Here is a 60,948-nt window from a genome sequence, read left to right on the forward strand (position 1 = left end):
GGGTATTTATAGGCCCCAAGAGGATTCAAATTTGGGCTACAAAATTTAAATTCTCTTAGGTTTCCGAGGTTGGCGGTGCCACCGTCGGATCTCTCGGATGCTGGGCGGTGCCACAACTCAGTTCTCGGGTTCTAGGCGGTGCCACCACCTACATTATTTCAGATCACTGGTTGGGCTCCAATCTTGGCCCAAACCAGTCCGAACTCGGGCCCAATTGGCCTCAGCTTGGGTTATAGGATTAACACCTAATCCTAACCCTAATTAACGTGCTAACTATGAATTTAAAGATATTTCCTAAGCTATTATAAAGTCCGCAAGTCAAGACTTCTTTCGGCGAGCTTTCGGCGAACTTCCGATGGTCTTCCGATAAACTCTCGGAAACCATTCTGCGGACTCCCGACAAGCTCCTAGACTTCACGATTTGATCTTGGTGAGTTCCAACGAGCTTCTTTGGCAAGCTTCGATCTTTCTCAGCGAGCTCTGCGAACTTCCAACGAACCTTCCGGCAAGCTTCCGAAAAACCCTTCGGCAAGCTCCCTACTCATTCTTGGCTAGTTCCGGCAGCATTCCCGACGAACCTTCGAACTTCCGTCGAACTCTCGAACTCCCAACAAATCCTTCGCGCTTGACTCCGACACTTGTTTCGCTTTATGTCTTTGTCATTATCGTAGTTATTCTTGCACACACAAACTAAAACTCTACTTCGATCTAAACAATTATTACAACGCGAATTGATATTCTACTATACAGCACGTCATTGGTTAGTGCTTCGTCCGATTATTCAGCACATCGTCCTTTCTTGCGATTTGTTGCCCAATCGATTGTTGACCTCTGTAACCCCGATATCCTTGGCGCAATTCCGCTCTCCTTGACCCGATGCTCGACGTCCAAAGCCTTTTGTCGTCTAATATCCTGACGTGATCTCCTCCGGCACAACGTCAATTCCTCCTGCGTCAACTATCTAATCCTGATCGAGTAGACCTGCATCACTCAAAATGCAATTAAACATCTAAACACAATCAATTAGTTTCATCATCAAAATCTGAGATTCAACAATCTCCCCCTTTTTGATGATGACAACTAATTGATGACTAACGGAATTAACCTTAACTCCCCGGAGTTTAACCAAACTCCCCCTATCAGTATGCCGTATTGATAGAAACTCTTGGATTCAAAAATCCAAGCAACATGTCATCATAAACTTATGCATAACATGTCATGTCATCATACTTCTCCCCATTTGTCATCAACAAAAAGGAGAAGTTCCTACTCTTATGTGTTTAGAGATAAAAAGTTCCATACATTGCATAAAAAACATAGTATCAAATTTTATCATCATGCAATCTAGCAATTAAAGATGTGTAAGTTTAGCATGTTTGCTTTTCTTGAGATAATAACTAATTGCTTCTCTTTAGACTACAAGCTAGCAATTTTCATGATATGCAAGTTGCAAACTAGCAAATTTTTGCTTCCTTTGCAATGTTTGAGCTAGCAATTTTGCTTCTGTAACAAGTTAGCATTTTTGTATTTTGAGATAGGCAAGATAGCACATTTGCTTTTTTTGATATAGCAACTCTTTTGAGATAGTGATCTTAGCAAATTTTACATCACGCAAGGTAGCAAATTTTTGTGATTTTCAAGATAATAAGTTCTTTCTTCTTTTGAGAAGTGCTATTTTCGCTTCCTTTACAAAGTGCAAGCTAGCAAAGTGTTTGAAAAATTGAGCAAGTTTTGCAACATACAAGCTAACAAAAATTTCGAAAGCAAATACAAGATAGCTTTCTTGTTGAAGTGTGTAAGCTATCGATTCTTGCTTCCTATTGTAATGTGCAGGTTGCAAGTCCTGCTTCTTCAGATAGGCAAGATAGTGATGTTCAAGAAGATAACTTTTGCTTCTTGAAATAAGCAAGTTAACAATCTTTGCTACTTAAGATAGGCAAGCTAGCAATCAAGTTTTTGCATCTTCTTGACTTGTGCAAGCTAGCTATCTCCCACTTTATCATTGTCAAAAAGAAGAGAAGACCCTTTATATCAAATGTGACAAAGGTAAGTATCAATCTTATTTGTGCATCATCATATTTTCAAATTAGAATATGCACATTTTTAAAAACCTTATATTCATTCATGTACTATGTTAAATAAATCAATCAACATTATGAGGATATCATACATGATACTAAAATTTTTAACTATTTATCAACATTTTGATCATGATACCAAACATTCATCATTTAGAGTAATCATGATACAAAACATTAAATCAATATTTATAATACATCATTTTAGCAACTACTCATAGTATTTTAAATCATAATTTACATCATATGTAATATATTACAGCATAATTAGAAGGCACAAGTATTGCATACATCATTGCAAATCATCATATATATTTTTAAAACATATAAACTCATCATTATATGCATGATTCTAAATCATCATTCATATTATTATAATTATTGTTTCAATCATCACTATAACTCATCATGCACAAAATGTAAAATCATCTAACATGATACAAACATTTATTTTCAAAATATTTATCACTATTTTCATGTATGATAATAAAGTATTCATGATACACATTATATGCATATATCATCACAATAAAAAGTAATTGCATGCATAATTTCAAATCATAAATGTTTCAAATCATGATGGTATTAACTTGTTAAATTTCATCCTACCATTCATGATCATAACTTTTCATCAAAACAAATTAATGAATATTTCATGTATTCATATCATCACATAAGGAATATCAAGGAGAAAATAATTGGGTGATGAGATAAATGTTTCATGAATACAAGAAATTACATAAAAATCATACCACAAAATATTAGAATATGTGAATGCCAAAAGACATGATTTCTTTTTGAAAAGCCTCCTCATAAATAATCAAAGAAAAATCTTAGGAGATCAAATGATAAGAGATTTTTAAATAAAATTTTAAGTCAAGAATTTTCAAAAAGGATATTCTCTTTAGTAAATCACAAAAAGAAACGAATGAGAAAAAGATTTCAATTCATGCATAAGAACACTTATGATTCATATTGAAAATTTTCTCAAAATGTAAGAGAATAAAGAGTAAGAAATCTTGATTCATAAAGGATTTCATGTTATAAATTTCAAGAGATCAAGATCATGATTTCGATAAAAATTTATTCAAATTTAAATATCAAAATCATTATCAAAATCCAAGAGATTCACAAAGATAATACAAATGGATTCATCAAAATCAATAAGATTGAGCAAAATAATTTTCAAGAATGTTTTCCTCTTTTCGGTTGCTTCAAACCATATGATTTTGTTTTTTTATGTCAAATAAAAACATATATCATGTTTAAAACCGAAAGTGTAAGATTTGTTACAACAAAGATTAATAAGGCACTTTTATTATGGTAAAAATTAATAATCCATAAATTACAAGATTCATCGTGCATAATTTTAAAATTTTTATGCATGCATAAATTCAAGATACACATGCATGGATTAATCCTAAGCATTATCACATATCATATAATTATTATCCCTATTGTTGCATACATCATTCAACATCTCAAAACATAACATGCATGAAATCTTAGCAATATACTTTTCATGATCAAATTTTTTAAATTTTTCAAAAGATGCTAAAAAGAAAAACATGATATAATTTTTGAAAAATATTTTTTTTATTTCCTATTCCTACTATCTAAATTAAACACTCATGAAAAACTTCAAGTAATTTCAAAATAATTCAAGAGAGTTGAGTTACTTACCTTGTAGTCGAAGCCCATCAAAGTCCAATTCGTCGTTTCACATTTGGAAGTTCTTGATTCATCCTTGGGTGCCTTCCTTTTCTTTGGCCTCTTCCTCCGTTCAAGTTCATTATTTATTTTAGATTTTTCTTTAATGAACTTATTAAGATTTAGTGTTCGAAGTTCAAGTTCATCATTGTCCTCATCACTTGAGTCATCGCTCAAGTGGTATTCATTTGTCCAGAGTTCCAAATCCTTCCTGTTCTTTGGAAGGTGATTTTGTTCATCATGTTCATTGTGCACCATTTCATATGTCATCAACGAACCAATTAGTTCTTCAAGTGGAAAAATAATTAAATCTTTTGTTTCTTGTATTACAGTTATTTTAGGATCCCACCTTTTTGGAAGGGATCTTAAAATCTTGCTTACGAGATCAAAATTCGAAAAAGATTTACCAAGAACTCTTAGATTATTGACGACATCCGTGAAACAGATGTACATGTCGCCTATAGTCTCGCTTGGTTGCATTCGAAAAAGCTCAAAATCATGTAATAAAATGTTAACTTTCGAGTCTTTGACTCTACTAGTTCTCTCATGCGTGATTTCAAGTGTTCGCCAAATATCAAAAGCCGTTTCACACATAGAAATCCAATTGAACTCATTTTTGTCCAAAGCGCAAAATAAGGCATTCATAGCCTTTGTGTTTAAAGAAAAATACTTCTTCTCCAAATCCAACCATTTGTTTATCGGTTTAGAGGGAAGTTGAAAATCGTTTTCAATAATATTCCATAAATCCAAATTCATAGAAATTAAGAAAACTCTTATTCGAGTTTTCCAATATGTGTAGTCCAATCCGTTAAACTATGGTGGATGAACAACCGAAAAGCCCTCTTAAAAGCCATGAAGAGTAATTTATCTCGGGTATAAATATGAAATGAGAAATACCGGGCTCTGATACCAATTGTTAGGATCGGAGCGGCACTAAGAGGGGCGGGGGGGGGGGGGGTGAATAAGTGCAGCGGATTAAAACTTCAGTATTGGAAAAATCTTTCATACGATAAAAACCAATTTCGATGAAAACCGATTTTGGAAGCTTAATAACTTAGAAGCGTATGGAAGCATAGTGACTAAGTGAAGAAGTTTGCAGTATGTAAATGGCAAGAGTAGGATGTCAACCAGATACCACAGTAGTTTTAAAGTGGTTCGTTCAAAATAACCTACATCCACTTGCGAAACCTTCTTCGAAGAGGCTCCCAACATCCATTAGCAAATCTCTTTGTAGGGGAAGGACTAATACCCCTCTTACAACCTTTACAAGTGGTTCACACTCTTACAATTCTTTTCAACAAGATGGGAGGAGGTGAATACTCAAGCAATTTGAAAAACGAGACTTGCTAAGACTTTTCTAAGGCTCTTATCTCAAACTATTGCTTTGCCAAAGGTTATATTCTCAGCTGAGAATTGAGGGGTATTTATAGGCCCCAAGAGGATTCAAAAATGGGCTCCAAAATTTGAATTCTCTTGGGTTTCCGAGGCTGGCGGTGCCACCTCCGGATCTCTTGGGTGCTGGGTGGTGCCACCGCTCAGTTCTCGGGTTCTAGGCGGTGCCACCACCTACACTATTTCAGCTCACTCGTTGGGCTCCAATCTTGGCTAAAACCAGTCCGAACTCGGGCACAATTGGACCCTACTTGGATTATAGGATTAACATCTATTCTTAACCCTAATTAACATGCTAACTATGAATTTAAAGATATTTCCTATGCTATTATAAAGTCCGCACGTCAAGACTTCTTTCGGCGAACTTCCGACGGTCTTCCGATAAACTCTCGGAAACTATTCTGCGGACTCCCGGCAAGCTCCTATAGTTCAGGATTTGATCTTGGTGAGTTCCAACGAGCTTCTTTGGCAAGCTTCGATCTTTCTCAGCGAGCTCCGTGAACTTCCAACGAACCTTCCGACGAGCTTCCGAAAAACCCTTCGACAAGCTCCCTACTCATTCTTGGCTAGTTCCGGCAACATTCCCGACGAACCTTCAAACTTCTGTCGAACTCTCGAACTCCCAACAAATCCTTCGCGCTTGACTCCGACACTTGTTTCGCTTTATGTCTTTGTCATTATTGTAGTTATTCCTGCACACACAAACTAAAACTCTACTCCGATCTAGACAATTATTACAACGCGAATTGATATTCTACTGCCCGGCACGTCATTGGTTAGCGCTTCGTCCGATTATTCAGCGCATTGTCCTCTCTTGCGGCTTATTGCCCAATCGGTTATTGACCTCCGCAACCCCGATATCCTTGGTGCAATTTCGCTCTCCTTGACCCGATGCCTGACGTCCAAAGCCTTCTATCGTCCAATATCCTGACATGATCTCCTCCGGCGCAATGTCAATTCCTCCTGCGTCAACTGTCTAATCCTGATCGAGTAGACCTACATCACTCAAAATGCAATTAAACATCTAAACACAATCAATTAGTTTCATCATCAAAATCTGAGATTCAACAATCTCCCACTTTTTGATGATGACAACTAATTGATGACTAACAGACTTAACCTTAACTCCCCGAAGTTTAACCAAACTCCCCCTATCAATATGCCGTATTGATAGAAACTCTTGGATTCAAAAATCCAAGCAACATGTCATCATAAACTTATGCATAACATGTCATGTCATCATACTTCTCCCCCTTTGTCATCAACAAAAAGAAGTTCCTACTCTTATGTGTTTAGAGATAAAAAGTTCTATACATTGCATGAAAAACATAGTATCAAATTTTATCATCATGCAATCTAGCAATTAAAGATATGTAAGTTTAGCATGTTTGCTTTTCTTGAGATAATAACTAATTGCTTCTCTTTAGACTACAAGCTAGCAATTTTCATAATATGCAAGTTGCGAACTAGCAAATTTTCGCTTCCTTTGCAATGTTTGAGCTAGCAATTTTGCTTCCGTAACAAGTTAGTATGTTTTGTATTTTGAGATAGGCAAGATAGCACATTTGCTTTTTTTGAGATAGCAACTCTTTTGAGATAGTGATCTTAGCAAATTTTACATCATGCAAGGTAGCAAATTTTTGTGATTTTCAAGATAGTAAGTTCTTTCTTCTTTTGAGAAGTGCTATTTTCACTTCCTTTACAAAGTGCAAGCTAGCAAAGTGTTTGAAAAATTGAGCAAGTTTTGTAACATACAAGCTAGCAAAAATTTCGAAAGCAAATACAAGATAGCTTTCTTGTTGAAATGTGTAAGCTATCGATTCTTGCTTCCTATTGTAATGTGCAGGTTGCAAGTCCTACTTCTTGAGATAGGCAAGATAGTGATGTTCAAGAAGACACCTTTTACTTCTTGAAATAAGCAAGTTAGCAATCTTTGCTACTTAAGATAGGCAAGCTAGCAATCAAGTTTTTGCATCTTCTTGACTTATGCAAGCTAGCTATCTCCCCCTTTATCATTGTCAAAAAGAAGGGAAGACCCTTTATATCAATTATGACAAAGGTAAGTATTAATCTTATTTGTGCATCATTATATTTTCAAATTAGAAGATGCACATTTTCAAAATCCTTATATTCATTCATGCACTATATTGAATAAATCAATCAACATTATGAGGATATCATACATGATACTAAAATTTTTAACTATTTGTCAACATTTTGATCATGATACCAAACATTCATCATTTAGAGTAATCATGATACAAAACATTAAATCAATATTTATAATACATTATTTAAGCAACAACTCATAGTATTTTAAATCATGATTTATATCATATATAATACATTACATCATAATTAGAAGGCACAAGTATTGCATACATCATTGCAAATCATCATATATATTTTTAAAACATATAAACTCATCATTATATGCATGATTCTAAATCATCATTCATATTATTTCAATCATCACTATAACTCATCATGCACAAAATGTAAAATCATCTAACATGATACAAACATTTATTTTCAAAATATTTATCACTATTTTCATGTATGATAATAAAGTATTCATGATACACATTATATGCATATATCATCACAATAAAAAGCAATTGCATGCATAATTTCAAATCATAAATGTTTCAAATCATGATGGTATTAACTTGTTAAATTTCATCCTACCATTCATGATCATAACTTTTCATCAAAACAAATTAATGAATATTTCATGTATTCATATCATCACATAAGGAATATCAAGGAGAAAATAATTGGGTGATGAGATAAACATTTCATGAATACAAGAAATTACATAAAAATCATACCACAAAATATTAGAATATGTGAATGCCAAAAGACATGATTTCTTTTTGAAAAGTCTCCTCATAAATAATCAAAGGAAAATCTTAGGAGATCAAATAATAAGAGATTTTTAAATAAAATTTTAAGTCAAGAATTTTCAAAAAGGATATTCTCTTTAGTAAATCACAAAAGGAAACGTTGGAGAAAAAGATTTCAATTCATGCATAAGAACACTTATGATTCATATTGAATTTTTTCTCAAAATGTAAGAGAATAAAGAGTAAGAAATCTTGATTCATAAAGGATTTTATGTTATAAATTTCAAGAGATCAAGATCATGATATCGATAAAAATTTATTCAAATTTAAATTATCAAAATCATTATCAAAATCCAAGAGATTCACAAAGATAATACAAATGGATTCATCAAAATTAATAAGATTGAGCAAAATAAGTTTCAAGAATGTTTTCGTCTTTTCGATTGTTTCAAAACATATGATTTTGTTTTATTTATGCCAAATAAAAATATATATCATGTTTAAAACCGAAAGTGTAAGATTTGTTACAACAAAGATTAATAAGACACTTTCATTATGGTAAAAATCAATAATCCATAAATTACAAGATTCATCATGCATAATTTTGAAATTTATTAAGCATGATCATTATGCATAACATAAAATCATCAAGATACACATGCATAGATTAATCCTAAGCATTATCACATATCATATAATTATCATCCCTAATGTTGCATACACCATTCAACATCTCAAAACATAACATGCATGAAACCCTAGCAATATATTTTTCATGATCAAATTTTTTAATTTTTCAAAAGATGCTAAAAAGAAAAACATGGTATAATTTTTTATTTCCTATTCCTACTATCTAAATTAAGTACTCATGAAAAACTTCAAGTAATTTCAAAATAATTCAAGAGAGTTGAGTTACTTACCTTGTAATTGAAGCCCATCAAAGTCTAATTTGTCGTTTCACCTTTGGAAGTTCTTAATTCATCCTTGGGTGCCTTCCTTTTGTTTGGCCTCTTCCTCCGTTCAAGTTCATTATTTATTTTAGATTTTTGTTTAATGAACTTATTAAGATTTAGTGTTCGAAGTTCAAGTTCATCATTGTCCTCATCACTTGAGTCATCGCTAAAGTGGTATTCATTTGTCCGGAGTTCCAAATCTTTCCTATTCTTTGGAAGGTGATTTTGTTCATCATGTATATTGTGCACCATTTCATATGTCATCAACGAACCAATTAATTCTTCAAGTGGAAAAATAATTAAATCTTTTGTTTCTTGTATTGCAGTTATTTTAGGATCCCACCTTTTTGGAAGGGATATTAAAATCTTACTTACGAGATCAAAATTCGAAAAAGATTTACCAAGAACTCTTAGATTATTGACGACATCCGTGAAACGGGTGTACATATCGCCTATAGTCTCGCTTGGTTGCATTCGAAAAAGCTCAAAATAATGTAATAAAATATTAACTTTCGAGTCTTTAACTCTACTAGTTCCCTCGTGTATGATTTCAAGTGTTCGTCAAATATCAAAAGCCGTTTCACACGTAAAAATCCAATTGAACTCATTTTTGTCCAAAGCGCAAAATAAGGCATTCATAGCCTTTGCGTTTAAAGAAAAATACTTCTTCTCCAAATCCGGCTATTCGTTCATCGGTTTAGAGGGATGTTGAAAACTGTTTTCAATAATATTCTATAAATCCAAATTCATAGAAATCAAGAAAACTCTCATTCGAGTTTTCCAATATGTGTAGTCCAATCTGTTAAACAACGGTGGACGAACAACCGAAAAGCCCTCTTGAAAGCCATGAAGAGCCATTTCTCTCGGGTATAAATCCGAAATGAGAAATATCGGACTCTGATACCAATTGTTAGGATCGGAGCGACACTAAGAGGGGCGGGGGGGTGAATTAGTGCAGCGGATTAAAACTTCAGTATTGGAAAAATCTTTCGTACGATAAAAACCAATTTCGATGAAAACCGATTTTGGAAGCTTAATAACTTAGAAGCGTATGGAAGCATAGTGACTAAGTGAAGAAGTTTGCAGTATGTAAATGGCAAGAGTAGGATGCCAACCAGATACCACAGTAGTTTTAAAGTGGTTCGGTCAAAATAACATACATCCACTTGCGAAACCTTCTTCGAAGAGGCTCCCAACATCCATTAGCAAATCTCTTTGTAGGGGAAGGACTAATACCCCTCTTACAACCTTTACAAGTGGTTCACACTCTTACAATTCTTTTCAACAAGATGGGAGGAGGTGAATACTCAAGCAATTTGAAAAACGAGACTTGCTAAGACTTTTCTAAGGCTCTTATCTCAAACTATTGCTTTGCCAAAGGTTATATTCTCAGTTGAGAATTGAGGGGTATTTATAGGCCCCAAGAGGATTCAAAAATGGGCTCCAAAATTTGAATTCTCTTGGGTTTCTGAGGCTGGCGGTGCCACCGCCTATTGGTGGCGGTGCCACCGCCGGATCTCTCGGGTGCTGGGCGGTGCCATCGCTCAGTCCAGCGGTGCCACCTCTCAGTCCAGCGGTGCCACCGCTCAGTTCTCGAGTTCTAGGCGGTGCTACTGCCTAATCTGGCGGTGCCACCGCCTACACTATTTCAGCTCACTGGTTGGGCTCCAATCTTTGCCCAAACTAGTCCGAACTCGGGCCCAATTGGCCCATACTTGGGTTATAGGATTAACACCTAATCCTAACCCTAATTAACATGCTAACTATGAATTTAAAGACATTTCCTAAGCTATTACAAAGTCCGCAAGTCAAGACTTCTTTCGGCGAACTTTCGACGGTCTTCCGATGAACTCTCGGAAACCATTCTACGGACTCCCGGTATGCTCCTAGACTTCACGATTTGATCTTGGTGAGTTCCAATGAGCTTCTTTGGCAAGCTTCGATCTTTCTCGGCGAGCTCCGTGAACTTCCAACGAACCTTCCGGCGAGCGTCCGAAAAACCCTTCGGCAAGCTCCTTACTCATTCTTGGCTAGTTCCAGTAGCATTTCCGACGAACCTTCGAACTTCCGTCGAACTCTTGAACTCCCAACAAATCCTTCGCGCTTGACTCCGACACTTGTTTCGCTTTATGTCTTTGTCATTATCGTAGTTATTCCTGCACACACAAACTAAAACTCTACTCCGATCTAGACAATTATTACAATGCGAATTGACATTCTGCTGCCCGGCACGTCATTGTTTGGCGCTTCGTCCGATTATTCAGCGCATCATCCTCTCTTATGGCTTGTTGCCCAATCGGTGATTGACCTCCACAACCCCGATATCCTTGGCGCAATTCCGCTCTCCTTGACCCGATGCCCGACGTCTAAAGCCTTCTGCCGTCTAATATCCTAACGTGATCTCCTCCGGCGCAACGTCAATTCCTCCTGCGTCAACTGTCTAATCTTGATCGAGTAGACCTGTATCACTCAAAATGCAATTAAACATCTAAACATAATCAATTAGTTTCATCATCAAAATCTGAGATTCAACAATAATATTCATCTTTCACATAAAGACATGATTTATATGTTATCATGATTATCATATGAGTTTTTTCTTTTATTGATTAATGTTCAATAATTATTATGGTTATTATTCTATTATTGAACTGCTTATCATAAATTAAATTAAAAAATTTGATGAATATTATTTATAACTCATCTCACTAAGTTTTATCTGACTTGTAGCTACCAAAGTGGCTTGAGATGATAGACTTTTGTGATGTGAATTATAATAAAAGTTTTATCATTTATAAAATATTTTAAATTATATTTTATATTATTATATTGGTTTTACAGCCATCAAAGTAACCTAGACCAATAACTTATAAAATAACATTAAGGAATCAGTCCTAAATGACATCAAGGAAATAATATTCTCAATGACACACATAATTAGGAGATTTAGATAATCCTAAAAAAAAATATATTTTAAATAATTATGTGATAGGACAAGATGATACTATTTTGGATATCCTTACAGTTTAGGGTTGTATATCCAAATGTAATAATATTATTCCACAAGGATGGTATCAGTCCTCCATAGATGATCTTGAGTGAATACTAGATATGTCAATATTTCACCTAAATGTGAAATATAAATGGTATCAATAGTTCATCAAATTTTTAAAAAACTTAAAGTATTAATGTTATTTTATATTTTTACAGTGGTACTTCCGTCCATACATTCGTATGCTTCTAGTATCCCTATACTCTCTGGATCAAATTATTCAGAATGGTTAGAGCATATGCAATTCGCACTAGGTGTATTAGATCTTGACTTAGCATTGCTTGTTGAAAAGCCCACAGACATGACTGATGAAAGTACTGTAGAATAAGTTAATGAAATGGAGGCTTGGGAAAGATCTGATAGGCTTAGTTTAATGTTCATAAGAATGATAATTGTAAATAATATAAAGACTTCATTACCGATTGCAACTAGCGCACAGGAATATTTAAAGGTTATTAAATATAGATTTAAATCTACTGATAAGTCATTGGCTAACATACTAATGAAAGAATTGACTACGGCTTAATATGACGATACTTGAGGAATTCAGGATCACATCCTCAATATGGCTGATAAAGCTGTAAAACTTAAAGCATTAGGCATGAATGTTGATGAGTCTTTCCTCATGCAGTTCATTCTCAATTCTATTCATTCTCAATTCTATTCATTGTCAGTTTGGTCTATTCAAGATTCACTATAATATAAATAAGGATAAGTAGGACCTCAATGAGTTCACTAGCATGCATGTTCAGGAAGAATTGAGACTAAATTAGGAAAGTTCATATAATGTCATGACTGCTACTTAGGGAGCTGGTAATAAGAAAAGAAAATTAAAATACCATTCATCAAAGAAATTTGCTGGGTCTGAAAATATTAAACATACTAATGAAAAGAAAGCTTTTACTATAAAGTATTTCTTTTGTAGTAAGAAAGGACATGTGAAGAAGGACTGCACTAAACGCAAGACTTGGTTCAAAAAGAAAGGTATTAACTCGATCTTTGTATATTTCGAATCAAACATTACATAAGTTCCTTCTAATACTTGGTGGATTGATTCTGGTGCTTCAACTCATGTTACCAATAATATGCAGGGATTTCTTTCAATCCAAAAACCAAAAGAACATGAAAGATTCATCATTATGGGAATTCATCTTAAAGCGAAAGTGATATCAGTGGGGACTTATCGTCTACGCTTAGAGACGAGCTATCTGATGGATATTGTTGACACATGTTATGTTCATATTATTTCTAGAAATTTAGTTTCTCTATCTAGAATTGATGAATTAGGATATTATCTTTCTTTTGGTAATGATAAGCTTAGTATATTTTATGATTCAATAAAAGTTGGTTCTGGAATTTTGTGTGATGGTTTTTACATAATTAATTTGAATCTTGAGTTTATAATACTTACCAAAAAAAAATCTTGAGTTTACAAAGACATTATTGATCCTACAATAAGTGTTGGATTGAAATGTAGTTTCAATAATCAAAGATCTTTTATACTGTGGCATAGATGATTGGGGTATATCTCCAAGGAAAGAATTGAAATATTAGTGAAAGATAATATTTTGGAACATTTAGATTTCACTAATTTTGATATTTTTATAAATTATATTAAGGGAAAGCAAACTAAACATACAAAGAAAAATGTCATAAGAAGTAAATAACTCCTTGAGATTATTCATACTAATATCTACGGACCACTCTATATTCCTTGTTTTAGTGAAAAAAGGTATTTCATCACATTTATAGATAACCTGTCTAGATATTGCTATGTTTATCTAATACATGAAAAGTCTCAGGCCGTTGACACTCTTAAAGTATGCATAAATGAGGTCGAGAGATAATTAGAGAGAAAAGTTAAAATTGACAAGGGTGGTGAATTTTATGACAGATATGATGAATCTGGTCAAAATATTGGTCCTTTTGCTAGATTCCTAGAACAACGGGGTATTTATACTTAATATGCATTACCAATGGTGTCACAATAGAACAGTATTACTGAAAGACAAAATCATACTCTTATGGATATGATTAGAAGTATGATGAGTTATTCCTCTATATCTGAGTTGATGTGGGGTGAAGCTCTTAGGACAACTATAAATAACTTGAACAGGGTTCCTAGTAAGTCAGTTCCATCAACTCCATTTGAGTTATGAACTGGTAGGAAGACTAGTTTGAGATATTTACATATTTGGGGGTGTCCTACAGAGATAAGAGTATTCAATCCACATAAAAGGAAATTGGATCCAAGAACTATTTCTAGATATTTTATTGGTTATCCAGAAAAATCCAAGGGATATAGATTTTATTGCCCTAATCATAGTATGAGGACAGTAGAATCTGGTAATGCAAGATTCCTAGAAAATGATGAAATAAGTGAGAGTGAAAAACATCGAAGGATCAATTTTGATATTGAGGAGATTCAGGTTAATTCTCCCATATTATCTCCTATTCGAGAAATTATTGTTTCTCAAATCAATGAGAGTATTGATGAGGGTGAAAAACAAAATAACATTGAAGAACTCTCACATAATATTGATGTGCCGCTGATGATCTTATAGAGCAATCACAATTGGCATCCTTAAGAAGATCTTAAAGGAAAAGGAAACATGCTATTTATAATAATTATATGGTATATCTACAAGAATCACATTATGATATAGGAATAAAAAGAGACCCCTTATCATTTTTACAAGCCATAGAAAGTAATGATTCTGAAAAATAGCATGATGCAATGAAAGAAGAGTTAAAATCAATGGTCATAATGGTGTTTGGGAACTCGTTGAATTGCTCAATAATTATAAAAGAGTCAATTGTAAATGGGTCTTTAAGATAAAACGTGACTCAATGAGCAATATCGAACGATATAAAGTCAGACTTGTGGCCAAAAGTTTTTCTCATAAAGAAGGTATCAACTATAATGAAACATTTTCTCCAGTTTATAGAAAGGACTCATTGAGAATTGTCATGGCATTAGTAGCTCAATATGATCTTGAGTTACATCAAATTGATGTGAAAATAGTATTTTTGAATGGGGATCTAGATGATGAAATCTATATAGAACAACATGAAGAATTCATAGAAAAGGAAAACGAAAGTTGAGCTTGTAAATTTAAGAAATTCATTTATGGCTTTAAACAAGCTTCTAGATAAGTTTATTATATTGGTCTTGTATATGGATGATCTTTTACTTGCTATTAGTGATATTGGTTTATTGTACGAAACCAAGATATTTCTCAATAAGAATTTTAAGATGGTTGATATGAATGAGGCAGCTTATGTTATTGGCATTGAGATATTCATGAATAGATCTTAAGGATTATTAAGATTGTCTCAGAAAGGATATATTAATCGTATCTTGGAGAGATTTAATATGCAGCTTTGCTCAGCCAATGATATACCTATTACTAGGGGTGAAAAATTCAGCCAAAACCAATGCTTGAAAAATGACTTAGAAAATAATCAAATGAAGAATATTTCTTATGGGTGTACAATTGGAAGTCTATTATATGCTCAAACTTGTACAAGATCATATATCAATTTTGCAGTTGCAATATTGGGAAGATACCAAAGCAACCAAGGAATTGAACATTGGACAGCTGCAAAAAAAATAATGAGATATCTGTAGGGGACAAAAGATTATAAGCTAACATACATGAGATCAAATCAGCTTGAAGTGACAAGATATTCAGATGCTGATTTTGTAAATTTCCTTGATAGTAGGAAGTCCACTTTAGGATTTGTATTCATGTTATGTGGTGGGGTAATTTCTTTCAAAAGTGTAAAGCAATCACTTATTGTATCATGAATAATGGAAGCTGAATTTGTGGCATGCTTTGAGGCCACAAATCAAGCTTTATGGCTGTAAAATTTTATCTCATGACTTGATGTGATCAACTCAATTGCTATGCTACTGAGGATATTTTGTGATAATACCGTAGCAGTTTTTTCTCTAAGAATGACAAGTACTCTAGTGGTTCCAAGTATATCGAGATAAAATACTTGGTGGTTAGAGAAAGAGTCTAGAAACAATAAGTGTCAATTGATAACCTGAGCACCACAATGATGATTGTTGATCTATTGACAAAAACTTTACAGTATAAAATATTTAAAGAACAAGTTCTTAGAATGAGGCTTGTGAGCAAGTCATAAAAGATATGATGATGCATGTTTAGGTGGATGCTATTATGGATATTTTTCTTGCTTAATTAAAATTATTTATTTTTGCTATCCTATTTATATTTATGTTTATGCATATTATAGTTAAATTAATAATAGGATTGTCTTGACAAGACAAATTATAGGGATCATTATGGACTATATTAGGAAAGACTAATATTATTATGGTACATAGAAGGGAGTATGACATTGATGATATACAACTGTTCTGACTCACATGGATAGTTGGACTAAATATAGTATTATTATGTTTATTAGATTTATTGGCTTATTTTAAAATTCATGGCCATGTATAAAATAATTTTCAAAATTCTTTGGAATCCAATTAGGTAAAAAAATTTTAAAAAAAATTTATTTCATTTATTTTGATTTTGAATATCTTTTTATATCTTATCAATTAATAGGTCAAGTGGGAGAATGTTAGATTTTGTGGCCCTTTAAAATTAGATAAGATATATATAATATAACTAATTAGATTCTAATGACATATATTAGCCATTTAAAGTAGGATTCCTTAGGAGTTGCCCGAGGAACTCTCCTAATAACTTATCGTAGACTTTCTGCTCTCGTCTATAAATAGATAAGACCTCTGAGGACTGTATAACAGACGTTATGCACCTTATAGAAGATTCAATTGAGGGATTATAAATTCTCTCTCAACTCTTCTCCCTAAACATCAATCTAAGTGGTCCTATGAAAGATCTAGTTTTCTTTTAGATTGACAGCGATCTTGGATCTAAAGACGCTGCTTTGCATATCAAACAAAGATCTCTTTTCAAATAGCATCAAAAGGTATGCATCGTAAAACCAAATTTAATTATATTTGATTTCAATCTTGGCATAAAAGATTGTTTTCGCATTTAATATAACATATTATAGATTATATGCTAACACCTTCTTCTTCAGTTGCAAACATTTGCTTTTAAAGTGCGGCCGATTATATTCATAGCAAGTTATTTTGTTCTTTTTAAATTTTATTGTGAAGAGTTCAAGGTCATCATTATCATCACTTGAGTTTTCTCCTAAGTGGTCTTCTATTATTCGAAATGCCAAATCCTTCCTATTCTTTGGAAGGTTGTTTATCATGTTCAATACAAGTCATTTCATAGGTCATTAAACACCCAAAAAGTTCTTCGAGCAGAAAATCGTTTAGGTCCTTTGCTTATTGTATTACCGTTACTTTAGGTCTTTGCTTATTGTATTGTCGTTGCTTATTGTGAAGAGTTCAAGGTCATCATCATCATCACTTGAGTTTTCTCCCAAGTGGTCTTCTATTATTCGAAATGCCAAATCCTTCCTGTTCTTTGGAAGGTTGTTTATCATGTTTAATACAAGTCATTTCATAGGTCATTAAACACCCGAAAAGTTCTTCGAACAGAAAATCATTTAGGTCATTTGCTTATTGTATTGCCATTACTTTAGGATCCCAACTGTTTGGAAGGGATCTTAGTATTTTGTAATAAGTTCAAAATTAGAAAAACTTTTACCAAGTGCTTCCAAACCATTGACGATATTCATAAAACGGGTGTACATATCTTCAATGATTTCGCTTGGTTCCATTCGAAACAATTCAAAGCTATATATCAAAAGATTAATTTTAATTATTTAACTCTACTTGCATCTTCATGTGTAATTTCAAGAGTGTGTCAAATGTCATGTGCAGTTTCACAGGTCGAAATATAATTAAATTTATTTTTATCCAAAACACAAAACAAAGTATTCATAGCTTTTGCATTTAACGAAAATAATTTTTTTCTCAAAATCATTCCATTCATTCATAGGTTTAGAGCGTTGTTGAAAATAATATTCGATAATATTTTATAAATCAAAATTCAAAGAAAGCAAGAAAACTCTCATTTATATTTTTTAATACGTGTAGTCCATCCCAATGAACATAGGAGGATAAATGATAGAGTGACCCTCTATATTATCGGAAAAAGCCATCTCTCTTGGGTGTTAAACCAATAGAGAGAAACTTTAGCTCTGATATCAACTATTAGGATCGAAATTGACACTAAGATGGGGGGAGTGAATTAGAAAAATCTCATTCGATGAAAACCAATCTCGAGTGTGCTTGACTTAAAGTAGGAACAAGGTAGAGTGAGCAATAAATTAAGTAAGAAATAAAGATAAATAAGAAAGATGAGTGTACACCAAATTTATAATGGTTCGATCGTCATGACCTACATCCACTCCCGATTCCTCTTTCATCGAGGGCACCGGCTTCCATTATCGATCTTCTTTCAATGGGTGAAGATCACAATTGCCCTCTTACAACCATTTTCTCTTTTTCACAGGTTCAGGAGATAACCTTTACAAGCCACTCACCCCTCTTTAAAACTAAAACCGAAACTTATAGCTATAGGGGAATTCTCAAGGAATTATAGTAGAGTTTTCACACTATTTTTATTCAAGTTCTTATCTTAACCGAGTAGGAATTAGTGGGGTATTTATAGGCTCTAAATAGATTCAAATTTGGAGCCAAAATGGTCTCATCTTGGGTCTTTGGGATACTGGCAGTACCACCGCTTGTCAAACTGACAATTGGTGGTACCACTACCTGTCAGTCTGACACTGGCACTAACACTAGGTGATACCTCTATCTGACATAATATGGAAGACTATGTCTAGGTGGTAACACCGCCCAGTCTAGCGGTGCCACCGCTTGGCCCTTTTATGGATGACCGAATGGGCCATTCACTTAGCCCAAAATAGCCCAAACTCAGGCCCAATTAGCCCTTAATTGAGTTGACATTATTTCACTCCAAAATCGACTCAGTTAGACCTAAACTAACTCAATCTAGACACATGATTACAAGTATGAATCCTATGTTGTCTGGCATGTCATTAGTTCATTCGGCACTTCGTTTGATCCTTCGATGCATCGTCGTCTCCTTCAACATATTGTCCAATCGGCATATTGACTCTTGTAACTTCTGCTCTCCTTGGCACAATGTCTAATCCTTCAGCCCGATACTTGAACTCATGGCACGAAGTATAGGAAAATCTAGGGGCGATATCATATCCATAACTAAAAATAAAAAACAAAAATCTTAAATTTTCCAAAAGGTGTTCTTTGTTATGCGAAGATTTATGCATAAAACTCACGACATAGAAAACCACAAATGCGATAGTTGTATTACCTAGGGTGACTGTATATCCTTGAATCCCTATAAATCTGTTGGAGAGGATGAAGGAGGTCAAGCGTCCTCCTCTCTAGCGGTGATCCACATAGTAGAGTTACGAGGATGCTCCTCAAATCTCCATGCCGGCTATCTGAGGAGGAGAAATAGAGATGACAATAGGAGGTGACTACCAAGAAGCCCCAGCCTATGGGTCTTTAGTTCCCTCCTATTTATAGATGCCCCTAGTTAACCCTAATGGATCCTATAATATTTGGTATTAGATCTCCATCCAATTACCCAAGCCTCTTAGATTAGTGGGTCTCTACCTAATAATCTCATATTAGCTCTTATTGGATCTCATCCATGGGATCCAATAATTCAAGGACTTTTTGGATATCCAATAAGATATGGGCTCCAGCGGATATCTCATATCCGAAACTCTACTAATCGCAACACCTACCATATGTATGTGACCCTCTAGGCCCAATATCAAGCTGGCCGTGAGTCATACCTGTCAAAATTCCTTCTTAGTGAATTATTATCTTTATAATAATTCACTCGACTCATCGACTATTGACGTACTAGGCCGCTATGCCACAATCCCCAAACTATAAAGGGGAATCCAATTATTTGGACCTATATGTCCTCAGTTACTATGTACCTATAGTTCCTCAACTATCTAATATCCCAGAGACCATATACCAAGCATGGTGCTATCAGTCCCATATAGTTTCTCCTCGAGTCTCACTCCAATCGGATTCTCCTAGAGAACTCTTTCTCTCTCAATCTGAATAATTTTGTTTAAGTAAGAACACACAAGATATTTCTCTCATGATACCGAGAGTGGATGATCCTCTATCAACACTCAATAGCCCTCGTAAGGTTGAATGCGCTCCCAATAATCGATTGTACTAGATTTAAAACTTCAAAATCTATAAGTTCAGTATCAAAGAGTGGAGTACTCATATAGGACATCCTTGGTGTCTCAAGTCTAAAGACCAGATACACTATTATGACTTAGAATCATTGTCTGACAATAAGGCATCATCAATCATCTAGTATTCCGCGAGTGAATCAATCAATGAACTCATTCTCCAATGAGCACTTGTACTATATTCTTAGTGTCCCCACACGAGCAGCTATGAGACTAGCTGCCTTTATAATATAAATGGATATACAGTACACCAGTCTATCTAGTTATCTCGATATCCCTTTCGAGTAACCTATGATCAAAATTATTTATGGTCTGTGTTTAAAGGTGAATCGGTCCCATTATCGTAATCTCATCATGATTCGATTCCCATTACACATATCCATGAACATCACAATATATACGTATATATACAACAAGCAATATAAAGTGATAAAATATCAAAATATAATAAGAAAAAAGAATGCATATCATGTCACATGTGCTATCACTCACGTGATTGGCTTGTAGGGCACCTATGACTAGTAATCTCCCATTTGATCTAAAGTCAATCACCTATGTGTCTGATCCCCATCAGACCCTTGTGACGCTCAGAGACAATATGAGATAATGACTTTGTTAGTGGATCTATGATGTTATCTTCGGATGGAACTCTTTCCACTACTACATCTTCTGATGAGACCTAGGTTCCCTCATTTAAGCAATCGCCCCGTAGTTATCACAATATAAGGGAATCGACTCTTCATTGCCTAGCACAATAACAAAACTTATTATGAACTTCTTCATCCAAACTCCCTCCTTTGCTACCTCTACTGTAGCAATGTACTCTGCCTTTGTAGTCAAGTCAATAGTAGTGTCTTACTTGGAACTCTTCTAATACACTACTCCTCCATTCATGGTGAACATATACCCTGAATTAGACTTGCTATCATCGACATCATATTGGAAGCTTGAGTCCATGCAGCCTTCAACCCTGAGGCTACTACCTTCATATACCAGTAAAAGATCCTTAGTCCTTCTCAAGTACTTAAGGATATACTTTACTGCTTTCTAATGCTTCAAGCTTGGATTCGCCTGATACCTACTTGTGATACTCAAAGTATACACTATATCAGGCCTGGTATATAGTATAGCACACATGATAGACACTATCGCTGAGGCATATGGTATCATATCCATGTCTGCCCTTTTTTTAGGAGTCTTTGGGGACATACTCCTTGAAAGTGATATCTCATGTCTCATTGGTATGAGACATCTTTTGAAGTTTTTCATGTCAAATCTTTTGACAATGGAGTCTATATACTTAGACCGGGACAAGCCAAATATCTTGTTAAATCTATCTCTATAGATCCAAATCCCTATTATGTATGATGCTTCCTATTAGGATCATTTTATTTTTCTTTTATTTTATGTGTTTTCCTTTTATTTTTTGTGTATTTATTAAGTATGTTAAAGTCGGAACTCTATAAATAGGATGTAACTACTTCTTTTCGGTTATCTATGAAAAATACTATTTAGGTTTTTGACAAACCGTAGGAGGTCGATCCCCTCGAAGTGATCAAGGAGGTCGATCCCCTCGAAGTAATCATCCCTTTCTCTTCCTTCTTTTACGATAAGACTTTAGGGTCTTATCATTTGGTATCAGATTATTTTACAATAAGACTTTAGGGTCTTATCATTTGGTATCAGAGCGGCGATCCTTGGTGTTCTCGCTACGCTGTAGCTATCATAAAAAAAAAAAAAAAAGTCGTTAAGCTGGTGGCCATCGATAAGGATCCCCTACTTCCCTTCTCCCCAACTGCCGCCCCTGCTCTTCGGCAGGCCACACCCTACAATGACCCTTGCTGCCTCCTTCCCACCGCCGCTGTTGCTTCTCAATCGATTGACCATTGTCGCCATTGGCCCCCCCTGGGCCAGCAACCTCTCCTCCTCGCTTTCCCATCTCGCTCAAGTGAGAAGGACCATCGGCACCATCTCCCAGCCAGCGGACCACCCCTTCGTCGTTGATACTATCGGCGATGTTGCCCTAATTGCCCTGCCATCGTGGCCCCGGTGCCCCCCCCCCCCCCCCCCCCAGGGGGTCGCAGCTGCAGTCGCCGGTTGCCCCCCTCCTCACGGTGACCAAAACAGGGTAACTCACCGCTGCTGCCCTTGTTTCCAATCGCGCTTCCTGCAGCACTTCTCTTCCCCTTGAGTATAGTTGTCGCCCAGCCGACCCACTACCATAGCTAGCCACCATGCGACGACCGCCACTCGCCTCCCAGCTACTGCTCCCCCTTGCTCTGCATCCTTTGTAATCGAAACAGAGCAAGCACGGGTAACTCACTTTGCTGCCCTTGTTTCCAACCGCACCACAGTCGTGGGTCCCTTTACTGCTGCGAATGCTGGTTGCCTCCACTGTCATTGCTACTGCCCAGCTAGTGATGTTGCCATTCGCTACCCAACCATGATTCTCGCAGCCTCCCCCTTGCTCTGATGATAGAAACAAGGCAAATCACTGATTGCCCTTGTTCCCGTAGTGCCAACGTCGATTCCTATTCTCCACTACAACCTCAACCCTGGCCACTTCAACGCTGCCTCTCCCTTGCTCTGCCTCCGCTGGCACAGCCACCAGTTGCCATCATCGCAGCCACAACCTAACTAATTGGTGATCGCTCCCGTGAGTCACAACAGTTGCAACCGTCGCATTCCAGCCCCTGATGCTCTCATCTCACGCAGCGACTGAAATGCAAGGCAGCACCTCTTCCTCCTCGCAGCAACTGCAGCACTGTCCTTAGTGTCTATTTCCTTAGCAACTTCGCAGCCATAGTGCGGATGCCCTTGACTAGACATTAGAAATAAGAACCGGGGATTACTGATTGCAATCGTATGCAATGGCTGCCGATAACTCAGTGAAAGCATAAATGGAAGTGTTGGAAATCAGAATTGAGAATCGGCTATAAGAAACCCTTTATGATTTCAAAAAGAGCTTATTGGAGTACTTTAGCGGGTTTTAACAAAATGAGAGCTCAAGTTCTACGTTGAACAGATTGGGAGGTACAGGAAAAGGGCCCCAGGATGGTGACACAAACTACCCACGCATTAGGGTAGAATTTTCACAATGGAAAGATGGGGATCCGACTAGTTGGATCTCTAGGGCAGAATTTTTTTTTTCATTTTCACATAACCCCAGAAGAATCCAAGGTAGAAGTGGCCTTAATCCAGCTCGATGGAGATGTAATCCAGTGGTACGATTGGTACAAAACTTGCCACGAAGTTCCTTCGTAGGAGCAGTTCAAAAAAGGGCTTCTTATTCACTTTGGCCCATCCAAATATGAGAATATTGATGGCCAGCTCGCCAAAATTTGTCAGACTTCTATAGTGTTAGAATATCAGAGTAGGTTTGAAAGATTGTTAAACCAAGCTAGAAATTGGTCAGAATGATAACTTCTGGATACATTTATTGAAGGGCTTATTCTAGAGATCCAGTGTGAAGTCAAGGCTGGTCAACCCCGCACTATGATGGCTGCAATTTTATTTGCACACCTGCATGAGGAAAAAATCAGTATGGAATATCGTCGAAATAAAGGTGCCAATAAACAGGTGATTAGCAGGCAACCCACCTTATATACTCCTAGTCGAAATCATAACACTCGCAGACTAACCCGAGAAGAACTCAAAGAAAGGTCAGCGAAGGGTTTGTACTGGCATTATGATGAAAAGTGGAGTAAGGAGCACCGGTGCAAACAAAGAAGACTTTTGATGATTGAACCGATCAAAGAGGAACCGAAAGCAGAAGTGTCAGATTCCGATCATGAAGATGTTGAAGCCGTCACACATACAGTGCATATATTTGCTGGCTACTCTAATCCACAAACTATGAAAATTAAGGGAACTCTGAAACAACAGCCTGTCGCTGTTTTGATTGATACGGGTAGCACTAATAATTTTATAGACAAGAAAGTTGCAGCCTGATTAGTTTACCACATCGAATGTTGTGACAAATTCGAACTCAAGGTCGCCGATGGACGAATTTTAACCTGTGACATCAAGTGCTCAATGATAAAACTAACTTTGCAAGGTCAAGAATTACTTGTGAATTTCTTTTTATTACCCTTGGAAGACTATGAAGTGGTACTCGAAATTGAATGGCTATCAACCCTAGGTGATGTCTCCTTAAATTTTTCTAAACTAATTATGAAGTTCTTTATTAATGGAAAGCGGGCGGCTCTCAAAAGAAGATGCAGAGGTAAGGTTATAACTATCACGGGCCATTGGATGGAGCGGGTCCTCCGAAAGACACACACCAGATTCTTGGTGCAATTGTAAAACATTGAAAAGGAAATGACAATGAACATCTCGATTGAAAATATTGAATCATTGCTAACAGAGTTTGTAGATATATTTGCAGAGCCACACGAACTTCCACCTCTTATATGTCATAATCATCAGATCCCACTATTACCAGGGAAGGCACCAACCAACGTCCAGCCCTATAGATATCCACATTTCCAAAGGGTAGAGATAGAGAGGATTGTTATAGAGATGCTCAAAATAGGAGTTATATGAGCTAATGTTAGCCTATATTCCTCCCCAGTCTTACTGGTCAGAAAGAAGGATGGCTCATGGCGGATGTGTGTCGACTATCGAGCACTCAATAACATTACAGTGAAAGATAAATATCCTATTCCAGTAGTGGATGAACTGTTGGACGAATTGGGAGGAGCTCAGATCTTCACTAACTTGGACCTACGATCGGGTTATCATCAAATCAGAGTACATGAAAGTGATGTTCAGAAAACTGCCTTTAGGACATATAACGACCATTATGAGTTTCTAGTAATACCTTTTGAGTTAACCAATGCGCCCTCTACCTTCCAGAGTTTAATGAATGATATATTTTGGGCTCATCTCCGTAAGTTTGTTCTGGATTTCTTTGATGATATTTTAATATACAATTCTTTCCTAGAAAGTTATTTATTACATTTACGAATTATCTTTAATATTCTTCATGAGCGTAATCTTTTTGTCAAGAAATCCAAGTACAGTTTTAGGCAACCTGAGGTGAAATACCTCAGCTATATCATATCTCAAAAGGGTATTGTAGTTGATCCTTCAAAAATCTAAGTGATGACAGATTGGCCAATTCCAAAGTTAATCAAAGCTTTAAGGGGGTTCTTGGGACTAACGGGCTATTATCGAAAGTTTATGAAAAATTATGGCAAAATTAGTGTCCCCTTAACGTCACTTCTGAAGAAAGATGCATTCAGATGGTTAGAAGAGGTAACTCAGGCATTTCATTTTTTGAAACTTGCAATGACTTCTACACCAGTGCTTGCTCTACCCGATTTTAGTAAGTTGTTTGTGATGGAATCTGATGCTTCTGGAGCTGGAATAGGGGCTGTATTAATACAGGAAGGTTGGCCTATCGCTTATGCTAGTAAGGCTCTTTCCCCTTCCTATTTGAGTTTATCTATTTATGATAAGGAGATGCTAGCCATAATACATGTATTCATAAAATAGAGACCCTACCTAATTGGTCAGCGGTTTCAAATATGCACTGATCACAAAAGCCTCAAATATTTTCTAGAGCAAAAGATTTCTTCTTTAGAGCAGCAGAAATGGGTCACAAAGCTACTTGGATTCGATTATGAGATCGTTTATAAAAAGGGGAGCGAAAATTTAATAGCAGATGCCCTTTCACGCCTTCCAAAACAAGCTGAACTAGTAGCTATTTCTATTCCTATTTGTGAGACTTTGGAAATTATTAAAAGGGAATGGTCAGATAATCCTGAGATCCAAAATATCACTAAAAAATTAGAAAAAGCCCTAGGTTCTATCCCAAATTATAGTTGGGATTCGATGGACTTGCATTATAAAGGCCAAATAGTAGTTGCCCCACATTCTTCTTGCCAAGTGATAATTCTGAAAGAGTTCCATTCATCACCAATTGCTGGTCACTCGAGATTTCTTCGTACTTATAAACGAGTTCAACAACTTTTTTACTGGAAAGGTATGAAAAAATTCATTAAGAAATTTGTTGCAGAATGTGATGTTTGTCAGCGTCACAAAAGTGAGATAGTAGCCACCCCAGGCTTACTACAGCCACTCCCTATCCCTTATGCTACTTGAACCGACATATCTATGAATTTTATTGACAGACTCCCACCATCTCAAGGAAAAAGTACTATACTTGTAGTCATGGATAGGCTTACAAAGTATTCTCATTTTTGTGCTTTACGACATCCTTATACTGCTACAAGTATTGCTCGTATTTTTGTGGAAAGCATAGCTAAATTGCATGGGAGTCCCCGTTCTATTATTAGTGATAGAGACAAGGCTTTTACTAGCTCCTTCTAGACAGAACTTTTCCATTTATAGGGTACTCAGTTGAATATGAGCACTGCTTATCATCCATAAACAAATGGGCAAACTGAAGTAGTAAACAAGTGCCTAGAAAATTACCTCTGATGCTTTACTAGTGACAAGCTGAAGGAATGGATTAAATGGCTTCCCTGACGGAGTGGTGGTATAATACCTCTTACCATTTTTCTATTAAAATGACTCTATTTGAAGTAGTTTATGGTCAACCCTCGCCTATAATTACAAAATATATACCTTATTTTTCTAAAGTTGATTAAGTGGATAAGGAATTGATGGATAGAAACAAGATTATTCAGCTTTTAAAGGATAACCTCATAACTGCACAAGCAAGAATGAAACAACAAGCTAATAAACACCGAAGTGAACGAGAATTTACTGTCGGTGGTTGGGTTTTCCTTCGTCTTCAACCCTACAAGTGAACTTCCATGAAGGTTCAATCTTCCATGAAGTTGTCTCCTCGATTTTTTGGGCCTTATAAGGTATTAGAATGCATTGGACCAATTGCCTACCGCTTGGATTTGCCTGCTAGCTCTAAAATACATCCAGTATTTCATATTTCATGCCTTCAGAGGAAGTTGGATGAAGATGCGATAGTGTAGCATCATTTGTCGGACACTTCTACCACTAGGGAAGTTCAAGCTCAACCACAAGCCATACTTGATCGACGAGATGTAATGTACCACAAATATCCTGTAACTGAAGTGCTGCTGCGATGGTCCAACTTACCGAAGAAAGATGCCACTTGGGAGTCCTATAGCACGCTAAAGGAGAAGTTTCCAGAATTTGATGCTGCTTAGCCTTGAGGACAAGGCTGAATTGAAGGAGGCAGAATTTTTAGGATCCTTTTATTTTATTTGCTTTCCTTTTATTTTCTGCATATTTATTAAGTCTATTAAATTCAGAACTTTATAAATAGAGATGTAATTGCTTCTTTTCAGTTATCTATAAAAAAATACTATTCAGTCTTTTGACAAACCCTAGGAGGTTGATCCCCTCGAAGTGATCAAGGAGGCTGATCCCCTCAAAGCGATCATCCATTTCTCTTCCTTCTTTTACGATAAGACTTTAGGGTCTTATCACTTTCCCTAAGTTTTTCATGGAGAAGTATCTATATAGCCAAGCTTTACTACGTAGAGCATTCTTATATCATTAATGATCAGGATATCATCCACGTATAGCACCAAAAAGGTGATAGTACTCCCACTCACCTTTCTATATATACAAGGCTCATCTTCGTTCTTAACGAAATCATAAGATCTAATCGTCTCATCAAATCTTGTGTTCTAACTTCAGGAAGCTTACTTTAGTCCATAGATGGGTATAAGCAACCAGCACACTTTATCTGGACTATCTTTGGATACAAATCCCTTAGTATGTATCATATACACCCCCTCATTGAGGTTGCCATTGAGAAACACGGTTTTCACGTCCATTTGTCAGATCTTATAATTAAAGTATACTACAATAGCTAATAGAATTCGTATGGATTTTAGCATGACTATAGGTGAGAAGGATTCGTCATAGTCAACACCTTGCCTTTGACGATACCCCTTAACCACTAGCCTTGCTTTATATGTTTCTACTTTTCCATCTACTCTGATCTTCTTCTTGAAGATCCACTTATAACCAATGGGTACAATACTCTTTGGTGCATTAACTAAGTTCCAAACCTTATTGGAGTATGAAATCCATCTTAGAATTTATGATCTCTTGCCACTTCCTAGAGTCTATACTCGTAATAACCTCCTCCTAGGTTTGAGAATCAATATCCTCAAAGTCTTCTCCTATAATATGTTTCACATATCACTCAAGAGGATGGGATACTTTGTCGGATCTATGTAAATTTGGAACTTGTGTGTTAAGTACTTGAATAGACTCAAGCTATGGAATGATGCTTAAGCTAGGTTCTCCAAACTCGCTCAACTCTATTATGCTCTCATTGTCTCCACCAAGAATGTGTTCCTTCTCAAATAACACTACTATCTTGGTTACAAAGACTTTTTGGTCCACGAGGTGATAGAAGTAATACCCATTAGTGTCCTTGAGGTATCCCACGAATATGTACCATTCCATCTTGGATTCCAATTTGTCGGGGTTATATCTTTTTGACATGGGTAGGGCAACCCCAAATCTTAACAACCTTAAGATCAAGCTTCTTTCTTTTTCATATCTCATATGGAGTAGACACCACCGACTTAGTTAAAATTCTATTTAGAAGGTAAGCTGTAATCTCTAGGGCGTATCCCTAGAATAAGACAGGTGTTGGGAAATCTAGAGGTGACATCATATGCACAGTGGAACAACATCAAGTAAAAATCCTACATTTCTCAATATGTATTTGTTGTCGTGCGAAGATTGATACACAAAACCCATAAAATAGAAACTATGTATGAGAAAGTTGTATTACCTAGGGATATCGTATATCCCTGAATCCTTGTAGATCTGTCGGAGAGGATGAAGGAGGTTAAGCATCCTCCTCTCTAGCGGTGATCCACACAGCAAGACTGCAACAATACTCCTCAAATCTCCAGGCTTGCTATCTGAGGAGGAGAAGGGGAGAGGAGAATAGGAGGTGACCACCAAGAAGCCCCAACCTATGGGCCTTTAGTTCCCTCCTATTTATAGAGACCCTTAGTTAACCCTAATGGATCCTACCCTATTGGGTACTAGATCTCCATCCAATTACCCAAACCTCTTAGATTAGTGGGTCTCTACCCAATAATCTCTTATTAGCTCTTATTGGATCTCATCCATAGGATCCAATGATTCAGGGGCTTATTGGATATTCAATAAAATAGGGGCTCCAACGGATATCTCATATCTGAACCTCTACTCGTCGCAACACCTACTATATGTGTGTGACCCTCTAGGCCCAATATCGAGCTGGCTATGAGTCATACCTATCAGAACTCCTTCTAGCTCAGTGAATTATTATCTTCATAATAATTCACACGACTCATCGACTACGGATCTATTAGGCCACTACGCTATAGTCCTCATATGATATAGGGGGATCCAATCCTTTGGACTTATCTGTCCTTAGTTACCATGTACATGTAGTCTCTCATCCATCTAATATCCCAGAGACTATATACTAGGTATGGTGTTGTCAAGCGCATATACTTTCTCCTCGAGTCTCGCTCTAATCGAATTCTCCCAAAAAACTCTTTCTCTCTCAATCCGAATAATCTTGGCCAAGGATTTGTTTGAGTAAGAACACACAGGATATTTCTCTCATGATACCGAGAGTAGTGATTCTCTATCGACACTCAGTAGCCCTCGTAAGGTTGGCTGGTACTCCCAATAACCAATTGTACTAGATTTAGAACTTCCAAACATATAGATCTGATATCAAATAGTGGAGTACTCATATAAGACATCCTTAATGTCTCAACGGGCAATATCGAACGATATAAAGTCAAACTTATGGCCAAAAGTTTTTCTAAAAAATAATGCATCGACTATAATGAGACTTTTTTCTCTAATTTCTAGAAATGACTCGTTGAGAATCATCATGGAATTAGTAGATCATTATGATCTTAAGTTGTATTAGATGGATGTGAAAACATTTCTGAATGAGGATATGGATGAGAATATCTATATGGAATAATCTAAAGGATTCATAAAAAAGGGAAAAGAAAGTTGAGCTTGAAATCCATTTATGACCTTAAATAAACTTCTAGACAATAGACAATAGTATATAGAGTTTCATAATACTATTACTTCCTTCGGGTTTAAGGAAAACACTGTTGATTAGTGTATATATCTGAAGGTAAGTGGGAGCAAGTTTATTATATTGGTCTTATATGTGGATAATATTTTACTTGCTGGTAGTGATCTTGGTTTATTACACGAAACCAAGATATTTCTCAACAAGAACTTTAAGATGGTTGATATGAATGAGGCAGCCTATGTTATTGATATTGAGATATTCAAGGATAGATCTTAAGGATTATTATGATTATCTCAGAAAGGATATATTAATCGTATCTTGGAGAGATTTAATATGCAGCTTTGCTCAGCCAATGATATATATATTATTAGAGGTGAAAAATTCAGTCAAAACTAGTGCTAAAAAAATGACTTAGAAAAGAATTAAATAAAGAATATTCCTTATGTGCGCAATTGGAAGTCTATTATATACTCAAACCTGTACAAGATCATATATTAGTTTTGTAATTGTAATGTTGGGAAGATACCAAAACAACCCAAGAATGGAATATTAGAAAGCTACAAAGAAAGTAATGAGATATCTGCAGGGGACGAAAGATTATATGCTCACCTACAGGAGATCATATCAGCTTGAAGTGATAGGATATTCAGATACTGATTTTATAAATTGCCTCAATAATATAAAGTCCACTTCAGGATTTGTATTCATGTTAGTTGATAGGGCAATTTCTTGGAAAAGTGCAAAGCAATCGCTTATTGCATCATCAACAATGGAAGCTGAATTTGTGACATGCTTTGAGGCCACAAATCAAGCTTTATGGTTATGACATTTAATTTTAGGATTTGGTGTGGTTGACTCAATTATCAAGCCACTGAAGATATTTTGTGATAACACCGCAACAGTTTTCTTCTCTAAGAATGGTGAGTACTCTAGTAATTACAAGTACATCGAAATAAAATACTTGGTGATTAGAGAAAGAGTCCAAAAATAACAAGTGTCAATTGACAACCTAAGCACCACTATGATGATTGCTAATTCATTGACAAAAGTTTTACAGTGTAAAATATTTAAAGAATACGTTCTTAAAATGAGGCTTGTGAGCTATTATTGATATTTTTCTTGCTTAATTAAGCAAGTCATAAAAGATATCTTTTAAGCAAGTCATAAAAGATATGGTGATACATGATTAAGTGAATGCTATTATTGATATTTTTCTTGCTTAATTAAAGTTATTTGTTTATGCTATCTTGTTTATATTTATGTTTATACATATTATAATTAAATATACTAATAGGATTGTCTTGATAAGATAAATTACAAGAGTCATTATGGACTATATTAGGAAAGACTAACAAAGTTATGGTACATATAAGGGAATATGACATTGATGATGTACGACCGTTACGACTCGCATTCATAATTGGACTTAATATAATATTATTATGTTTATTAGACTTATTGATTTATTTTAAAATTCATGGTCATATATAAAATACTTTTCAAAATTCTTTAGAATTCAATTAGGTAAAATTATTTTTAAACAAATTTTGTTTTGTTTTTTTTTATTTTGAATATCTTTTTATATCTTATCAATGGGTTAAGGGATAATATATATATATATATATGATATAGATTTTATGATCCATTATTATAATTAGATAAGATATATATATATGATATTACTAATTAGATTCTGATTAGGTAAAAGAAATCCTACAATTTCTTATGAGATAACAGGAACTCTCCTAATAATTAGAATTATGAGATCTAATTATTTAATTGTATAAAAGATTGTTTCATTTATGCTAAGTTTATGCTGTCAGTCTGTAATATGTCTCAGCATTAAAAGATCATTCTTTTGCTTGTGTTTATGTATATATTTTTGACTATGTATATATTTTTGAATAGATCTTATGAAGCATGTAACCAAACCGATTCCACCAAGTAATCTTCGTCAGCAATGGATTAAGGGACACACAAAGATTTCTTATCGATCCAGACAAACTGATACGATAATACATCCTAAAGGTGCAGCAGAGAGTTGAGCTCTAGATTATATGTTGCTTGCAGAAAGTTCTTGATGCAATACAACCATTGTATACGACACAATGACAAAAGAATCAAGCTTCAACACTGAGGTCCACATTATAAGTTGCGTCCACAAGTCTCTTCTTCATGGTTTTTCGTGTTAGATCTCACAACTGAGATGAATGAATAACCTGAAGCAAAAGAATCATTGCCTGATCTCTCATGGTCTCCATGGCACTGGGGGTGGTGGGGGAGTTGGAGACATCGGTGGAACCGCAGAGAACATAGTGTTCTTGTCCACTCCAGTGCTCTCACCAGACAAAGACACCAGGGCAGCAACTAATCCAGCATTGCCTGCCAGTGTTGGCTCGGTGTAGTTGTAGTTCGTTCGAACATCCCTGAACCTGTCTTGTCTATCAGGGCCGGCGACCATTGCGCCAAAAATGATGTTTGGGTTTGGCTTTTTGGTGTCCCTCCACTTCAATCCTCCTTTGCAGCTATACTTCACCCCATTCTTTGGAATCGATGCACCCCGATGATGGACATGCTTAGGATAACGTTTGCCAAATCCAACGACATAGCTCATCTTTTGTGGATTTTTACCTAAAATATAATCAATCTGGCACACGAAGAGAATTAATCAGAGTTGATCCTAGAAGCTGTTTGATACAAGTACAGCATAATAAGAGAACAAACCTGAGTCCTGGCGAAATCACGTAAAACACCAGCAGGGAAGAAATTAGGGCCACAATACCATCCTGGAGTATCAGATGCTTCAAGATAGTCGCTGTAGACTGACGCAAGAAAAGCCACATTGACTACATACTGAAGGGGCTGTGGTCTTCCATGATTGAGTTGAATCAGACCACCTGTCGAAAACATGATCGATGAGAACCTCTTAAAAGGATCAATAACACCATTACCAAAAAAATAAAAATGTCAAACCTTTTGTCCGATTGAAGGAGTTAAAAACAGGTAGATATGAGCACATGACAATGCCGGTCTGGTTATGGAAAGTTCTCAGCATTTCTTCATATGGGTACCCAGGACTCAGGAACAGCCTTAATCTACTAAGAAGTACCTGGATGCAGAAGGGTGAAGATAAGCATCTGAGAATTCTGTACAATGATAAAAGGAATTTGATTTCTGAAGTACAGTTTGATTGAATGTAAATATAACTCAGCTGAAATATAACAGAAGGTGATCACCAACAGTGACAGTCAAATAGAATGCATCTCCTACTACTAGATTACATTCCCTTGCTACTGGCAAATCTAGCTCAAACACAATGAAGAAGTTTAGTCATCATAAACAAAATTCTAGTAGCGAAAGAAGACCAATACAGCTTATTTTTACACCTAAAAAATAGTTGTCTTAATGCCTAAAACGCTATCAAAGGAAGTATATGATTAGAAAGGCAAAACATACATATAGTTTCCCATCAAATGTATTTCTCTTAGATCCTTCATTACTCTGATACTTATGAGTTTATGAAATATATCAGAAGATTATCCGGGACATGCAAAAGAAAATAACTATACGGTCAAATAAATCTGCATGAAGAACAATATGTCCTAATGATATTTCTTTTGCATTCGGTGCCAGTACTAGTCTAATTGGTTAATTATAATGTCAGCAGGCTAAAGTTGACTCTACAGATGTATATTAAGCAGAGAAAACTTACTCAGTAATCTTCATACAGTGTCCTAAACAGATGATGAATTCACAAAAGCAATATCAAATTCTCCATGAAGAAGCATAAACAGCGGAAGTGTCACTCACTTGAGCACCAGTGAGTTTGTTATCCCAGCTTAGAACTCCATAATCTGGACCGCCCCAAAAAGCACCAGCATGTTTCGCGAGCTTGGGATGAGTAGATAACTGGAGGTAGGAGGCATTGCCCGTTGCAAGGTACATCCATGCGCCACCCCACACAAACTCATCCCAGTAACTGGTCGAATTGTAGAATATGGAGGCATCGGATCCGCCCTCGCTGTACCGCCCCCTCTGGTTCCTTGAAAACTTCCAGAGCGTGGCCGCGCCATGGACAAGCTTCTGGGAGTAGGCCTTGTTGTCCTTGAACACGATGGAAGCTGCAGCCAATGCTGCAGCCATCTCTGCCGCAAGATCCGAGCAACTGTGGCACTCATAGACCGGCCGAGGGTAGTCGATGTCCTCTGGTCTCGTCCAACAGTAGTGGTCATTTGGGTTTGCTCCACCTGAAGTGGCACCTTGCCCGACCTGCCGTGCATCTCAAGAACACAAGCTTGGTACCACTAATCTGTATGTTTCAGCTTCTAGTTTTGGGATTCGTTTGATATACCTGCGTGGCGATCCTATCGATCGTATCGGCTGAGGAATTGAAGGTCTTGAGAAGGTAATCGACACCCCACTTGATGATCTCCTTGACATGGCCGAGCTCTCCGGCGGCGTCATACTTGGCGCTGTACTCGATCACGCTCCAGCTGAGCATGGTCATGGCGAAGGAGGCGGGGAAGTTGAACTTGATGGCGTCGCCGGCGTCATAGAATCCCCCGACAAGGCTCTTCCCGTAGGACGGATCGGATATGCCATCCTTCATCCCGGAAGTCCCCCTCCAGGACACGTTGTTGTGCTTGGGGATCGGCCCGGCTGCAAAAGGAAGGAAAAAAAGGGCTCCAGAGATCTCATCAAAATCTCGTCTTTCCATCAAAACCCCATCAAAATCAGATCTTTCGACGAGATCTTTGCTCGCATTGAGGAAGAAGGCGAGGGTGACTCACATCGCTGGGCGTTGAAGAACATAAGGGCCTTGTGGAGGGCGAGGGTGTAGTTGTCCGGCGGCGGCCGAGGGCGATGGTGGCGGGGGACGGTTTTCACGATGAGGGTAATCAGCCCAGCGAGCGCAGCCGCGGCGACGACGGCGCCCAGGGACCACAGGAAGAGCTTGCGGCTAACGATGAGGCAGCCCAGGTCCACGTACTTCTTCTTCTTTCCCTGGTCCCCCGGCCCGGCGAGCAGCCAGCTCTGCTGGGTCTCGTCCAGCTGCCGGGACGTCATCGACAGCGCCGCACGATCCAAATCCAGGTTGCGGCTCCGATCGTCATCGGTGGCGGAGTCCGCGTGGATCTCCAGCGGCCCGCCCCAGGGATCCCGCCCGTACATACTCATCCTTCCACTGTTTCCTCTGTCGCCGTTCTCCCTCCTCTAAAAATGAGACCTTTCTCTACTCCCTCCCCACCTTTTCTCCTTCCCGGCCGAGACCACCACAAGCTCTACTCCGGTGAGGTGACGAAGAACAGAAGCAACGCAAAAGCGAGCTAAAAAGGCAGGGCGCCGCTCCAAAGGTCTCTTTCGCTTCACAGTCAGGCAGCGATGGGGACGGTGGGCAAAGCCAACAGCTGGTGCCGGTTACGTGATCGGATGGGAGAAGCGAGAGCAGTAGGAAGAAAGGGGAAGCGAGTAAAGCCTTCTCTCTCTCTTCTCGTGACGCCAGGATGGCGCTGGGGTCCGACGCCAGAGTTCGCCAGCTGGGGACAGTGGTTCTGTGGACATGGCAGCGTGAGAAGAGGAGGGAGATGGCGGACGCTGGGGAGGGCATGTCGTGGAACGACAACATTGAATGCTGTTCCCCCACCGCAGACGCGTACTGGCCATCAGCCATACATCGGATACTCCCACGGGCGTTGCAAAGGCTCATTGAAAATTCTGTACGAGCCCAAAAGCCATGTAGCCTCCAAATTCGAGTAAAGAAATATTATTTGAGGTAAAATTATATGCATAATTCTTCAATATTTTATTATTTTACTACTGACAATATTTTATTATTTTATATTTAAAAAAATAAAAAAAATATATTATTATTTTTTATTATTTATCATCCTTCTAATTTCGATTGCATCCTCCATTATGAAAAAGAAATTCAAGTGACTTTTTAGTCTTTTTTTTTTCAAATCATTAATTTAAACATCCGAGAAGAATCTATCATTATCATAGATTATATTTTCTAGAATATCTTTAATTGAATGTAATCTTTTTTCTAAAAAAGAAATACTTTTATTAGGTTGAAATTTTCTTATAATCAATACCTTACTGTTTGACAGATAGTAGAGAACATATGCCATCTAGCTAATAATGCTTCCAAAGATTAATAACCTTATTACATCTAGCAAAATTAGTTAGTCAGTCGATATATTTATTTTTTCCTCTAAATACATGCACGCATGATAGAATATATTCAAATAAATTTTGCATTAAATGCAAAACATCTCTAGTGAAATTGATGATCAGCTTTCATGCAGATCTGATTTTTCTCTCTAGAATCTTAAGCACAATATCTGCTTTCGTGCATATCTGATTTTTCTCTCCAGAATCTTAAGCACAATATCAGTTTAGTAATTTGTTTCCATGAGACGAATTTATATCTTGTAAATAAATAACTAGTCTTACCTTTCCTAAGGTAAGGTATTAATCTGTACAATGATTCATTAGTATTAAGTTTAATCTAACCATCATTGAGAGGAAGTCATCTTACTATGATTTGATAATTTCTTATACAAGTCTCCTCTGACTCTAAGTAAGTATCATTACTTAAAAACTAAACAATACCATTACATATTATGTTCATAGTAGAAGACTTATTTTCTTAAAAATAAATCATCATAATCAATAAAAATAAGAGTATAAAATTAAGACTCTAAGGATCACCTTAATTGGTTAGATCATCTATCTTCCTTGCTTAGTCATTAACCAACATATCATTGATATTTATATTTAAATTTTAAGTATAATTTCTATTTATGCATATCCCACGGCCACACAAGAAACATTCATTCATGTGTTTACACAATCTCAAGTCTGTAAGCTTACATTTAGTAGAGAGGTGACACAATAACAATTTCTAACAAAATAAATGAAATTTTCTACAAAAACACGCATATAAGGCTCAATAATTGGATGCAAAATTATTGAGTTACTATATGTTTCTCATTAAATTTTGAGTCACGTGCGACGTACGCGTTGGCACGTGAGAGATTCTTCTTCTCGGTTGGTACTGCAGTGGGGGGGGGGTCACGGGGGCCCACCGGCTGCTGCCGGTTGAAGCGAAGAGTGCAGCCAAAAAAGACCGACGTGTCACGTGACAAGTCCCTTCCCGTAACTCACCCCGCCGCGCCTCAGCAGACATTCTATCTTAACAAACCATTGGCCGTTACTTGGGTCCCGCTCACTGACCCATCATTCATTATGAGCGGATTACCTGTTCCTTACAATGTCGATCCCCCAGGGTCGAGATGATCAACACGGCTCTTTAGCCTGTATCCTGTTCGTAACAAAAAATATAGCTCAACTCTACTTGAGCAGTTTGGTCCAAACCTGTGGATCCCACTCTCTAACTTATCATACGATACACTGTTCAGACTGTATCCTGCTTGGAACCATCAGCCGATCCGCAGGCCTCCACGTCACCACTACAGACAAACTTGAATGAATGCCTGTTCCTTGCAAAATGTGGATCCCGCTACCACTACAGTCGGATCGAACCGATCAACGCCGCTTTTCAGCCTGTATCCTGCGGATAACAAATATATCCGATCGACGCCTTTCGGGCCATCACTTCCGAGGGATTTCCAGACGAAGACCCGGCGACAGGCCGTCTCCTTCGCGGTGTCGGCAGGTACGCATGTGTTGATCCCTCTTCTTGCCGCCGCCATTTGTGTTCTTTGGATCAAATTTTTGGGCGAATCTGGAGAAGTATGGCCGAGTTAGGGCTTCTTGGTCTTGTGCTTTATGATTTGTTGGCTAGTCGGAACGACTGAGATCTATATGTTGCGGCGCTGGTTCTCCCGCTTCAATTAGCATACCTCTGTGTCTAGTGGAATAATGGCATTCTTCTTTCCTTGTTGTTGGAATCATTTATCTTTATATCGTCTTCTGTGACAAAGATTCCTCGGCAATTGTGGTGCATATTTTTCTTGTTCGATTGGGGTGGGGGGGGGGGGGGCGGGCAAGATGTTTAGTTTAGTTTCATAAAGGGACACTTCAATAAACTATTCGGATGAGGAGGAGGGGATCACGAAGTGGAAAGATCGTTGTTTCCAGCAACAATTTTACCTCTTGTAGCAGGCTTTAGAATTGAATCCTAGACCTTTGATCTAAAGCAACTATTGCTATCAAATAGTTAAATGCTTGATGAAGTAGTGAAATAAAAATACTTAGAGCAAGTCAATATCGAATAGAACGTTGTTAACTCATATTTTGGTTGTCCGAACTGGAATCATCACACCCCTAACAAATGCAAAAAACCAAAAAAAAAATCGAATTACGGCTTGAATACAATCTTTGGTAAATGACCATGTTTCTTTCAGATGTAAAATTTGTCAGACCACCATCGAACCAATGTCTTTATCGGCTAATCTTGTCTCACTCGATTTTTTCGGAAAACCATGAATTGCTTATGAAAAAATGGTACTTTGCTTGACCAGCTTTCCATGATTGCATTTTGTTTGCAAGTGAGTTACTTTCTTTTCCTTCATAAAAAATGAAATCATAAATGCTTTGCTACAGAGTATTGATAGAGACGTATACAGTGAACTCTATAGAAGACAAGAGAGCCTCGAGCTTGCCAACCATCCAACAGTTTCCATCATTGAACTTTCCTTAAAGGCTGTACAAGTCATTGCTTCCAAGTCTAGCTTTGGTCCTTTTGAGATGTTTAGACTTGTCCTGACTTTCGTTGCATTGTGGATGCTTCTAACCTTGTGTAATATCATTAAATCAATTGTTCAATGAATTGATCGGAAGAACACTAATCATCATTGTCACAGGATCTAATGGCCAGTCAGATGGAGTTAAGAATGTTACATACACCTTGGATTTTGAGTTTCCTAGCTTGCAGCTAAGATAATTAATAAGCCCCACTGCATGTTGAATGGAAACTGTCTTTTTTCCCCTTTGAAATATTTTATCTGATTCTGTATTTGTTAACCATATGACTGTTTATAATCCTTCCAATTGCTTCCCTACAGAATTTTTTTGGAGACGAAGCTACTTGCTTCTGTGACGATGACATCGGACCTCTGGCTTCTATGCTTTAAAAAGGTTGTCAGGATGAAGTTTTTGGGACACTCCTTTGAACAGGTACTCCCTAAACTTTGTCAGAAGTTTATTAGGATTTCAGGCAACTGCATATAAGATGTTGATGCTTAATAGATTGTTTCGTGTTCAGCATAGATTTTTTTCTTAGTCATCTAAACCTTGGAGGGAATACTATAAAAAGAAATCTTGAGGCCTTTTCATGTAAGTTTGTGTGATTTACTTGCTTGACCTTTGATGTCATTTGGGAAAGGACAAATTATAGATGCATCTGTCCTTGAGTCAAACAGGCACGCAAGCAGGATAGAAAGATAGAGATCTCTCTTTTAGCTTAGAACAAAAGATACTATAATTATTTAACTTCATCGATACTTGCAAAAATGAAAATTATTTTTTTATTATTTTCAGTTTCATAATTCCTATATGACATCTGACTCAAACGAAATTAGTTTATTTTCACTCACCAAATGAGGGTTACAAATCTAATACGATAAATTTTTACACTTACAACGTTGATATGCTGATAATATACTAAGGGTAGAGACTTTGATGTTTTATAGTGTTTGTGTCAACACCTTTAAGTCGTGGTCTCGGGACTGACGCGGCTTGGTTCAGGTCCGAATGAGCGGGGATCTTCCTGGGGAACCCGGGAGGCCACTGGGGTGGCTGACTTCGCTAGGCGCAATCGGGGATGGGTCTGCCGTCTTTTTCGGGTGGAGGCTCCCCTTTTGGGCGTCCGGGAGAGGCGCTCCGCCTTCGTACCTACACACAGGTCGGGTCGAAAGAGCTCGGCCCGACCCCTCCGACGATCAAGTTAGTGAATAGTCATAGGGGGTTTTTGTTGTCTCCTCCTCCTTTTCCTCGGAGCGCGAGGGTTTTTATAGTGAAGGTTACCGTTGTCTGATGTGCCAGCTTGCAGGGAGCAGGATCGTACTCCTGATAACGTCTGACATCGACGTTGGCGTAGCATGAAGGACCGAACCTGAGCAGGATGTTAATGTGCCTCAGTCGGCATTTCGATCCGTGTTGACCAGGTGCTGTCAGGTTAACAGAGGCGCGAGGCGTCATCTGGGACAGCTGACGTCAACCCGAGTCTTATCGCCATTATTGTCCTCATCAGATAGCAAAGTCTCGAGGTAAATATGCTAATCCTCCGGTAATTTACAGGGATATCAGGTTGGCCAATATGCTTTTGGATCATAATTTAAATGCAAAAGTTGCAGATTATAGTCTCTCAAAAAGTTGGTGACAAAATTAGTACTCACTGCCGGTCATCATCACGCATGATTCGGCTCCTTAAACATTTTTGGGAGATGCTATTTTGTCAATTGCTTTTTTCTTTGTAATTGTTTGTACAAGAAACTAGTTCCAATCTCATCAACTATTTTACATGGCAATTTGTTACTTGGGCATTTTGATAACTTGTTATCTTGGTTTCAAATTTCACAGGGTGATCTTGATTATGATTATTTCTGGACGAACAAATCGACTGTGAAAAAGTGATGCTTTCAAGAGGTTTGCAGGTCTGACTTTTGAGATGCACAGATTTGTGAGCTAAATCCATGAAGTTGCGAAGCAAATCCGTATGATATCGTAGAATTTGGACTGAACACAAAGTTTATCTTAATCATTTTCACTAAAGGAACCAAATACTTATAAGCCTCTACTATTATCCTTATTCTCGTATGCGGCTTATCTCGAAAAGATAAAATTGTGTAGATTTATTTAAAACAGATAATTTCTTACGAGTGTTTGCACTCTTGCAGGGGGGGTAAAACATTGACAGTATTTGCAGAAAAGTCATTCTAATTAATGCTGCAGCTATCTGCATTCAATATCGTGCAAGGAATAGTCATTGTTTCTCTGTACATGGATTACATCATTTCAATTAAAATCTCTGACTATTACCGTTTGACTTTGAGAATCATGACCTCAGCAGATACTTAAAGCTGGCCAGTTATTGAGGATCCCTGACTCCTCCATCCCATCATCGTCGACTTAATCCTGCTTTAAACTTATCGTTTCTGACCTGTTCATCCGAAGTGCGTGGCAGATATGCGGTACGCAATGACACCATCTCGAACAAGAAATGGATCATCTGAAACCCACATACGGTTCTCCGTCTCGTTGATGTGACGGTGCATGTTCATTTCTTGTGCAGGCACAAACGATGTCGACTCCCACAATACCTGCAACAAAAAATTCAGTCACAGATCCATGAAGTTACCACTCCAACTTGCATGCAGCATTAAAATGCTTTCAGTCGTATCAACTGGCAAATCGATGCACTTCACCATGTGATGAATGAAATCTTTAGATAAAGCATAGTGCAGTTCATAGTCATGATCAGTGATGCACTATTAATTTTGGTAATCTACCATAAGGCTATGATATCAATATACTAAAAATAAATAAAATATTAAAATATTAGATACGGATGATACTGGACCATATTCCTCAAATCAGTACATACCAGTTGGTCCGTACTTCACGCCAAGTCAAGATTTCAAGCTTGATCAAACTACCAGGTTGCTTCCTGGAAGCTTTACCTCCACTCCTTAGAAAGCTTCATGTCACCGTGTATTATTCCTGGTCATACCACAATCTCCTTGCACGGATGTGGTTCCCAGGTATCTTATCAAGCTCTAGTCCAAAAAAGATGCACGAGTTGATCAAATGGAACCATAGAAATGTCAAACCATAAAAGCTTCTGAACTAAGAAAACTTTTGATATCCTCGTAGCCTAGTCAGACGTGAGCAGCTTGTCTTGGTCTCCAATTCTAAGTTGCATATTTGTGAACCCTTCTCACCAACTAAGCTCGAGGAAGAACAACCATCAGCATCCTATTTCAAAACTCTTTATCCTTGTAGACTGGTCAGACAAAAGAAAATTGACCTTGGTTACCAATTCTAAGTGGTAGAATTGTCATAAGGTTACTATTTTTATCATTCTTCATTGCATTGTTTATATAAGTCATCTCCTTTCCTCCTCGCCCATCAAAATGAAGGAAGAGCAAAGATCATCATCTCCTTAATCCTCAACTAATAAGCTTCAGAAGAAGGTATGAGTTCTGGCACAAACCCTCTTAGAGATTCCTGGAATTCAACCGTGATCAATCAGAATTATGGCATGTTGGCAGTCATCTCCTGTGTTAACCATGCTGCTGATGAAGGGGTTCCTTCTTCTGTTCATCATCATTGCTGGTCTTCATCAAGGCTCAAGTAAAACAGATCCAGCAGATGGTAATTCCTCCTTTCTTACTTGAAACTGCAATCTGAATTAGTTTCTTGCCTAACTATATTTTGCTTGGTGTTCATGTTTGTCATATTTATTGTGATGTTAGTCTTCATTGGCTTGCACCGTAGTCAAGGAAGATCGATCAATGTTTCACGCTTTGTTTATGAAAGAGTAGAGTAATTTTTTCTTTTGTTGATCATTTAAACTGGAAGATTAGTAGAAAGGATGATGCAGTTCATGTAGTAATCTGCATGTAAAGGCTAATAAGATCAACAAAACTTACAGTGTCTGCTCTCAAGTCTCTATCTAGCCAATGGAAGAACACACCTCCCAGCTGGAGGAATGCCGGCGACCCCTGCGGTGAATCTGGCGAGCCATGGGAAGGAGTAAACTGCAGCAATTCGCGGGTGACGGAAATGTGAGTTGTTCCCTTGAGACAAGTGAGTGCTTTGAATTGTTCCCAAGACTAATTCTGTTGCTTACAGAAAGCTATTCACCATGGGGCTTGAAGGGACTTTAAGCAGTGAAATAGGGAACCTCGCCAATCTGGAAGTTCTGTAAGTAGTTTATTTATAACTCAGCAGAATATTCATCAATCATGATATATGTCCAGGTTTCTTACACATAATAATCTGAAGATATATAGAGTCACACATTATAATCTCAACCAGAATGAACTTTGATCTCAACATGTGTAAATGCAGGGATCTCTCCCACAACCAAAATCTTCGTGGTACTATTCCATCAAGCATTGGGATGTTGAAGCAGCTCCATACCTTGTAAGGCATCAAAATAGCTTGACACATGTGAAGCAATCATGTAATCGACATAACTTGATGTTCTCTTCATGATCTAATAGGAGGTTACTTGATTGTGGATTCAATGGTACCATCCCAAATGAGATAGGCAATCTTTCGTCGCTCAAAATCTTGTAATGATCTCAAAGCACCAATCTTTCTATGACGTATGAATTGTTCATGGCATTAGACTCTTTAACTCTTCTCTCTTTGATGAACGCACCAGAGCTCTGAATTCAAACCAGTTCAGTGGCAGAATTCCTGCTTCTCTTGGTAGCCTCTCCAACCTTGACTATCTGGATCTGGCAGACAATCAACTAACTGGAACTCTCCCAACTTCAGCAAGTGAGGGTTCAGGATTAGATCAGCTCGTCAACACTCAACACTTGTGAGACTCTTCAATCCTAAATGAATTCTGCATACAGATGAACATATTAATACTAATAATCAACTTCTCTACTATGTGTTTAACAGCCATTTGAACAAGAATCATTTATCAGACTCGATCCCAAGCAATCTGTTCAGCTCCAATATGAAGGTCATACATATGTAAGCAGCAACGTCACTGATATCTTCTTGCTTTTGTATTAGCACTAAGTGTCTTCTGCTTCCTAACAATTGTCTGTGTTCAGACTCCTTGACAACAACAATCTCATTGGGGGAATTCCAGAGTCGATAGGACTTGTTCAATCACTAAAAGTCCTGTGAGTGTTTGCTAACCACATTAACCTGTTTATTTTAGATTCATTTGTATCTGACATTATTTACTCTTTATCAGTCGTCTGGACAATAATTCTCTAAGTGGATCAGTTCCATCAAGCATCAACAACCTTACGAACCTTGATGTACTGTAAGTGGCTGATGAAACCAGTAGTACTAAACACTTGGTCATCATGGTTAATTCCACTTTATTTGCTATTGTTCATCACTTTCAGAAACTTAGCAAACAACAAACTAAGTGGACCGATGCCAAATCTGACAGGAATGCATGTACTCAACTATCTGTAAGAATCGCGTACCTAGTAATGCACGTAGTAAGAAGTAGAACTTGATGACCCATGCATGGATGATGTCATTTGCAGGGACTTGAGCAACAATTCCTTTGATCCTTCAGAAGCTCCAAACTGGTTCTCGGATTTACATAATCTCACAACACTGTGAGTTCAACAGGCACCCACTTTAAATTCTTGAATTGTGTGATTCATTTATCAAATAGAAGTTTCAACCAAAAGACTGACTCTTGCTTGGTGGTATCAGAATCATAGAGTCTGGAGGATTGCAAGGGGAAGTGCCACAAGATCTGTTTAGCCTGTCTAACCTGCAGGAAGTGTAAGAATTTTGCGACAAGATAGATAGATAGATCGATCTTTTGAGAATCCAGCTGAATAATCTCATCTTGTTGCAACTTCTTCTTTGTCCTGATTATTTGGCAGGAGGCTCAGCAATAATGCATTCAGTGGTACCCTCAATATGAGCAGCAACATCACTCAGGGACTTAAGACCCTGAATTTTCAGAATAATCTTCTTACCTCGGTCACCCTCTCTTCCTACTACAATGATACTCTAATGTGGGTATCGAAAATTAGAAGTTAAATCTTCCATTCCCAAGCCCCTTGCTAATCTGGTATTTACCTGTTCCAAACCTGATGCAGACTCGAGGGGAATCCAGTTTGCAGCAATGTTCAGCTAAAACACACACAATACTGCCAAGGTCAGGTGCAAGACGCACAATCCAATGCCTCCAACAGTGTCCCCTGCCTGCAGCCATATGAAGGGCCAATCATTTGCAGAGCACCTTTCTTTGGCTACATAAGCGATAATAATCTTGAAGCTCTGAAGAAGAGGGTTACAGAAAAACTTGAAGGGACTCCAGTTACATTCGTTATTCGCGATTCCAACTTCGATGACAATGCTTATCTCCGAGTGCAGCTTGACTTATGCCATCCAACTGCAGAGTCCTTCACCAGGCAGGACATATTGCTCTGGTTAGATCTAAATACCCAAAGCCTCTTGATTCCAGAAAAGTATGGACCATGCTATTTCAATCCTAACCGATACGAATTCAGAAACGGAGGTATCTGATCTGAATTCTTAGTCTTGTAGGAAACTTAGCGATCCATTTGTTGATGTTGTTGTTGTTGTTCTTCTTCTTCTTCTTCCATGAGTCTCAGGGACACGAGGATGGATCGTTGGAGTAGCAGTTGGAAGTGCTGCTGCGGTGTTCATCATTGCTGGGCTTGGAACCTACGCACTGTGGCAGAAGAAACGAGCTAAACGAGCCTTGTACCGAAGCAATCCTTTCGGTAATCTACTCCATGAGAACACATCATTCCTCCTGTGAGACGTTTGCTGACGGTCTCTTCTCCTTGTATCAGCATCCTGGGGATCAGGTGGCAAGGAAGCTGGCGGTGCGCCGCAGCCGAAGGGAGCGAGATTCTTCTCCTTCGACGAACTAAGGAAATGCACGGATGGCTTCTCGAAAGCCAACGAAATCGGATCAGGGGGATACGGCAAGGTAAGGACGTCCGCAACATCAGATTCACTGGATGCAGCACTCCAACCGTTTGTCGTATTGCCCGTGCGCAGGTCTACAGAGGACTGCTTCCGGACGGGCAGATGGTTGCCATCAAGAGGTCGACGAAGGGCTCCAAGCAAGGAGGAGAAGAGTTCAAGACGGAGATCGAGCTGCTCTCCAGGGTGCATCACAGGAACCTGGTGGACCTCGTCGGCTTCTGCTTCGACAAAGGGGAGCGGATGCTGGTCTACGAGTACATCACCAATGGGACCTTGAGGGACTGCCTCTCAGGTACGCACGCGCTCTCAACGGAGCTCTTCCTGCTCATGGCATCGTCTTCTACTCACCGATGAATGCAGGGAGGAGGAGTGTGGCATTGGACTGGAGGAGGAGAGTGAAGATCGCGTTGGATTCAGCGAGAGGGTTGGCTTATCTCCATGAACACGCCAATCCGCCCATAATCCATAGGGATGTGAAGGCCACCAACATCCTTTTGGATGATCACTTGACGGCTAAAGTATCAGATTTTGGCCTCTCCACCTTCGTTTTGGACAGCGAAGAAGGCCATTTCTCGCTCGATGTCAAGGGCACACCGGTACTCTTACACTAATTTGCTCTGAATTTTCATCAACGTCAACAAGTACATGTACTTAACGACTGTCTTTTCTTCTTCTTCTTCTTCTTCTTCTTCTTCTTCTTCTTCTTCTTCTTCTTCTTTGTGATGATCATTGCAGGGCTATCTTGATCCCGAGTACTTCATGACCCAACAATTCACTGCAAAGAGCGACGTGTACAGTCTTGGAGTCGTAATGCTGGAGCTGATAACTGCGATGCCACCGATAGCGAAGGGCAAATACATCGTTCGGGAAGCGAAGATAGCAGTCGACGAGGACGATAACGAATACTACGGCCTGAAGAACATGATCGACCCATCGTTACTGAACACAAGAAACCTTGATGGATTCCGAAGGTTCACAGAGTTGGCTTTGCAGTGCCTCGAAGAGTCGTCCGTCCATCGCCCGACGATGAACGACATCGTGAAGGAAATTGAGATCATGTTGGGGAAAGACGAGCCGAACACTGACTCAACCTCAATTTCTGTGCATCCTCATGATGAGATTCTCGTGAGCACGGATGTGAGCGGCGAGCACATGTTTTCCAGTCGAAGTAGCCAATACTTGCTCTCTTAATTATGGTTTTTGGATGTTTAAGAGACCAGTAGTTGTAAATGGTACGGACGTTAACAAACTCTTCTTGTGATTTATATTATAATGTCATTATATACGTTAATATTCTATGATTATTATGTATCTTATGCCTTCAATTATATGTTAATAATATATCATATTATATTACTATCATTTTATTATTATATTTAGTGTTTTTATGTGTGTTAATGTTCAATGATTATTATATACCTTATATCATTTTTGTAATATATATATATATATATATATATATTTCTTTTCATATAAATTAGGTAAGGTTTCAATCCAAGTGAGGCTTCACCTATTCATCACCTCATCATCTGATTCAATTCACTCATACTTGGATACAAATTGCATTTGTAATGGCTAAACCTTTTTTTACTTTATTTTTTTATTTTAGGATATTAATGACACAAGCAAAATAGAAATAGATATACAAATTTTAAAAAAAATTTATAAATATGAATTAAATGTTTTTAAATTTAACTATGAATATGACTACAGAGCGGTTGTTGAAATTTTATTTCAGTCCTAATTGAGTTTCAAAATAGCAAACTTCCCCTACAAATTATGATAGAGCGTCAAAAAATTTTAGATAAACCCACTTGCAACAATGACTGCTAGAAATAAGTTTAAACTAAATATATATATATTATTTTTTTCGAAAATGTTAACTAACTTAACTGATAAAAGCTTTGACAGCACACAAATGGTAAAGTTTAGTGATGTCAACTAAAATTTCTTCCTACTTTTTAACACTCGAATGATTGTCAATTGATAGACAATAACTATAAGCAAGATAGATACAAAAATAGCTAGTCTTAAATTTAGAGAACAAATACATGACTTTTAAATTGAGTTATTTATTGAGGCAATTGAATGAATTGTCGAGCCTTATCTTTACATCAATTTCATACAATGATACCTTCATGCATTTGGATTCATGGCAACATCATACCAGTATTGAATTCAAGGGGGCAGTGTGCAGCAGACATGCCCACATTCATCTCCTCTCCCAAAGCTGATGAGGTTGAGAGGGCCACCACTGAGCTGTGTGGGGGCCATGCAAGGGAAACACCTCCTCTGCAGAACCATGTTCGAGAATTGTATTACTCCACCTTTTGCTGCTTATACACCACAAAAGATGCACTTCTCTCTCTACCAATTGCTGAACACCCCCATACAAACATAATATCTCGTTAGTAGACTTGTCCAAGAAGTTTGTCATAATGTCACCAATCCAAATCTTTAGTGTTTGCTGTACAAATCAATGATACATTCTTTACATTCTAAGCTAAAGCACCATTCTCGGTAGTGTCTTCTCTATAAAGTTAGTTAATCTTTAATATCTAAATATAAAAATCTTAAATTAAACTCAAAGCAAAGTCCCAAATTCAAAGAAAAGAATATATATATATATACTATCACAAGTGTTATCTTGTTTTTGACATCCTAATTACTTTCCACTAATGGTCTTTCATATGACTGTGTTTTGTTTGATCCTCTTTTTCTTTGTCTGAGTTTGAGATTTCAAAATTGTACCCCTTCCTTTCTCAAGCGCCCTCCACTGTGGTTGGCTTTGTCTCTGTTCATGCAATCTAACAGCAGAAGCACCCTTGCCCATCCAAGACTTGGGATATGTGACAACTGCAACTTCAGGTCACTTCCACTGCTATCAGTCAGCCTGAGTAGAAGCAAAGCTTGAGCCTTGTTGCCTCTCTTAGAAGACCAGGGGAGTTTATGTCTCCTGGTTATATTTGAGCCAAGATTATGCCTAAGAGTAGCCTCTCTCATCATCACAGCTGATTGTGTGATGTCCTCGTAGCTGAGATTGCCTAATGATAATTACGAGTTATATGGAAAGAACAAAATGCACAAAATGATAATTATGAGTTCTACCATCCGCCAAGGTTGCCAGTGACTGAGTCCTTACGGTTGTCAAAAAGAACACCAACTAGGGCCCCGATAATGCTGTGACAATTGAGCTCGTCCTCCTCTACATCCAACAAATGATTGTGTTTTGCACATGATAAGTTGCTTACCTGCAAAGAATGAAACCATCTCACTTTTTAGATCATACACAATACACATGCATGGTTATAACTAGTGAGTTCAGAAAGTTGGTGGGAACATAACTGAGTGCTAAGAAGAGTAGAAGAGAAGGCATGGCGAGGGTCCACAAACCACACAACAACTCTTTCCATTAACACCACTTGAAGCCAAAAGAATGCCATCTTACCTCTTGCAATGGACATTCTGGAATCAATGGTTTCACGAGGTCATCCAAGGTTGACTGACTTTGAAGAGAAGGCACAGCTTTTGGCAAAAGGATCTTTTGCCAGCTTCAAGATCTTATGATGAGGAGAATCATGGCAGGCAAGTCAGTTGTTGGCTCCTGTGCAGACTAACTTCAAGAAAATATGGCTTCTAATACCAGGCTGAGCTGATCACTGTGTCTGGCAAGAGGTGGAGTTTCATCTATACTAGGCCAGACTGAGATGGGAACCCTCATCTTCACCCTATCTGTTTTCCTTGTCAGTTTAGGATCCAGTTCAGGAAGCACAAATCCCCAAGATGGTATGTACTCCTTGTGTTTATCTCTCCTCTTTCTAGGATCAGGAAAACAGAATGCAGAGAAGAGGGAGATCCATTCTTCTTGGGCTAACATCTGTAGTAGTTTTAGTGTTCCCCTGAGAGTGCTGAGCTTTGTTATTGCTATTCTGTTTCGCAAACCTGTCTGCAAGAACAAAGGATCTTCTCAACTCACCAAAAAAAAAATTCCAACTTCATGTTTCTAGTGAGCAGGAAAAACTCACCATTGCATGTAGTATTTTGCATGCTCCAATAGTTCTTGCCTTCTTGGTCACAAATACTTATAGAGCTTCTAACAGAAAATTCAAGGAACAATTCTCAGCAAGGATCAGACACTTGACTATTGGATCTGATTAAAGATTTCTTGTATGCTTAGCAGATGTCTTATGTTTGTACCTTTTGACTTAAGAAGCTATTCTGCTACGACTTTCAGCTGCTGCTCTGCGTTCATTGATGAGTCAGTGGCAGAACACACCTCCAAACTGGGGAAAGTCGGATGATCCTTGTGGAACACCATGGGAAGGAATAGGTTGCAGCAATTCCAGAGTGACAGTCCTGTAAGCCTCTCTTCTGAACAATCTTTTGTTTCAATTATCACAATTCTCCACATGATTTCAGGAGACTGTCAAACATGAGCACTAAAGAACCCCTCTTTGAACTTGTTTTTTGGTTTTTGTTATCTTAATTCTCTACTTGACTTCTGCATATTTCAGGAGACTGTCAACCATGGGCATCAAAGGTACACTGAGTGGTGACATCGGGCAGCTTGGTGAACTGAAGACCTTGTAAGTTCACTTTCAAACTCAAGTATTGGTTCTTTGAGCAGTTTGCCTGATTCCAGGTAGATAACCAGTAAGGGTTCATAACAATTCATAATTGGCCTCTTCAATCAAGCATCTACTAGATCAAGCATGCATTCCATTAAGGTTCTAAACAGCGTCTGTACTATGTTATTAACCAAAAAAATTCATTATCTATTAGATTCCACATTTACTAAGCACATACTGATATAACAGTCAAAGTTATGATTTACAAACTAAAGCAGCAAGATATGATCTGAGAAATATAAAGAAGGAACTTACAAATAGCTTTTGCAGGGATCTATCCTATAATAGTGAGCTCGGTGGTCCACTCCCTCCAAATATTGCGAACCTGAGGAAGATTACCACCCTGTAAGGCAGAAGTCTTGTCGCGACAATCACCCATTTGCTTCAAAAGATTCTCAGGTATTCATCATGTAATGCTTCTGAACTGCTCTACATTATGCACCACTTCGCAGGATCTTGGCAGGGTGCAGCTTCAGTGGGAACATCCCAGATGAACTAGGATCTCTAGTAAACCTCTCATATTTGTAAGGATTGATTTCAATAATCACAAATCAGTTCACCTTTAGAACGCAGAGTCTTCAAGCTAGAAAATTTAACACATCCATAAAGCATCTGAATTCTCACCACTGATAGTTTTATCTTCTCACCAGGGCTCTTAACTCAAACCAGTTCACTGGTAGCATCCCAGCTTCCCTGGGTAAGCTTTCCAATCTTTACTGGTTTGATGTTGCAGACAATCAGTTGAGTGGGTCTCTTCCAATCTCTACCAAAACATCACCAGGCTTGGACCAGCTTGTCCACACAAAGCATTTGTAAGTCATATTTCTAAAAAGTACAAAAATAAGTCAAAATTAGATTTAGTATTGCAGATTAAATGAATTGACAGATGAAATTTTGTATTATTTGCTTTCTAATGAATGATTCGTCTGCATCCTGCACTGAACAGCCACTTCAATAAGAATCAATTATCAGGTTCCATCCCTGAATATCTTTTTAGTTCTGACATGACATTGCTACATGTGTAAGCTGCTGTTTTCCCATCTTGCATTACTTCTGCTAAATCTGGTAACTCCACATCTACCATGACTCCTGATCATTCTACACGGGCAGGCTTTTCGATGGGAACAAATTTACTGGAGAAATTCCAGCTTCCATAGGACTAGTTCAAACACTTGAGGTTCTGTAAGTGCCCACCAACCAGACAAAAATTTTCAATGCTCTGCTTCAGTAACTAATTTCTTCGTTTTTTGACAGTCGATTGGACAGGAATGCTCTAGGTGGCACAGTTCCTTCCAATATTAACAATCTCACGCGCATCAACGAACTGTAAGATACATCATATCGTGTAGTCTTCACATGCAGCACTCTTATAAAATAGTTGCACCTACTCCCTGCTTTCATCTCTTTCAGAAACCTAGCAAATAACAAGTTAACTGGTCCAATGCCAAATCTGACTGGGATAGATAACCTCAACTATGTGTAAGAGCTCATCCAACTTCTGCAAATGCTTTCTTGCAAATCTATTTTTGTTTTATTACCTGAACAAGCTGTAAATGGCAAGACATTGACATGATCTTCAGAGATTTAAGCAATAACACATTTGATCCCTCAGAGAGCCCCGCTTGGTTCTCGGAGCTACAATCTCTGACAGCTCTGTAAGTTCAATGGGTACCCATTGTCGCTATGAAGCAAGTAATTTAGTCAACAAGTTTGCAATTTCACCAAAGCTTCCTTGCTGCCTGTTATCCAGAGTGATAGAATCTGGAGGACTTTATGGAGAAGTACCACAAAAGCTGTTCGGCTTTCCTCAATTACAGCAAGTGTAAGTGTCATGAAAAATCACGAACCAGAGAAAGAAGGAATCCATACAAAAAAGAAAAGGAAATTCTCACTCAGTCTGACATAACTATTATTGTCAACTTTTCACAGGATACTTGATGACAATGAATTCAATGGTACCCTTGACATGGGTGATAGCATCAGCCAGCAATTACAAATTGTGAATTTCAAAAATAATCATCTTACCGGAGTCAAACTGACAGCCAACTACAATAAAACTCTAATGTGATATTTGTCATTTTAGTTACAGTGCATTTCATTCACCATACCTGTTTATGCAACATTTCCTAAATCCATCACTGACTGCAGACTCGTAGGAAATCCTGTGTGCAATTCTCTCTCCAATACGAACTTTTGTAGTCTTCAACAAAAGCCAGCAGTACCTTACTCAACCAGCCTTGCCAATTGTGTAGAAAACTTGTGTCCCCAAGACCAGAGTCTCAGCCCTCAGAGTTGCAGCTGTGCCTACCCATTTGAGGGAGTGATGTTCTTCAGGGCACCTCGTTTCCGAGATGTGACAAACAACACACTGTTCCAATCACTGGAAAGCAGCCTGTGGACAAAACTTGGCCTTCCTCCTGGATCAGTGTTTCTTCAGAATCCCTTCATAAACAGTGACTCTTATCTGCAGGTCCAAGTTAAACTTTTCCCACCCAGCGGAATGTACTTCAACAGGTCTGAAATTTTGCAGATTGGGTTTGATTTGAGCAATCAAACTTACAAGCCTCCACCAATTTTTGGACCTTACTACTTCATTGCATCCCCATATCCTTTCCCAGGTGACCTTTCAATCCTTTGTGTACATATATAATTCAAGATCATCGCCTAGACTAACCCAAAGAAGTCATTTCTAGGCACTGAAGTAAAATCAGCACTGAGTATTGGCTTGATCATTGGAATAGCAGTTGGTTGTGCCCTTCTGATTATTGGACTTCTTCTTGTAGTAATCTATGCCTTGAGACAAAGGAAACATGCTCAAAGGGCCATTCAACTAAGCAGACCTTTTGGTAAGTGTTCCTTATTCCAGTTGTCAAAATAAAAAGCACTCTGCAGATACAAGGGGATGCTGAAAGTGCCATCATCAGTTTTGATACATGGCTAGGAATACATGCTAGATTCTAAGACAAACATACAAGAAATATAATATAACTGAATAAACTAGCTAAACCGAGACTGTCGGTAGTGCTTCAGTCTGCATCCAAGAAAAGTACCAGGAAAGCATCTATCATTTACAACTCATCTTGTAATTTCAGCATCATGGGCACGCAGTGGTGATGAAAGTGGTGATGCACCACAACTGAAGGGAGCACGATGGTTTTCTTATGATGAACTGAAACAATGCACCAATAACTTTGCAGTATCTAATGAAATTGGATCTGGAGGGTATGGAAAGGTAACATATTGGCTATCCTATGTCAAACTTCTCTAATTACAGGACATATGCAGATGACATTTTTACCTATCTACTCAGGTCTACAGAGGAATGCTTCCGGGAGGACAAGCGGTTGCAATCAAGAGAGCACAGCAAGGATCAATGCAAGGTGGACTTGAATTCAAGACAGAGATTGAGTTGCTGTCCAGGGTTCATCACAAAAACTTGGTAGGGCTAGTAGGTTTTTGCTTTGATCAAGGGGAGCAGATGCTGGTATATGAATTTGTACCAAATGGAACACTAAGAGAAAGCCTCTCGGGTATGTTCAACCGTACCCCAAAAATTCCCTCTGCTCTTTCTGTTATAACCTTCTTGCTACAACATCAACCTCAGGAAAGAATGGGGTACTACTAGACTGGAGGAGGAGACTTCGAATTGCACTGGGTTCAGCAAGAGGATTAGCTTATCTTCATGAACTTGCTGATCCTCCAATTATTCACAGGGATGTTAAGTCAAGTAACATCCTACTGGATGAAAATTTAAATGCAAAAGTTGCAGATTTTGGCCTCTCAAAGTTAGCATCAGACAATGAAAAGGGACATGTTTCAACTCAAGTAAAAGGAACATTGGTTAGTAGTTATTCTATCCACCTGCCTGAGAATTGCTTCCATGCACCAGCATATATTCTTTTATCATGACTTCCTAGAGAATCACTACTAGTAAAATTTAGTTGGTCATAAAAAAGCAATTTCTTAATTTGAGACTGTAACTCATCTACTCTGCAAAAAATATTCACTGATTATAGTTCCAAGATATCATGAAGCATAACACTACTGTTATATAAAAGCTTGTGCTCATCTTTACAGGGCTATCTTGATCCTGAATACTACATGACACAGCAGCTCACAGACAAAAGCGATGTCTATAGCTTTGGAGTGGTGATGCTAGAGCTCATAACTGCTAGGCAACCAATTGAGAAGGGGAAGTACATTGTTCGTGAGGTGAAGATGATAATAAATGCAAATGATGAGGAACTATATGGTTTAAAGGAGTTAATGGATCCTGTAATTCAGAATTCAATCCATCTCATAGCTTTCAAGAAGTTCACAGAGTTGGCCTTGAGGTGTTTAGAAGAATCAGCTGGAGACCGCCCAACAATGAGCGATATCGTGAAGGAAATCGAGATGATGTTGCATGCTGATGATCTAAGTACAAACTCACATTCAGCATCTTCATCTGCTACAGATTTTGGAACTGCAAAAGGTGTTCCTCACCATCCTTACATTTCTCTTTCTAGAAAGGATGTTAACAGTAATGCCTTCGAATACAGTGGTGGATACTCGTTCTCAGCAAAACCCGAGCCCAAATAACAAAGGATCGGTGTTTCAATTATCTTATACTTTTGTATTTGGACAGTATATATTCTCTGAAGAAATGTAGGATTGTTGAAATATCATCGAAAGCAAATTTCTCAGGTGATGAAAGACTTACACCACGGACTGTGTTCTCTTGCTTCATTGCCCTATATTTGCTTGAATACGTGAGCCTGAATAGCAAGTTCTCTTCTTTATCTATATCTTGGCTACGAACAAGAAAAGATTTACTAGTTCAAATAAAGTTGATGATTCATTTCGGTAATTTCAACAAATTCTCCAATGAAGTTTCCCAAGATTTCCACCAACTATAGCAATTGCAACCTCAAAAGAGGAAATTTGAGGCGGTATAAGGAAAAGCATAAATAACATAAAAGATAAGGAATTCAAGATGGACGAAAGACAAAAACAAAAACAGTGACGATCGTGAGAAAAGAAAGGACTCGACGTCGCTAAATGTCAATTCACAAATAGAAACACGAGTGTGTGCTTGACAAAGAAGATGCATATATAGATAGTAGAGCACAACATACTAACCACCCAACAAGCACACTCTTGCAATGTTCTAAGGGTTAGCAGGTAAAAGTGAAAGCATAAATATCTGTAATTATGCTATGTCAATAATGCGGAAATAACCTATATTTTGGATTAAAGACGGTGCTTAGCAAATCAACGGGATTTCTGAACATATGACATCAAAAGGTACGCATCGTATAATTAGATCTATGCATTGATTTCAATCCTGGCATATAGGTTATTTCCGCATTATTGACATAGCATAATTACAGATCCTTATGTTTTCAATGCTCTGATACCAATTGAAAGCATAAAGATCTGTAATTATGCTATGTCAATAATGCGGAAATAACCTATATGCCAGGATTGAAATCAATGCATAGATCTAATTATACGATGCGTACCTTTTGATGTCATATGTTCAGAAATCCCGTTGATTTGCTAAGCTTAGCACCGTCTTTAATCCAAAATAACTGCAAGCACCGTCTTTAATCCGACCGTCTTTAATCCGACCGTCTTTAATCCAATATCTGAAGAAGTGCCCTTTCTCCTCTCTTCCTATCCTTTCACAGGACCCACAGATTGATGGATTTGGGGAGATATGGATTTGGGGAGAGGAGAATAACTGAATCTACGATGAGATCTCAGAAGATTTCCTCCCATCGATATCTCTGAGTAATCGTTCCGTAGTGGACTTAGTCTATTGGCTAAAATATCTGAACGGAACCCAATTAGTTATTCTATAGGTAGAAGCTATCATGAAAGATGCCATTTTAGTGAAAGTAACACAAACAACATAAAATTTAAAGCACACCAAGCAGCAGCAGAAGAAGATAAGGGATTGGGTGAGGAGGGCGTCGATGATAAGGGCATGGGCTCCAGTTCGAGGCTGGTCGTTTCACTCGGCGGAGGGCGTCAGGCTCCTCGGAGACCGGCGAATGCTTGCCCTCCTTCGCAGTCCGCCGGCTGCGACGGCGGTCTTTGGGTCGTCGTCTTCGCCAACGGCCCAACTCCCCGTAGAAGTCATTCGTTTATGATTTTTAAGTATATATATATATCGTAATAAAGATATATATATATATATATATATATATATATATATATATATATATATATATATATATTCTCATAACATCATATAACGTCGTACATCGAGACGTATTGCTTGCGAAATACTACACTAATCTGAATATCGTAATAAAGATTATTATTTATGTCTGTTTAATTAATATTACAGTGGATAACTAATGTTATGTTAAGTGCTAAAATAATCAAGTATTATTTATATCTATTTACTCGGTGATTTGAGCACTTCATATAACTCATTAATTATCCAATTGTAACTCTCTTTATTTCGAACCCAGCAGTAACTGTCTTATCTCTCTTCTCTCTCTCTCGTACAGACACGGTGAGAACACGGATCCACCGATGCCTAAAGAAAGACACTAATCCATCTCTCCCCGCCCTTGTCGCGCTCCTCCTCCTCTCCCACACGGCAAGCGCGGAGAACGAGTGAAGGAGACTAAGCCGTTGAACGGGCGTTCGCAGGAAGCCCTTCGCTCAGCTGCTGCCTCTATAAATCCCACCCTCGCCGAGGCTTCCATCGGAGTTCCGAAGACGAGTTATCTTCTCCACCAGATCGTCCACGAAGGACTCGGAATTGGTTGTCGTCGCTGCTCTCTCGAAGCATGAGGAGAGGAAGGGAGGAGGGGGAGGCTCTGCTGCTGGCGCCGCTCCTGGTGTTCATCGCGTTCCTCGGCCTCACGGCCGTCGGCGCCGAGGATCCCTACATCTACTTCACGTGGAAAGTCACCTACGGCACCATCTCCCCCCTGGGCATCCCTCAGCAGGCCATTCTCATCAACGGAGAGTTCCCCGGCCCCAATATCAACTCCACCACCAACAACAACATCGTCGTCAACGTCTTCAACAACCTGGATGAGCCCTTCCTCTTCACCTGGTTCGTCCCCTACTTCCTTTTCATGCTTTGATTTGTATGTACATAGGTCGGAGAATACAGGTCCCGTAAACTACTATGTACTGTTCTTCTGATGCAATAATATATTGCTTATAGTACATCTTATATTGTTGATATTGGAACAAGAGAACAACATCATATTCCTCATCTTGTATCATAAAGGAGAAAAAATGTAACCACTGAGGAGGGTTGATAGCATTTATTTTGTGTTGATGCATGAATTGTTCTTTTTGTTTTGTGTTTGTGTGTGAAGTACTGCTTTAACATCATATAATAAAATTTGTCACTGTGACTAATCCAAGGATTATGTGACATATATCTACTTCTTTGTCGGTGAGGTATTCTTCTTCTTCTTCTCAGTTGTATCCTATATATGCATGGCAGGAATGGGATCCAGCAGAGGAAGAACTCGTGGCAGGACGGCACGGCGGGCAGCAACTGCCCCGTCCCGCCGGGTCAAAACTACACCTACCACTTCCAGGTGAAGGACCAGATCGGCAGCTTCGTCTACTTCCCCAGCCTGGGCATGCATCGGGCCGCCGGCGGCTTCGGCGGCCTCCGCGTCAATAGCCGCCTCCTCATCCCCGTCCCCTTCGCTGACCCCGCCGACGACTACACCGTCCTCATCGGCGACTGGTACACCAAGAGCCACAAGATCCTCACCAAGCTCCTCGACTCCGGCCGCACCATCGGTCGCCCCGCTGGCGTCCTCATCAACGGCCGCTCCGGCAAGGACTCTGCCGGCAAGGACGATCCCCCGCTCTTCACCATGGAGGCCGGCAAGACCTACCGCTACCGCATCTGCAACGTCGGCATGAAGGTGACGCTCAACTTCCGCATGCAGTCCCACTCCATGAAGCTCGTCGAGATGGACGGCTCCCACACCATGCAGAACGTGTACGAATCCCTCGACATCCACGTCGGGCAGTGCCTCTCTGCGCTCGTCGAGGCTACCCAGGCGCCCAAGGACTACTACATGGTCGCCTCCTCCCGCTTCACCAAGTACACGCTGACGGCGTCCGGCCTGATCCGGTACGCCGGCTCCAACACTCCGCCGTCGCAGGACCTTCCCGCGGCGCCCGTCGGCTGGGCCTGGTCGTTCAACCAGTGGCGGTCCTTCCGGTGGAACCTCACCGCCAGTGCCGCCCGCCCCAACCCGCAGGGCTCCTACCACTACGGCAGCATCGACATCACTCGCACTATCAAGCTCGTCAACTCGGTGGGGCACGTCAACGGGAAGCGGCGCTACGCGCTCAACGCCGTGTCGCACCAGGACACTGCCACGCCGCTCAAGCTCGCCGAGTACTTCGGCATCGCCGACAAGGTGTTCAAGTACAACATCATCGGCGACGACCCGCCCGCCTCCACCGCCCCCATCAAGATTGCGCCCAACGTCATGAACGCCACCTTCCGGAACTTCATCGAGATCATCTTCGAGAACCCCGAGCGGAGCATGCAAGCCTACCATTTAGACGGCTACTCCTTCTTCCCCGTCGGGTGAGCTACAGATCAGTACTTGCGCCACCCAACACACACAAACAAACACACAGACACAACTGATGCTGTTGTTGCAGAATGGGACACGGGAAGTGGACGCCGCAGAGCCGGAAAACCTACAACCTTCTCGACACGGTGAGCCGGCACACGATCCAGGTGTACCAGCGGTCGTGGTCGGCGATCATGCTGACGTTCGACAACGCCGGCATGTGGAACCTGCGGTCGGAGCACTGGGAGAGGCGTTACTTGGGGCAGCAGCTCTACATCAGCGTGTTGTCGCCGGCGAGGTCCTTGAGGGACGAGTACAACATGCCGGAAAAGGCGCTGATCTGTGGCGACGTCGTCAATCTCCCGAGGCCGCCGTCCTACGTTTGAGCCGCCTGTGCCAGTCTATGCATGCTAAGTTCCTCTCAAGTCCATGGAGAAGGAAGTTGGGAAGAGGATAGCTCGAAATGGTACACATAGGAAGGCCAAGAAGGGAAGGAGCTGTTAAACACAAAGGGCCTTTTTTTTTAAATTTTATTTAATTTTTTTTGTTTTTTTTGTTTTTTGGTTTTTCTGTGCCTTAAGGCTGTTTGTGATAATGCTATTGCAGCATTTCACCAATCTTATTGGTCTAAATTATTATTTACTTAAGGTTCATGTTTTATAATTTTTATTAAAAATAAAAAGATAATTTTCTTAAGAAGATGTTCACATATCAATCAAATCTTAGACCAATTACTTGTACAATAATACATTTAATATCTTAATTAATAACAAATGATTATTTATGTGTGGTTCCTATTATTCTAATTGTAAATGTAGCACCCAAGTATTGACTCACATTACAAACAGATAAAGAGAGTCATGTTATTTATAGAAGAGTTTACCAACGACTTAACCTAAGTTCTTTGAGATGCATTAATCTCCAAGCATAATTTATGACAGCCTTAGGTTATCTCCGAACTAATTAATTATAGTAGTTAATTAGTGAACCATATCATATTCCTCCATTAATAAGAAAACTCAAATTATATATATATATATATATATATATATATATATATATATATATATATATATATATATATATATATATATATATATATATATATATATATATATATAATGCCATTATTGAGCCCACATTGTTTAGAACACAAAGGTTTGGGCCATGGATTTGGTCCACCAAAGACCGGTCTGCCAGTGCCTACTAGTATCAACTAGAGAGACAAAATAATTAAGCATAACAATAAAGTGATGGATGATACATCATCATTTTCTATTGTCATTGTTCAATAATAATTGAACACAACCATAGCAGGTTTTCTCAAAATATATAGATCAAAATTTTAGAGTCAATAATAATTTTTTTGTCTTAAAACTTTCTTAATTTTCGTTTAGAATCACTCAAACTCTAATACAAATTTAGAATAAAGTTACAAAACCTTCAAACTTATGAAAAAAGTATTAATTATTATTGATGAGGATTGGAACTATTTAATACTCGATGACTGTGTTTTTATTAGGGTTACAATATGTTAGATTAGTTTTTTTTTTTAAATTAGAGGTCTATCCAGGAACTCTAATATACCTTTTTTTATTATTATTCTATTATAATAAAGTGATAGGTGAAATATTCATCCTAATCACGACTCTACATGTATCAACATAGTTAGCAATGGAAAAGTCGGGTCCTGGTCAATGATTAGACTACGTGGACAATAGTCTAAAAAAATTATTTCGTCAAAATCGTATTTCACCCATATCTTAGAATATTTTCTCCAATTAAACCCACTATAAGTGGTAA

General features: G+C 38.4%; 4 protein-coding genes and 2 long non-coding RNA genes across 10 annotated transcripts; 4 read left to right on the plus strand and 2 right to left on the minus strand.

Moving 5' to 3' along the window:
* Positions 1–32,270: 32,270 nt before the first annotated feature.
* Positions 32,271–35,948, minus strand: LOC103998183 (endoglucanase 9). The gene is made up of 6 exons (XM_009419580.3): positions 35,096–35,948; positions 34,657–34,964; positions 34,116–34,574; positions 33,279–33,414; positions 33,030–33,202; positions 32,271–32,952 (listed from the first exon to the last, which is right to left on the minus strand). Exons 1-6 carry the CDS (start codon positions 35,481–35,483, stop codon positions 32,554–32,556), a joined length of 1,863 nt encoding a protein of 620 aa, XP_009417855.2. The 5' UTR covers positions 35,484–35,948; the 3' UTR covers positions 32,271–32,553.
* Positions 35,949–37,851: 1,903 nt separating this feature from the next.
* Positions 37,852–41,319, plus strand: LOC103998182 (uncharacterized). Of its 2 annotated transcripts, XR_010479514.1 has the most exons (4): positions 37,852–37,986; positions 39,338–39,449; positions 40,020–40,540; positions 40,854–41,319. It is a non-coding gene; the product is annotated as an uncharacterized LOC103998182 (long non-coding RNA). The 2 variants fall into 2 exon arrangements; XR_672684.3 differs by lacking the exon at positions 40,020–40,540.
* A 994-nt stretch (positions 41,320–42,313) lies between these two features.
* Positions 42,314–47,257, plus strand: LOC135593299 (leucine-rich repeat receptor protein kinase HPCA1-like). Its single transcript, XM_065083221.1, has 20 exons — positions 42,314–42,466; positions 42,545–42,647; positions 42,928–43,060; positions 43,128–43,199; positions 43,347–43,421; positions 43,502–43,573; positions 43,666–43,827; positions 43,914–43,988; positions 44,072–44,143; positions 44,218–44,289; positions 44,375–44,443; positions 44,522–44,596; positions 44,697–44,768; positions 44,873–45,007; positions 45,092–45,513; positions 45,611–45,742; positions 45,815–45,954; positions 46,026–46,245; positions 46,314–46,549; positions 46,689–47,257. The coding sequence occupies exons 2-20, from the start codon at positions 42,563–42,565 to the stop codon at positions 47,142–47,144; spliced, it is 2,775 nt and encodes a 924-aa protein (XP_064939293.1). The 5' UTR covers positions 42,314–42,466; positions 42,545–42,562; the 3' UTR covers positions 47,145–47,257.
* A 1,120-nt stretch (positions 47,258–48,377) lies between these two features.
* LOC135593302 (uncharacterized) lies at positions 48,378–56,706 on the minus strand. 4 transcript variants are annotated; one of them, XR_010479519.1, is made up of 5 exons: positions 56,496–56,706; positions 50,837–53,486; positions 49,979–50,585; positions 49,402–49,899; positions 48,378–49,204 (listed from the first exon to the last, which is right to left on the minus strand). It is a non-coding gene; the product is annotated as an uncharacterized LOC135593302 (long non-coding RNA). The 4 variants fall into 4 exon arrangements; XR_010479516.1 differs by lacking the exon at positions 56,496–56,706 and adding an exon at positions 54,181–54,310 and having other exon boundaries at positions 50,837–54,106; XR_010479518.1 differs by lacking the exon at positions 56,496–56,706 and having other exon boundaries at positions 49,979–50,043; positions 50,151–50,585; positions 50,837–51,237.
* Positions 49,600–55,287, plus strand: LOC103998180 (leucine-rich repeat receptor protein kinase HPCA1). The gene is made up of 19 exons (XM_009419574.3): positions 49,600–49,739; positions 50,188–50,311; positions 50,468–50,539; positions 50,852–50,926; positions 51,034–51,105; positions 51,232–51,393; positions 51,528–51,602; positions 51,692–51,763; positions 51,836–51,907; positions 51,992–52,060; positions 52,162–52,236; positions 52,332–52,403; positions 52,511–52,645; positions 52,730–53,199; positions 53,275–53,427; positions 53,674–53,813; positions 53,892–54,111; positions 54,186–54,421; positions 54,659–55,287. Exons 1-19 carry the CDS (start codon positions 49,661–49,663, stop codon positions 55,160–55,162), a joined length of 2,877 nt encoding a protein of 958 aa, XP_009417849.2. The 5' UTR covers positions 49,600–49,660; the 3' UTR covers positions 55,163–55,287.
* Positions 56,707–57,157: 451 nt separating the features above from the next.
* LOC135593301 (L-ascorbate oxidase homolog) lies at positions 57,158–60,128 on the plus strand. Its single transcript, XM_065083222.1, has 3 exons — positions 57,158–57,641; positions 58,044–59,156; positions 59,234–60,128. The coding sequence occupies exons 1-3, from the start codon at positions 57,370–57,372 to the stop codon at positions 59,529–59,531; spliced, it is 1,683 nt and encodes a 560-aa protein (XP_064939294.1). The 5' UTR covers positions 57,158–57,369; the 3' UTR covers positions 59,532–60,128.
* The last annotated feature ends 820 nt before the right edge of the window (positions 60,129–60,948 follow it).

The sequence above is a fragment of the Musa acuminata genome, chromosome BXJ1-9 (genome assembly GCF_036884655.1).
Source record: "Musa acuminata AAA Group cultivar baxijiao chromosome BXJ1-9, Cavendish_Baxijiao_AAA, whole genome shotgun sequence".
NCBI classification, from domain to species: Eukaryota; Viridiplantae; Streptophyta; class Magnoliopsida; order Zingiberales; family Musaceae; genus Musa; species Musa acuminata.

Bases quoted from the DNA above. Each gene is read 5' to 3' on its own strand.
- LOC103998183 (XM_009419580.3), bottom strand. From the start codon at position 35,483: ATGAGTATGTACGGGCGGGATCCCTGGGGCGGGCCGCTGGAGATCCAC. The intron at 33,203-33,278 runs GTTTGACATTTT...TGTTTTCGACAG, and splicing joins CTCCTTCAATCGGACAAAAG to GTGGTCTGATTCAACTCAAT. The intron at 32,953-33,029 runs GTTTGTTCTCTT...TTCGTGTGCCAG, and splicing joins GTGATTTCGCCAGGACTCAG to ATTGATTATATTTTAGGTAA.
- LOC135593299 (XM_065083221.1), top strand. From the start codon at position 42,563: ATGCTGCTGATGAAGGGGTTCCTTCTTCTGTTCATCATCATTGCTGGT. The intron at 43,061-43,127 runs GTGAGTTGTTCC...TGTTGCTTACAG, and splicing joins AATTCGCGGGTGACGGAAAT to AAAGCTATTCACCATGGGGC. The intron at 43,828-43,913 runs GTGAGACTCTTC...TGTGTTTAACAG, and splicing joins CTCGTCAACACTCAACACTT to CCATTTGAACAAGAATCATT.
- LOC103998180 (XM_009419574.3), top strand. From the start codon at position 49,661: ATGGGAACCCTCATCTTCACCCTATCTGTTTTCCTTGTCAGTTTAGGA. The intron at 51,106-51,231 runs GTAAGGATTGAT...TCTTCTCACCAG, and splicing joins CTAGTAAACCTCTCATATTT to GGCTCTTAACTCAAACCAGT. The intron at 53,428-53,673 runs GTAAGTGTTCCT...TTGTAATTTCAG, and splicing joins TCAACTAAGCAGACCTTTTG to CATCATGGGCACGCAGTGGT.
- LOC135593301 (XM_065083222.1), top strand. From the start codon at position 57,370: ATGAGGAGAGGAAGGGAGGAGGGGGAGGCTCTGCTGCTGGCGCCGCTC. The intron at 57,642-58,043 runs GTTCGTCCCCTA...TATGCATGGCAG, and splicing joins GAGCCCTTCCTCTTCACCTG to GAATGGGATCCAGCAGAGGA. The intron at 59,157-59,233 runs GTGAGCTACAGA...CTGTTGTTGCAG, and splicing joins TACTCCTTCTTCCCCGTCGG to AATGGGACACGGGAAGTGGA.